Source organism: Schistocerca cancellata, chromosome 2 (genome assembly GCF_023864275.1).
Source record: "Schistocerca cancellata isolate TAMUIC-IGC-003103 chromosome 2, iqSchCanc2.1, whole genome shotgun sequence".
In the NCBI taxonomy this organism is placed as follows: Eukaryota; Metazoa; Arthropoda; class Insecta; order Orthoptera; family Acrididae; genus Schistocerca; species Schistocerca cancellata.
The window spans coordinates 454094252-454166340 of NC_064627.1; positions in this window are offsets into that span (position 1 = coordinate 454094252).

Genomic DNA, 72089 nt, shown 5'->3' on the forward strand with positions numbered 1-72089 from the left:
TATCCAAATTTTGGATTACATTATTTTGGGTTGAATAGGCCTTCTCTCAATCTTTCTTGAACGCCATGTACCAGTACTTTGAAAAAAAAAAAAAAAAAACGCCTTTCCAAACTGTTCTAATGTCTGATAAGTTTCTGACTTTTCCATCGCCCATAACGCTCCATCGCCTACGATGTAACCCATATCATATTGTATCTTTTGCTGTGCTGACAGCATCCAGATGCACAGACTTCTTTTCATGGATAAACACTTGATATTGCCGGTGTCTTATAAGACTGTCTTCTAACAAAACTGATGACAACGTGGGTTCAGCTACCTGCTGTTTCTTTCTTTCATCACGGTGTCGGTTACTGTACATCTCATAATTCAGTGAAGACACATTTACATTTTGGGTAGGATAGTCACTAATTGCACTATCACTTTTACCTGTGGGTATGTTGTCAAGCTCTTCTACTGCTTCTTGGTGTCGTTCTTTCGTTGTACTAATGGTTCAAATGGCTCTGAGCACTATGGGACTTAACATCTGTGGTCATCAGTCCCCTAGAACTTAGAACTACTTAAACCTAACTAACCTAAGGACATCACACACATCCATGCCCGAGGCAGGATTCGAACCTGCGACCGTAGCAGTCGCGCGCTTCCGGACTGAGCGCCTAGAACCACTAGACCACCGCGGCCGGCCGTTGTACTATGGTTCCTGTTAGGTTGCTCGACTATTTGATTCTGCCAGCCTGGTAAGACCTGTGTCAACGTTTCCTGTATCTGGCCTATGTCAGTTTGCAGTTTAACTACAGATGTGTCTGGTGTAGTGTATACTAGTTCCATAGTGTTACTTATTGCTTCTTGTAACTTTGTTTCTAGAGTACAGTTTACGTGTGTCTCTTTTTCTTCTAGAAAGTCCTCAAACTGCTGTTTTTACTGTTTTGCCATGTCCTCACCTTGATTTACAGCTTCCTAAATTTTTGTATTGAGCTTGATTTGCTGTACGCTCAAGGCATTGAAATATTCAGTTAACTTAAGTATCTGATCTGGCACATCCTTAACTGAGATTTTCAGATTATCAATATCCTGATTCACGGAATTCAAATCCTCACGTACCACTTCTATTACCTGGACCGCTACCTCTCTTTTTAGTTGTGTCAATCGTCTTGTCTGGTACTTGTGCATATCAGTAAGGTTTTTTACATGACTGTATAGCTTGTTCATTTGAGTGGGTACACTCCCTATCTGTGTTTGACATTGTCTACCTGTGTAGTGATATTGCTTATCTGTGCTGCGACATTTCCTATCTGTGTAATCATTTGGGCTGTTCCATTCCCTATATCTGTTATCTGAGTTACAAATTATGATATCAAATCTGTCTGCATTACTCTAAACGGCTGCTTAATGTTTGGCTCAACTGTACTATATACATTTGTGGAATAAGGAACAGTTTCCAAAGTTAACATACTGTAGCAGAAAAAGATGAATAGGACAGTGAGTATATTGAAGCGGTTATGATACAGTACTGTTGCATGGGGGTACATTCTAGAGGTATCCACAAATGTCAAGAATCATTATACTGGAATGTTCTGTAACTGTATATACAGGATGGTCCATTCATCGTGACCGGGTCAAATATCTGACGAAATAAGCGTCAAACGAAAAAAACTACTAAGAACGAAACTTTAGCTTGAAGAGGGAAACCAGATGGCGCTATGGTTAGCCAGCTAGATGGCGCTGCCATAGGTCAAACGTATATTAACTGCGTTTTATAAATAAGAGCCCCCATTTTTATTACATATTCGTGTGGTACGTAAAGAAATATTAATGTTTTAGTTGGACGACTTTTTTTGCTTTGTGATAGATGGCGCTGTAAAAGTTACAAACATATGGCTCACAATTTTAGACGAACAGTTGGTAACAGGTAGGTTTTTTAAATTAAAATACAGAACCTAGGTATGTTTGAACATTTTATTTCGGTTGTTCCAATGTGATACATGTACCTTAGTGAACTTATCTCTTCTGAGAACGCATGCTGTTACAGCGTGATTACCTGTAAATACCACATTAATGCAATAAATGCTCTAAATGATGTCCGTTAACCTCAATGCATTTGGCAATACGTGTAACGACATTCCTCTCAACAACGAGTAGTCCGCCATGCGTAATGTTCGCACATCCATTGACAATGCGCTGACGCATGTTGTCAGGCGTTGTCGGTGGATCACCACAGCAAATATCCTTCATCTTTCTCCACAGAAAGAAATACTGGGACGTCAGATCCGGTGAACGTGCGGGCCACGGTATGGTGCTTCGATGACCAATCCACCTGTCATGACATATGCTACTCAATACCGCTTCAACCGCACGCGAGTTACGTGCCGGACATCCATCATGTTGGAAGTACATAGCCATTCTGTCATGCTGTGAAACATCTTGCAGTAACATCGGTAGAACATTACGTAGGAAATCAGCATACATTGCACCTTTTAGATTGCCATCTATAAAATGGGGGCCAGTTATCCTTCCTCCCATAATGCCGCACCATACATTAACCCGCCAAGGTCGCTGGTGTTCCACTTAACGCAGCCATCGTGGATTTTCCGTTGCCCAATAGCAAATATTATGCCGCTTTACGTTACCGCTGTTTGTGAATGACGCTTCGCCGCAAAATAGAAAGCGTGCCAAAAATCTATCATCGTCCCGTAATTTCTCTTGTGCCCAGTGGCAGAACAATACACGACGTTCAAAGTCGTCGCCATGCAATTCCTGGTGCATAGACATATGGTACGGGTGCAGTCGATGTTGATGTAGCACTCTCAACACCGACGTTTTTGAGATTCCCGATTCTCACGCAATTTTTTTGCTACTGATGTGCGTATTAGCCGAGACAGCAGCTAAAACACCTACTTGGGCATCATCATTTGCTGCAGGTCGTGGTTAACGTTTCACATGTGGCTGAACACGTCCTGTTTCCTTCAATAACGTAACTTTCCGGCGAACGGTCCGGACACTTGGATGATGTCGTCTAGGATACGGAGCAGCATACGTAGCACACTCCCGTTGGGCATTTTGATCACAATAGCCATACATCAACACAATATCGACCTTTTCTGAAACAAAGGTTATGGCACTCGGTCACCATTGTAACTGCTGTGGTATCGTAAATGAGAAAGATGTTTTGTTTGAGATGTTGCTTTCATTATTTAGCACAGGTACACTAGTAATTACGCATCAAGTCTTATCACCAGTACATGAGAACAATGAAGGGTAATTATTACTAAAAATAATAAACGAAGAGCGCAAATCTTCTTTTGTCCGTCAGTGTTAAATACTTTTCAAAATTAATCTTCGGTATGAGAGTCGAATAATTATTTACACATTTATCGATTAGAAAAAATTATTATGTACCTTTATAGTAAAATCTGCCCTGAAATAAAAGTGACTTACTTCTTACTCAGCATGCTGTTTTTATGTCTCGAGTACTAACATTTTCGAAGACAAACACAAATCAGCAGACGCAGCAGCTAAAGATACTTAACCTACTCTAAATTTACTTGCTTCTCAGAAAGAAACTGTTGCTGCGTGTGGCGTACGGTAAAATGCAAACAAGGCAAATATTTAAAACTTTGCTATGAATCATGGAGGAATATCGTACTTGAGAAATCAAACTCTGATTATTGACCCAACATAAGAAACTGTAACAATTACAAAAACCTCTCACTACAAAGAAATTATAAACATATCTTTCAAATTCCTCCAGAATCTTCTCCATCAATGTAAGAAACAAGTATGTAGTATAAATGAGTTTTCATCTCCATTTTAAAATATTCGAGATAGTTTCTGCCAGATTCACAAGTAAAAGACCTCTTTCTCTGAAAAACTCAACTGCTCGCTACTATGCCTGAAATACTCGTAAGAATTCCGCAGCGCTGCACAACTGACTGACAAACAAGTCAATTACAAGTAAAACTAAACGCAGAGTCTGCAGTGCGCTCATTCATCTTTGTCACACTACAGTAAAATTGAGTTATTAACAATAGCAGAGGACAAATGGCAACCTCACGAAGGCCCATGGACATCTAGGTCATTACAGATGCAGCATGCGCTCGGATTAAGAAAAGGCGGGGAAGAAAGCTGGTCATGTGCTTTCAGAGGATACATCCCTGCATTAGCCTTAAGCGATTTAAGAAAATCACGTAAAATCTTCATCAGGATGGAAGGATAGAAATATGAACCTTCCTCTCGAAAGCGGGTTCATTATGCTAGCCAGTGCGTTCCTTGTACTGTACCGGATCGTGGTTCGGTGAAAAGCGCCGGTTCTTGTCACACCGGGTCGATAGCCGTGTCCGTCCATCATATGGGGGAACAGCTGCACCAGACATGTGCCGCGTCACGGGCGCTGGCCGGTGGGAACTGTATTATGCTACGGGGGACATTCACCTGGGCATCCATGGGTCCCATGCTATTAATCCAAGACACCATGACATCTGGGGAGTACGCGCACATTATTGCGGACCACCTGGAACCCTTCACGCTTGATGTTCCCTAACGGCGATGGCATCTTGTATCAGGACAGCTGTCCGCGTTACAAGGCCAGAATCGTACTACAGAGGTTAGAGGAGCACGAGGGTGAACTCACGTTGATGTTCTATCCATCAAATTCTCCTGATCTGAACGGAATGCCACACATCTGGGACGCTATGGGCGCCACCTCTGTACCCACGAACCACCGGTCTGTAACTTAAAGGAACTGTGTGACATGTACAGGAACATCCGGTGCCACATACCTCCGGGAACCTACTAAGGACTTGTCAAATCCATGCCATGCAGAATCGCTGCAGTATTGCGTACCAAAGGTCAACCAACATGTTTCAAGCAGTTACATTAAGGGTTTGGTTCATCAAAGTAAATTCTTCTTCTTCTTCTTCTTCTTCTTGCGTTACGGTCTCTGTAGGACCACGGGTAGCCCCTTCGTGGACTGCATTCTCCTCTTCTTCTCCCAGAACCTCTTCATTCTTTCTCTTCTTCTCTCCCACTCTTGTTCCGAGATCTTCAGTGTCCGTTTCTACTGTCGGCTCCACTGGTGACACTCTAATCTTTTTCTGTATTCTCCTCTGTCATTGATCTGCGGCATGTTGGTCGCTGTATATTTGTTCCTGCTATTTTCCTTTCCTTCGACCTTGATCCCCAATTCCAACCAGTCCTTCCGAAGTTCAACAACTCTCTTGGTTCCTGTCTTTCCCCTTGTCCTCCCTGTTGTTTCCCACACTCTCTTCGTCATTCTGTCAATACTCATCCTAACTTATCAGATATCATTTTCAGTTAAGGTGAGTTTGTTAGATACTATATAGCGTCACCATGTCTTTCATAAACGTGTGGCACAGGCGGTGTGGAAATTAAGAAAGTCTGCGAATCTGCCCCGCAGGAGAGGCAGGTTGGGCCCTTCTCATGTATTTGGTGTTGGCTAACGCACATAACGTCATAAGAACTGAAACTTGATCGTAAATCACTGTCAGATAGACGTCCTTGCCGACTATACCGTCTTCTCAAGGTACTGTGCTCCTTCGTAGCAGAAAATTCGAAATGTGCGGATCTAAGAGTTCGCAATGCTGAAAAACTCTCGGAATTTTTTAAACAATTGCATCGCATATTAAATGAACCCTTGAAACTTCTCGTTGACACCAAAATATCGTCTGTGATAGATGTTTGCTTCGTGGATTTCATTTAACACGTCGTAATTTCTAGCTGCATAAGATAGATGAAGCTGGTGAAGGAATTAAATGGTGTCCAGTTTGCAGGTGCAGATTAGATAATAAACACACACTGTAATATTGCCAGTAACACAGGCTTACTGAGGAGAGAGATTTTGAGATTAGACACTGGAATCACAGAAAAAGCTAAATATCTAGATTCAAAAGCGGACTAATTCAATGTCTGTAAAGCGGGGGTCTACTAAGAAGACTGCTTAGAAAACACTCGCGCGTCCCATTTTGCTATATGTTGTGAAGGTGCATCTTGTTCATACTTTAACGACATAATGTTTCTTTGGAAGACCTGACGTTACGGGTAAAGATACAACTTTAACCAACATTTTACTATTAACTAGTTACGCTTTGTTATGATGATGTGGCCATTATTATATTTAGGTACCGATCTCATAGTAAACAAGATCTGGCGCACACTCATTAACGATGGTGCTGCTGCCAACATCGCACGCAGGTAGAGGTTCTTTAGTGAGAACGATGTGAGGGTGATTGTTGGTCAGTCGAATTCGGTAATCAACAAGTTTTAAATTGCAGTTGTTTCAAAGAAAATGCCTTTTTTGCATGCTGCACATCGAAATTTTTATATTTATTTATGCACCCAGACGCTTTTCCCGTTTTTTGCAAGGCATCTCAAGTGAGTGTCGTGAATTTCAGGACACTCACTGAAGATGCCTCGCAAAAAAGGCGAAACGCGTCTGGGGTGAATAAATAAAAATAAAAATTTCGATTCGCAGCATGCAAAAAAAGCATTTTCTTTGAAACAACGGCAATTTATATACAGCTGATGCGAAAATGGCCACTACAAGCAACAAGTTTTAATTTTATGCTTTACGTCAATCAAAGCGATTAAACTTCTTTTATTTTCTCTTTACCAGATTGCCTCAGATTTCTTTATACGTATCTGTCGGCGGGAAAACCGACCGTAAAACTGCATGTCTGTCGTGCAAACATGCTTTAAACATATTTTCAAGGTATACATTATTCACACTGTTGTCTTGCGTAACCCAAGTTTGCCTCAACAGGTCGAGCTACATCTGCCAAGACGAATATTTTCTCGGATTTCCTACACAGTGCCTTCGTCTTGGCGGAGATATCCGTCCTCAGGAGCAGTTCTATTACCTGCCACGTCAGAATTTCACATCACCCAAAACCGATCTGCATTGTGTCTCATCGTGAGAAATGTATAGTCAAATTTATCCAATTCCATTAATTATCAGATGAACAAAGAAGCTATAAAATCGGCCATTACGATGACACTGTTATCTCTGGGGTGATAACTGAATTTAAGAGTAGTTAAATTCATGAATATTTTATTAGAGGTCCTGACGTATATTATCACTTAGCCTTAGTACTCAAGATGAAACTGAAACATAGCGAAATTATTAGTTACATGGATCATTGCTTACAGAGGAGTATTTCGTTCTCGGGGTACTGCTCACACATCCATGTTACAAACTGTGTGGCAGAAATGCAGTAAGAAGAGAGACGATCAAACTGTTTCGTAAAAATAGTGCCTTCCTGAATGAAATTGTTTCTGCTCTGTGAAGTTTTAGTACAGAAACTTATCGGCTCAATCCCTAGACACGAACTAGTGGATTGAGTCTTGCCTGATACGGAGCTCTAGACGTGGAATTATCGGATAATTTAGAACTCACTATTGGGGATGTTGATCACAAGAACGTGTTGTGGTAAATGTGAAATTCCGTGAACGTGCTGTGACGATTTTGAAGTGCCTATTCCTGATTAGGTCTCCCATCATCGATTTTGAAGCAAAGAAGGTAGATAAGCATCATTAGCAACGGCGCATAAGCACAGGTAGCACAAGAATGAAGAAGGAAATCAGCTCTCGTCTTCCCAAAGGAATCATCTCGAAATTTTCCTATATCGATTTGGGAAGACCACAAGAAATTTAATTTTCGATGGCCGAACTGGGATTTAATTCTGCTCCTTCCGAATGCCAGTGCAGTCTGCTGACCAATACACCATCGTTAATTAGAGTCAATAGCGAATTAATGATGCCGTTAATGTAAATATTTTACGAAACAGCGCACTAACAAAGCCGAGAGATTAATAGCGTGCCGCTTTAAAGCATACATTAACAATCTGTGTCTCTATGGCTAAGTGGATGTCAGAGAGAAAGTTGAGATTGTGTGTGAAATCTTATGGGACTTAACTGCTAAGGTCATTAGTCCCTAAGCTTACACACTACTTAACCTAAATTATCCTAAGGACAAACACACACACCCATGCCCGAGGGAGGACTCGAACCTCCGCCGGGACCACCCGCACAGTCCACTACTGCAGCGCCCTCGACCGCTCGGCTAATCCCGCGCGGCTCAGAGAGAAAGTGCATAGGTCTGGTGTCCAGCACTGTCACTTATAGCTTTTTCCTCGACAGGTAACAGTCATCTGGTTAAAAAAAAGTTCCAAGTTGCGCCCTAGTTCGGAGATCCGGCTAAACTGTAGGTTTCCCTATAAGCGGTTGGGAAATCAAATAAACATAATTCAGCATAATACAACGACAACGGACCGCATCCGTTCGGTGTCTTATCTTCTAACAATAGTTTTCGTAACTAACGACATCTATTAAGTCATAGCCAAATTATGTGAAATTGGTGTAATCTGTTCAGCACGCTACGTCACCTCTACCTGCTGAAGAGATGTAGGTGGTACGATTCCATTCATCGTTGTGCTCTACGTCTCATTATGAACGAGGACGATAAGTTGTATGTAGCTGGCGCGTCCTCCTCGGCGATACGTATCTCTTTCACAAAAGAGCACTGCTTTGCGTGACTGTCAGCGTGACCAGTTCCCAACTGAGAAATTAAAACATCATCAGTCATACCGTAGTGATATGATACAGGTATCTGGAGTTCGCGGTGTTCGTCATTTAATCGCTATTAATTTTAACGTTTACTTCAACAATTCCCTTCCAAATATAACCATACATTCACCGTGTGGATAACATTAAGTAAGCAATCACGAAAAACTAATCCTAACTAGTACCTTCACATTAAATGCGGACCTTCCAGTATTAGTAGCGTCATACAACAGCGGTTTTCTCACCTTCGAACACGAAAATCTCGAAATGTACCAGTGTACTATGTCATCCGTCTGACAATTATTGTTCAAATCACACTGGCGATGTAGTGCTACTTGTGACTTTGTGAATAACACAAATTCTCATACTTCTCAATAAAATTGATTCGAATTTTAAAGTAGAGACGAATCTACATAATCTATCACAGATATCCTTTTCGCCGGTCTAAGGCCGAAGATACAAAGATCTCAGACACGTGATGCATAATGACATGTTCGTCGGCATACTGACATGTATTTCTTTGTGAAAGTGAACTAAGATTCCAAAACTGATTCGTTCCACATCGTAGTGACAGACCATAATTGTGATCCGTAGAAGACAGCTGTTTAATAATTTAGCTCATTGGATAATGCTTCATGGTTGCTAATGTGGAACGAAGGTGACCTTCGCATTCTAAAGGTGTTGAGTAAATATAGAGACCGGCTCAAATTTAAGCTTCTGCTGTCTACTACATATATTTTCCAGGTAGAGTCAAGTCTGGAAAAAAGTGAGATTAAGCTTCATGCGGAATCTTGAAAATTATCGTTTCCCTGGAACCTAGAACCAAAAGGATGTCTGCGTAGTGAATCAAAGTAGCTTCCACTTTCGAGGTACGTACATACACTGATCAGCCACAATGTTATGATCACCGGGCTAATATCGATATAAATAGCAGAGTCACATGGCGAGGAATGATTCCCAGTCAGACAAACGCGCGGTGCGTGTAATATCAGTGAGCGGTCTATCCGTCTGTAAAATCGGAAAGGGGCGCGACCTTTCTGAATTTTACCGAGGGCAGACTGTGATGGCCCATAGGCTCTGCACGACCATTTCGGAAAGTGCGCGATTTGTGGGGTGTTCGATTAGTGCTGTGGTGAGTGTCTTCAAAAGGTTGCGAAACCAAGGTGAAACCATGTCCAGACGTTGTGGGGTTGGGAGGCCACCACTCACTACAGGTGTCGGATGTCGTAGGTTGGGAAGACTGATAGAACATGACAGGCTGCGAACTGTGGCGGAACTAACATCAGACGTTAATGGTGGGCAGAGTGCGTCCTAACGAAGGGCCTCTGTAGTCGACGGCCCATGCATGTGCCAATATTAACACCTCGACATCGACAAGTGCTTGCCTTGTGAATGTCCTTCCGAGGAAAGAATGTGCTCATAACCCCTAGGTCGGCTAGCCTTTCGCGAGTAAGAAGCCTGACTCCATTATCACTACATCGACAAGTAGGCAGGTGACCATCGGCACTGGACGTTGGTGCAGTGGCAGAACGTTGCATTGTCTAATGAATCCCGATACCTTCTTCATCATGGCGTTGGTAGGGCTCGAATCCGTCGTCTTCAAGGGGAACAACTCATTCACACCTGTACTGCAGGACGGGACAAGCTGCCGGCGGCTCCATGATGCCCTGGGGAACATTCACGTGGGCATCCATACATCCATTGGAGATCGTGCAAGCACCATGACGGCCAAGGAGTATCGTACGCTGATTGCAGACCACGTACACCTCTTAATGACGATCATGTTTCCCGACAGCAGTGGCATTTTTCAACGAGATAACGCGTCACTTCACAACGTCAGGAGTGTGATGGAGTGGTTCGAGGAATACAGGAGCGAGTTCCAATTGATGTGATGGCCCCCCAGATCGTCAGATCTGAACGCGATGGAACACCTCAAAACTCATCGCCCCCGCCCCAGAATTTAAGGGAGTTAGGTAACTTGTGAGTGCAGATGTGGTGGCAGCTCCCTCCAGAGACTTAACAAGGTCTCACTGCTTCCATGCCACGATGCGTCGCCGCTGTTATGCGTGCCAAAGATGGACATACGGGCTGTTAGGTTGGTAGTCATAATATTCTGGCTGAGCAGTGTATGTATTCAAGCTAGGTACTTCAGATTTTCCCAGTGTACTTAGTAATCGAGATTTCTGTCATGCAGGCGAGTGTTGTTTATGGACACTCATGATGTTTCCAATCAGGAGACTGCAGTAATCTTCTAAGGACATCAGGTCGATATTTTGTATTCACAGTCAACGGGAAAGCGTTTGCAGCCACAGGCCTCAGAGATTAGTGTAAGGGCCGTTTAACCTATAACAGTTAAGTTGATCATTGTACACTCAATGAAAAGGAAAAAAAAAAGAGAAAAGAAATACACGCACCACGGAGGAATTATCCGACTGGGATGGAAATCGGCAGATGTATGGATGATTCATTCAAGAGGAAGGGCTTCACAAATCGAGCAAGTCAATAACACGTTTGTTCACCTCTGGCCCTTATGCAAGCAGTTATTCGGCTTGGCGTTGACTGACAGGGGTGCTGGACGTCCTCCTGAGGGACACTGCGCAACATTCTGTTCAGCTGCCGCGTTAGATCGTCATGATCCCGGGCTGACTGCAGGGCCCTACCGGTAATGCTCCAAAAGTTCTCAGTTGAGGAGCCCGTCACTGTGGTCGAGCGGTTCTAGTCGCTTCAGTTCGGCGCCGCGCGGCGGTTACGGTCGCAGCTTCGAATCCTGCCTCAGGCTTGGATGTGTGTGTTGCCCGTAGGTTAGATACGTTTAAGTGGTTCTAAGTCTAGGGGTCTGATAACCTCAAATGTTAAGTCCCATAGTGCTCAGAGCCATTTGAACCATTAGAACCTAACTGACCTCTAAAAGTCTCCTGCATTCCCTGCAGTCTTATCCTCTTCTGCTCTTTTCACTAGGCTTTGGACATGCTCTCTCTTTTTCCTTCTGAGAAGATTTTTGGTTTCTCTTTTCCCATTTTCATATGCTTCTTTGCTTCCTTTCGAATCTTCTTGTAGGTGTCTTTCTTTTGCTGCTCTTCTTTTTTTGATTTTCTCTCACGTTCTTCCGAGAACCAAGGATTTATCTTCAGTTTATTTTTCTTTTTCCGCACACTTCTACTGCTACTGCTTCCACATTTGCTTGTATCATTTCCTACTTGCTTCAATGGCTAGGTTGTCTTGCATTGTTGGAAACTCAGATTTGTTTTGAAGCTTAATGATATATTCTAGTGCCTTTGCATTACCTTTCTGTTTGTTCGCACCAGTATTCCACTCTTTTATACTATTTTCTCCCCTTCACATTCCTTCCTATAGCTATTCGTCGTCGTATCTCTGTCATGATTAGGTAATCGTCTGTACCTCCTCGGCTCCTCTTACGGTTTTTACATTCATTAGAGTGCTTGCCTTGTGAATGTCCTTCCGAGGAAAGAATGCGCTCATAACCCCTAGCTCGGCTAGCCTTTCGCGAGTAAGAAGTCTGACTCCATTATCACTACATTCAGCGTTTAAGCTTTTTATTCCGGGTATTCCATTCCACATGGTGTTTCTACCGACTTTAGCATTGGTGTCTCCAACAATGAGCTTCATATCACATCCTGGTGCCTTACCGGTTACCTCTCCATGTAGTTCATAGAAACTGCCACTCTTCTCATCCATCGCCTCATCAGTTGGGGCATATGGCATAATTATTATATTTCTGAATCTACCTCTTAGTCTTAGTGACAGCTATTCTGTCATTGAAAATCACTGAAAACCAATTACTGCTGCACCTATTTTACTGGCCATTAGGCTTATTCCATTTTTAAAATTTTCCTCTTCCGATGTACTGAAGACAACTGAGGTGATGAAAGTCTCTTCGCCTATTGAAGGCATGAAAGGGCAGCGCATTGACAGGCCTGCCATTTGTACTCAGTTGATTAATGTGAAGAGATTTCCGACGTGTTTATGGCCGCCAGACTGGAGTTAACAGACTTTGAACGCCGAATATTCCTTTTCGGAAATAGGGAATTCAGTATTACGTGACCCACACTGGCACGAGTGTGCCGAGAATAACACATTTCAGGCATTACCTCTCACCACGGACAACGCGGGCCAGCAGCCTTAACTTAAGAACCGAGAGCAGTAACGTTCACGTAAAGCTGTCAGTCTAACAGTCAAGCAACACTTCGTGAAACAACCGCGGAAATCAATGTGGGACGTAAGACGAACGTATCCGTTAGGACAGCGCGGGAAAATTGTCGTTAATGAGCTATGGCAGCAGAAGACTGACGCGAGTGTCTTTGCCAACAGCACGACATTTGCCGCAGCGCTTCACCTGCGCTCGTGACCGTATCAGTTGCACAATAGACAGCTCGTTACACGAGTCCCTATTTAAGTAGGTAAAAGCTAGTGGTAAGCTCCGAGTGTGGCGCAGACCTGCGAAGCCGTGGACCCAAGTTGTCAACAAGGTACTGTGAGAGCTGGTGGTGGCTCCATAGTGGTGTGGGCTGCATTTACATGGAGTGGACTGGGTCCTCTGGTATAAGTGAACCGATAATTGACTAGGAGTGGTTATTTTCGGCTACTGGGAAACCATCTGCAACCATTCATCTATTCATGGTCTTCATGTTCCCAGCCAACGCAGGAATTTTTTTGGCTGACAATGCGCCATGCCATCGTGACATTGTTATTCACGACTGGTCTGAAGAACATTCTGGACAGTTAAAGCGAATGATTCGGCCACCCATATGACTAGACTGCCCAACATCGAATGTTTGTGAGACATGACCGAGAGGTCAGTTTCTGCACAAAATCTAGCACCGGCAACAATTTCGCAATTATGGTCCGCTATAGAGGTAGAATGGTACAATATTTCTGAAGAGGACATCCAACGGCTTGTTGAGTCCAAGTCACGGCGAGTTGCTGCACTACGTCCTAGTCATAAAAGTCATGGGACCTAGAACTAACGATGATAAATAACCCATAATTTCTTTATCTCAATATTTAATGGCTTGAGTTTTTCCTTGGTTCTCAATATAACTAGAAGTCGACAGCCTTTGCTTTCTCATAATCGCTTCTTTTCTCTCAACTGCTTCTTTTTTCACCCTTTCCGTAGGCAACCTATTCTCGCAAAGCCAATACTGTAATCACCGGGAACTCTGCTTCCTCCACAGGAACATTAATCGGTTTCTGATTTCGCATAGAAATCAATCATGAGCTTTCGTGCCACAGGTTGTTAGTAATATTCTTAAAGACAATTACGTACGCCATCAGTCCGCAAAGTTTCGAGACTGAATTAATAAAAAATGGAGAAACATTAAGATGGTGGCTTTAATGCTTCAAGTGTCTCCCTTCACATGAGAAACCGTCAGAAAATTCTTTCTTTGTGATGTTATTCAACTCGCTCGTCGCATCGATTTGAATGTCGCTTATGTCGACAAAGAGCAGACCCTTCATGTTAATTTCTGCACTTCGTCGTTTTTTGATAAGTTCGTTCTGATCATATTTCGCCACCTCTGACGATTTCTTACACAAAAGGGCAGGCGTTCACATGGCGTTCTTTTTGTTCGGGAGTCTACGTGTGCGGGACAAACTTTGCACATACTTTTATCTTCTTCAAAAAATTCTGGAGAATAGCTTGAGCCCTCGATTTAGAGATGTTACTACATTTTGATTTGTGCCATAACAACACTGACACACTGTTTGCTCACAACTGATATGTCGAATGCACATCCATTGTTTACAGTTGTTAGTTAATGCTGCCATCCTAGTTATAGCGCCTACGTCGCTTATACTCCAGGAATAAAATCAGTCTCGGAACTTCTTGTGCGGACGGTGTAATGGGCTAAAGATAAATGCTTTTTGTAACAGTATATTCTACGTGAAAGGTTTAACAACATTATTACTCTCTCACTCGTAACACAGAAAGCAGAAAGAAATCTGAATGTGGCTCATCCATCAATAAGCACTCCTTAAATATTATAAAAAGTGTTGGCTCTTATGGGGCAATAGAGCTGTTGCAATCCCTAGCGTCGGAATATATCTAAGTATAGTCTACCGTCATTTCTTAGACGACTACTTCAAGAGAAACTTAGTTTTAAACTCTTTTGTTGTTCGATGGGACTCCATCCAGCTACTGAATCTCGCCTCCTTTCCTGTAAAAGCTTCCCTATCAAAACAGCTCTTAACGGACGATATCTTCTCCTTTTTAATCAAAAAACTAGATAAAAAATTCCTAAAACCTTTCAAAAATGTACAGGGTAGTCTAATCCTGCATGGTCAAACTTAAAAAAAAAACAATTATATGTAGTCTCATCAGACGCCACAGCCATGCTTCAACCATTACATGACCCAGTTGCTTTACACTGCTTCTCTCTCTCTGTGTCTGCTACTAAAATCTTCGTCAACTTTTCTCAATTCATTGTGTCTGCGTCACTTGAACCCTATCTTTACAGTGTTTTTCCAGCCTTTCTATATCATGCTCTGGCTTATCACCCCGAGAATTAACAATTTTACTAAGTTCAAGTGCACCGAAGGTATTTTTTCGCCACGATCACCTTTTAGATCTGTAAACTACAGACCTGGACTTCGAAGCATCTCGACCATACGTGACAGCTTTTCGTCTTCATCTAAACCTACATCTACCTGGATACACCTACATCTACATGGATACTCTGCAAATCACATTCAAGTGCCTGGCAGAGTGTTCATCGAACCACCTTCACAATTCTCTATTATTCCAATCTCGTATAGAGCGCGGAAAGAATGAACTCCTATATCTTTCCGTACGAGCTCTAATTGCCCTTATTTTATTGCGGTGGTAGTTCCTCCCTATGTAGTTCGGTGTCAACAAAATATTTTCGAATTCGGAGGAGAAAGTTGGTGATTGGAATTTCGTGAGAAGATTCCGTTGCAACGAAAAACACCTTTCTTTTAATGACTTACAGCCCAAATCCTGTATCATTTCTGTGACCCTCTCTCCCAAATTTCGCGATAATACAAAACGTGCTGCCTTTCTTTGAACTTTTTCGATGTACTACGTCAGTCCTATCTGGTAAGGATCCCACACCGCGCAGCAGTATTCTTAAAGAGGACGGACAAGCGTAGTGTAGGCAGCCTCCTTAGTAGGTTTGTTATATTTTCTAAGTGTCCTGCCAATAAAACGCAGTCTTTGGTTAGCCTTCCCCACAACATTATGTGTTCCTTCCAATTTAAGTTGTTCGTAATTGTAATACCTAGGTATTTAGTTGAATTTACGGCTTTTAGATTAGACTGATTTATCGTGTAACCGAAGTTTAACGAGGTCCTTTTAGCACTCGTGTGCTTGACCTTACACTTTTCGTTATTTAGGGTCAACTGCCACTTTTCGAACCATTCAGGTATCTTTTCTAATTCGTTTTGCAGTTTGTTTTGATCTTCTGATGACTTAATTAGTAGATAAATGACAGCGTAATCTGCAAACAACCGAAGATGGCTGCTCAGATTGTCTCCAAAATCCTTTATACAGATAAGGAACAGCAAAGGCCATATAACCTACCTTGGGGAACACCAGAAATCACTTCAGCTGTTCACAATGACTTTCCGTCAATTACTACGACTTGTGACCTCTCTGACAGCAAATCACTAAACCAGTCACATAACTGAGACGATTTTCCATAAGCACGCAATTTCACTACAAGCCGCTTGTGTGGCACAGTGTCAAAAGCCTCCCGGAAATCCAGAAATGCGGAATCGATCTAAACTCCATTGTCAATACCACTCAACACTTCATGTGAATAAAGAGCTAGTTGTGTTTCATGGGAACGATGTTTTCTAATCCCATGTTGACTGTGTGTCAATAGACCGTATTCTTCGAGGTACTTCATAATGTTCGAACATAATATGTGTTCTAAAATCCTGCTGCATATCGACGTTAACGATATGGGCCTGTAATTTAGTGGATTACTCCTACTACCTTTCTTGAGTATTGGTGTGACCTGTGGAACTTTCCAGTCTTTGGGTACGGATCTTTCGTCGAGCACACGGTTGTATATAATTGTTAAGCATGGAGCTAATGCATCGGCATACTCCGAAAGGAAGCTAATTGGTAAACAGTCTAGACCAGAAGACTTGCTTTTATTGAGTGATTTAAGTTGCTTCGCTACTCCGAGGATATTTACATCTACGTTACTAATGTTGGTAGCTGTTATCGATTCGAATTCTGGAATATTTACTTCGTCTTCTTTTGTGAAGGCATTTCGGAAGGCTGCGTTTAGTAACTCTGCTTGTAACTCTGCTTGTAACTCTGCTAGAAATAATTTTCAGAGAATGCGTTTAGCACAATTACGGATGATATTTTATGCGTAATTTCAGAATTAAACATGTATTTTCGTCAACATATCGAGTCACCACCAACTATTATTGTATGAGTCGGGTACGTGTTTGAAATCAAACTCAAGTTTTCTTTGAACCTTTCAGCAACTGTATCAACTGAATTTGGAGGTCGGTAAAAGGATCCAATTATTATTTTATTCCGGTTGCCAACGATAACCTCCGACCATACTAACTCACAGGAACTATCTACTTCAATTTCGCGACAAGATAAACTACTTCTGACAGCAACAAACACGCCATCGCCAACAGTGTTTAGCCTATCCTTTCGGAACACCGTTAGGTTCTTCGTAAAAATTTCGGCTGAGCTTATATCCGGCTTTAGCCAGCTTTAAGTGCCTATAGCGATTTGAGCATCAGTGGCTTCTATTAGCGCATGGAGCTCAGGTACTTACCCAACACAGCTACAACAGTTTACAACTCTTATACCAGTGGTTCCTGTATCTGCGTTCTTCCTGTGTTCAGCCTGCACCCTTTGTGACTGAAGCCCTTCTTGTGTTTTCCCGAGACCCTCTAACCTAAAAAGCTGCCCAGTCCACGCCACACAGCCCCTGCTACCCGTGTAGCCGCCTCCTGCGTATAGTGGACACCTGACCTAATCAGCGGAACCCGAAACCCAACCACCCTTTGGCGTAAGTCGAGGAATCTCCAGTCTACACGGTCGCAGAATCGTCTGAGCCTCTGATTCAGACGCTCCACGCGGCTCTGTACCAGAGGTCCGCAATCGGTCCAGTCGACTATGCTGCAAATGGTCAGCTCTGCTTCCATCTTGCAAGCAAGACTGGCTGCCTTTATCTTTTCTGCTACTCGCTCGAATCCCGAGAGAATGTCTTCTGATCCAAAGTGACGCACGTCATTGGTACCGACGCGAGCAACCACCTGCACTTTGCTGCACCCTGTGCAGCCTATCTATACTTGAAAGCTTTCGTTCTTAATGCTGTATAACACTAGGAATATTTGGTTCATGCTGGAAAAAGTCTAGTCTAAGTACTGCTTATTGCTAACAAATATTTGGTTCATAACTTACATGACTGATTGTCCTCATGCCCTCGTTGGATGTACTCGCTTTGCCTACGATTACTACCCACATATCTGCCATTGCTTTTGCTTCAGTTTTCAGCGCCAGTTGAGTACTACAGAGCCTGACTTTCCGTCGGGGTTATCTGTCTACTATTATAATGTACCATACAGTTCGATAGTAGTTTCTTTGTTAAAACGTTGTTGCTTACTAACTCGGCAAACGCCGCCGCTATTGTTCACGCCATAAAAATAGACTCAGAAGCGTGTACGAAGTTTCTTGAACCTGACCTTATGCCTTGGTTCCTGGTCGACTGTTAATTTTTTTTCCCACGTCGCAGTCTGTCAATTTACATACATCTGCAGTGCTATGTGCTCGGACTACTTTGTTTTGCTTTTGTTCTGTTGCTGCTAATCTGGTAAATGACCCTGCACTTCTCTGTAAATCTACCACACAAGTAAACTGAGAATGTGAGTAAAAAAACAAGTCACTATTCTTAAATTTAATTCAAATAGAGGTCTATATAAGTTCATTTTGAAGGCGCTCTGCAGCGAAATTGTGACTTTTCGCTGTTGTGTCTATTAATAGTTGTCCAACTGTTTATACATAGCTAAGTGTACGTAGAAAAAATAAATAAAGTAAAAGAAAAAAATTAAAATAGAAAAAATCTTTGCGCAGATGTTAACAGTTGCTATAGGTTGGTAGTGGGCATTGACATTTCTCCAGTTCTAACGATAACAGATGTGCCAGTGGTCTCTAAACAACAGCAACGTTTCCTGTTCGCTGATAAAACTTGTAATTAAAACAATCTAATATTACAGTCAGAGACTTATATTTACACCTTCTTTCTCACTCAAGATACAATGAAAGTATATGAGAACCTGTATAGTTTCTTCTAGGATTATTAATTTCCTGAATATGAGAATAAAAATTAAAAAACGAGAAGCGACAACGAATCGACACTCTAACAACCACAGATTTGATAATACATAATATCATGGAGGTACAATAAGGAGAGCTGCCATGAGGTCACGAATTTAACACCGACCACCCCAAACAGCAGCTTCTGGTAGAAGTGTTTTGATCAAAAATGCCAGCTTGCGTGATTTGTGGGAGAACCAATCATTCTGATCGTAGTCTGAAGTGTAAAGGAATCACATTCCGCTTCTAATAAGACTCTTTCGAGAGATATTTTCTTTTTTAAACGTTTGGTTGCGCTGTTTACTTCTAATGCTGATGTTTTATTCCTGTAATTTGACTTATATTTCCTATCAGTCCAACTCTAAGTGCTCTGTGGATGATCACTGTGAGAATAAAAGATCGGAAACCGAGGAAACATAGCAAAATGTCTTCACAGTATTTTCGGTAAGAAGACACAGACAGAAAATAAGTTTCGTCAGAGTGTATTAAGAAAAATGCTGGATTATAAAATCAACTTTTTCATATCACATATTTCCCTTACTGATAATTCGAAACGTGTAACAAAATGGAAGTTACAATAACTGTGAGAAATGCGTCGTATTACTGGGTCAAATCTGCATTTAAGACTAGAAAAACGTATGCCTTCCTGTCATTATTTTAATCACGAAAGCACTGAACCATTTTGTATTTCAAACAATTATTGTTGCGTGCACAGGACAGAAAGTAAGAAGCAACTGTCAGCCGGACGGTTTGGCCGTGCGGTTAAAGGCGCTTCAGTGTGGAACCGAGTGACCGCTCCGGTCGCAGGTTCGAATCCTGCCTCGGGCATGGATGTGTGTGATGTCCTTAGGTTAGTTAGGTTTAAGCAGTTCTAAGTTCTAGGGGACTGATGACCACAGATGTTAAGTGCCATAGTGCTCAGAGCCATTTGAACCATTTGAAGCAACTGTAAGCCACAGCCCGCTAAGTTTGGGGGTCTCTAAGATGGCGGCGCTGCTCCAAAACAATGCACAGCGTAAATCTGAAGCGCGATTTTCCCTTATTTTACCCCCATGTACGTTTAGTATGCACAGGTGTTCCCTTAAAAGGGCTAAACAATTATTATCTATAGCGGAGAGATGGTCTGAATCAAATTAGTTAATTTTACTACGTGCAGACTATAGTAAACTGATTTTCCTGCACTATTGTTGATCAAATGAAGAAAACCGGTCATAAATAAACATCTGAAAGCGGCGCGACCCCTCAAGGTGTCCAACCTTGGTTATTTTTACGTATGCGGCAAAATGTACTGTTTTTGTATGGCTCTGAGCACTATGGGACTTAACATCTATGGTCATCAGTCCCCTAGAACTTAGAACTACTTAAACCTAACTTAACCTAAGGACAGCACACAACACCCAGTCATCACGAGGCAGAGAAAATCCCTGACCCCGCCGGGAATCGAACCCGGGCGCGGGAAGCGAGAACGCTACCGCACGACTACTGTTTTTGTAGCAAAGTTATTTAAATATTTTAGAACTGTATTAATACCTCTGTAAAATACATTGAATTTGTTAAAACGAAATATTAAATAGCAGTGGGCAAAGAGGAATCGTGACTTTTACACGAATTTTTTGTGTTTAACAGCCAGCAGTTGTCGTGAAACGCAGGATAGAGCACCCGATTTCGGATTCCATCGAGTCGATTTATTACGGCAGCAGATCCACTAAACCCCTGTCGTTCCCCACAGCAGAAGAGACAACGGTGGCAATCGAGAGAGGTTGTATCCACAGGGGAGAGGCATCGTTGCAAGATTTGAGGGGGAGGAGATCTGTAGATTAGAACGTAAGGGTGAGAAAGGCGGGGGAAGAGATGTCGATGACCCTGGATCGCAGCAGCGGTCGTAGTTTGGCGATAATCTTCCGTGGGGAGGATTACAATTCGGCTCCGCAGCGCGTGCGGGTGGATTAACGAGCGCTGCAGCTGCACGGCAGACGAGACCGTCTGCTCGGCACGGACGCGCCTAATCCCACCAGCCACGTGTCCTTTCGTACCCGGCAACACGTCGAAGTAAGAGGAGTAAACAAAACGGTAGCGTCGTCCATACAGCGGCTGCAGCCGTGGATGAACATTTCGGCAGCGGCTTCCATCTATCTATGGAAACAAGATTCAAAAGAAAATTTAGAAAGTGTTGCAGTTACTACAGTACTGGCCATTAAAATTGCTACACCAAGAAGAAATGCAGATGATAAACTGGCATTCATTGGTCAAATATATTATACTAGAACTGACATGTGATTACATTTTCACGCAATTTGGGTGCATAGATCCTGAGAAACCAGTACCCAGAACAACCACCTCTGGCCGTAATAACGGCCTTGATACGTCTGGGCATTGAGTCAAACAGAGCTCGGATGGCGTGTACAGATACAGCTGCCCATGCAGCTTCAACACGATACCACAGTTCATCAACTGTAGTGACTGGCGTATTGTGACGAACCAGATGCTCGGCTACCATTGACCAGACGTTTTCAATTGGTGAGAGATCTGGAGAATGAGTTGGCCAGGGCAGCAGTTGAACATTTTCTGTATCCAGAGAGGCCCGTACAGAACCTGCAACATGCGATCGTGCATTATCCTGCTGAAATGTAGGGTTCAAATGGCTCGGAGCACTATGGGACTTAACTTCTGAGGTCATCAGTCCCCTAGAACTTAGAATTACTTAAACCTAACTAACCTAAGGACAGCACACAACATCCATGCCCGAGGCTGGATTCGAACCTGCGACCGTAGCGGTCGCGCGGTTCCAGACTGAAGCGCCTAGTACCGCTCGGTCACTCCAGCCTGAAATGTAGGGTTTCGCAAGGATCGAATGAAGGGTAGAGCTACGGATCCTAACACATCTGAAATATAACGTCCACTGTTCAAAGTCCCGTCAATGTGAACAAGAGGTGACCGAGACGTGCAGCCAATGGCACTCCATACCGTCACGCCGGGTGATACGCCAGTATGCCGATGACGAATACACGTTTCCATTGTGCATTCACCGCGATGTCGCCAAACACGGATGCGATCATCATGATGCTCTAAACGGATTCATCAGAAAAAATGACGTTTTGCCACTCGTGCACCGAGGTTCGTCGTTGAGTACACCATCGCAGGCGCTCCTGTCTGTGATGCAGCGTCACGGGTAACCGCAGTCATGCTCTCCGAGCTGATAGTCCATGCTGCCTCAAACGTCGTCGAACTGTTAGTGCAGATGGTTGTTGTCTTGCAAACGTCCCCATCTGTTGACTCAGGGATCGAGACGTGGCTGCACGATCCGTTACAGCCATGCGGATAAGATGTCTGTCACCTGGACTGCTAGTGATACGAGGCCGTCGGGATCCAGCACGGCGTTCCGTATTACCCTCCTGAACCCACCGATTCCATATTCTGCTAACAGTCATTGGATCTCGACCAACGCGAGCAGCAATGTCGCGATACGATAAACCGGAATCGCGATAGGCTACAATCCGACCTTTATCAAAGTCGGAACGTGATGGTACGCATTTCTCCTCCTTACACGAGGCATCACAACAACGTTTCACCAGGCAACGCCGGTCAACTGCTGTTTGTGTATGTGAAATCGGTTGGAAACTTTCCTTATGTCAGCACGTTGTAAGTGTCGCCACCGGTGCCAACCTTGTGTGAATGCTCTGAAAAGCTAATCACTTGCGTATCACATCATCTTCTTCCCGTCTGTTAAATTTCACCTTTGTAGCACGTCGTCTACGTGGTGTAGTAATTTTAATGGTCAGTAGTGTATTACCTTCTGACACTTGTGATAGTCTCTTCTCGATGTTTTCCAGTAGACTTACGCATTTGCCCGCAAGTCAAACATTTGTAGAACTATAGACTTAGTTTTTACAACCTCATGTCATGTTGGTCATATCTCTTTAGAGCCAAAGTGAGTGTGTGTGTGTGTGTGTGTGTGTGTATGTGTGTGTGTGTGTGTGTGTGTGTGTGTGTGTGTGTGTGTGTGTACTCCAGTGTATGCTTGGTTGTGTGTAAGCATGTTATGAAGATTTTCAAAATATCGTAGTCATGAAGTATGAGTCATCGAAATTACAGTTATTGTTTCGCCTATTCCTTGATGCCTTTTAGGAACAAACACCATTTCCACATATTACTCATTTTCCGTTGTTTAATTTATTTCCTTACATGAGAGCTGCCAGATATTGTTGGAGGAACAATATTAGCATTCCGGCGACGTTATTTAAATAAACCACTGAAAACATAGACCAGCCAGGGCGAAAGGAGACTTGAACACCGATCTTTGCGAACACAAGTATAGTCTCTCAAGTATTGGAGTTAAGTAATGAAACACTTTTTTTCTGAAAGCAGCTTGTTTTTATCGAAGGTCCCAACACACCAGCCGGTCGTAGTGGTCGAGCGGTTCTAGGTGCTACAGTCTGGAACCGCTCTACCGCTACGGTCGCAGGTTCGAATCCTGCCTCGGGCATGGAGGTGTGTGATGTCCTTAGGTTAGTTAGGTTTACGTAGTTGTAAGTTCTAGGGGACTGATGACTTCAGCAGTCCCATAGTGCTCAGAGCCATTTTGAACCAGCACACTATTTTGTTCACCTTTGTTTCGGGCTTAAAATCCCAACTCTTCAACATAATCTCTGTTGAATCCGACGGCCCTACGCCGCATTACTGGGAGGGCCTTTGTGCCCGTATGGTACGCTCTACTGGTCCGCGGCGGACCCAGCGTCTTGCTGCATTAACAAACACCCCATCATCCACGTACTGCTTCCCTCGAAGTGTATCCTTCGTTCTCTATGGTCTTCCGTTTTGGGGCAAGGAACCCAGCGGGCATACACTTTGAGTGCCCCAACGGGTGGACGAGTGTGTCAACACTACCAGCAGAGACGTCCAGTTGAGCAAGGAGGGGTTTGAGTGTGATCCATAGATCGCCTCGAATGAGAGTGTACGCTTGTTCCAACATTGCAGGAGTGACTGCCGTGTGTCGCCAGCCGGCACGCGGGAGATCGGACAGGTTGTTGCGATGATGACAGATGCCTCGCCTAATGACTCACCGTGCTTTTGTACGCTGCCATACCTCCGCAGACATTCTGCAAGATACTATGAATATCTGAGATGATCTGGATTACTGCCAAAAGAAACTCAATTATAGCTCTCTGCTTAGAACGTATCTCCATTACAAACGCCATTTTGAAAGTTACTTATACTGTCGCCAGCTATCATAACTTCATGAAGCTCTCGGGGATGAAGCGAGAATAATATTCCACGGTATCCCACAACAAATATGGCATTTTTTCAACCGAAATTTTCCGAGAAAGAAGTGTGTTGCATTATGTGTTCAGTGCCCCTCGTATGGTAACACTCACTGCGGAGGTGCAACACGACTGCTATGAAACTTCCTGGCAGATTAAAACTGTGAGCTGGGCCGAGATTCGAACTCGGGACCTTTGCCTTTCGCGGGCAAGTGCTCTACTATCTGAGCTACCTAAGCACGACTCACGGCCCGTCCTCACAGCTTCACTTCTACCAGTGTAAGTAGGCTGTTTATATTTTCTTATTGGCAACGTTACGTAGCGCTTTGTATGAAAAATCACTGGCTGTGCTGTGTGCAGTCTGTGGCTAGTTTGCATTGTTGTCTGCCATTGTAGTGTTGGGCAGCGGCAGCTGGATGTGAACAGAGCGTAGCGTTGCGCAGTTGGAGGTGAGCCGCCAGCAGTGGTGGATGTGGGGAGAGAGATGGCGGAGTTTTGAAATTTGTAACACTGGATGTCATGAACTACTATATATATTATGACTGTTAAGGTAAATACATTGTTTGTTCTCTATTAACATCTTTCAATTGCTAACTATGCCTATCAGTAGTTAGTGCCTTCTGTAGTTTGAATCTTTTATTTAGCTGGCAGTAGTGGCGCTCGCTGTATTGCAGTAGTTCGAGTAACGAAGATTTTTGTGAGGTAAGTGATTTGTGAAAGGTACAGGTTAACGTTAGTCAGGGCCATTCCTTTGTAGGGATTTCTGAAAGTCAGATTTTTACTGTAATATTTTCTCTGCTTGAGATTTGTCATGTATAGATATAAGTTTTATATTTTTTATATTTGCTGCTGCTGTTTGCCAGGCATAATGTTACAGAATTTGACTTTGTATTACGCTGTTAAGCCAGTTTTACTACGGATTTAGTTTTCTTGTTTGCTGCACAGTGCCTTATATTAGTTGTAATATTGCAATTGCTTTGCCTATTTAAATTTTTTGTCATTGATGTTTGTGTTAATTGTTTTGTCCTGCTGCATTGCCTCGTCCCTTAGTTTAGCATCTGAGCTCAGTAGATTTAAGTTAGCTTAAGAGGGGTAGACTATATAAGAAACTGACTATGGAGAATAGGTAAAGAATGCATTGCGAAGTTATATGAAAAAGATTTGGGTCAAAATGAGCATTGTACAATGAGAAACAATTATTTTGAAAGAAATATGAATAGAATACAGGAAGGAGGTATAGATAGGACTTTTTGGGAATAATGATGAATGAAGGGAGATCTCCAAGAAGCAAAGAAAGTTTTGTTTGCAAAATACTGCAATGAAACAAACCCTGTCCTTTCCTTTTGTGTTATCCCACTACGTGTTTGTGTACCCTTGTGTATTTGTTTTCTTCCTGTCTCTGTGTAGTTTCATAGAATTTTTTCTTCTTCTAATACTAAGCTACATTCACTATGATGAGGAATACTGTTATCCTCAAATATAAATGGCATTAATAATATGTTATTTTCTTTGTAAAGAGGCTTAGACATTATTTATTCTGTTTTGTTTTAATGCTCATGTGTGAAGTTGATGTTTCAATAATTATTCTGATCTTTTATGTATCTACTTATCTCATAATTCCTGTAACATTGATGTATATGTTTATTTCTATTCTGTTGTAAAGCCTGTACTTCAAATGTTATCTGTATTATGTTCTTTAATGATGTTTTCTGTATCTTTGTAATTGTATTCTCATGTTATAAAATTGTAATTGTCACCAGTTCATGATATTATTAACTTGTAAGCATTCATTTCACTGCACACGTTTCTGTTGGTCATAGTATATGGACAATATGTGAGAGGTAGGGACTGTTAGTGTTTGCACGTGTGTTAATAATTCAGCAAGGGACTGGATAACAGCATTGCTGGTTCGAAGGACAATTCCAAAAACTTCGTGAGTGTACAAGTGGTGGTTTATGGACTTGCTATATTGTCTGCAAGACTTCTAAGGACAATTCCAAAAACTTTGTGCGTGCACAAGTGGCGGTTTATGGACTTGCTATATTCTCCGCAAGACTCTTTGATGGTGAATGTGCACCTGCACAGTCGCAACAGATGGCTGCTGGCCGTCTCTACAAGGACTACAGTGGGTCTGCATCTTTCATGGCCCACCAGTGTCTACAAGGACTGCAGTGGGTCTGCGCCTCTGGTGGCCCACCAATACCATACTCTCTACCAGGACTACAGTGGGTCTACTCTGTGATGACCTACCTACCAATCTTCTTCAAAACGTCGAATGACTCTGCTGTGGGTTTGCTCTGTTGTGGCCCATTACCTGTCAGCATGTCAAGAGTCAGCACTGTCTTTCAGTTGGAAGGACAACACTACTTCTTCAAGACTGCATGGAAATCCACTACTTCCGTGTGCATTGTCTTTTACTGCTCAGACTTTGAAAAAAAAAAAAAAAACAATGAAATTTTTCTGTGATGAACAATCTGGACTGTCTTTATGGACTGTGAGAAAATTTTAGCTTTTGACCAACATTGTATCAATAAGTGTGTGCATTGGATATCTTTGTTAGTGTAATTATGAAAAATTTTATCAAATCATTATTGTCCACTGGCCAAAACAATTTGTAAAATTTTTTGTGGGGAACATGGGGGCTATGTAAGTAGGCTGTTTATATTTTCTTATTGACAACGTTACGTAGCGCTTTGTATGAAAAATCACTGTGTGCACTCTGTGGCTAGTTTGCATTGTTGTCTGCCATTGTAGTGTTGGGCAGCGGCAGCTGGATGTGAACAGCGCGTAGCGTTGCGCAGTTGGAGGTGAGCCGCCAGCAGTGGTGGATGTGGGGAGAGAGATGGCGGAGTTTTGAAATTTGTAACACTGGATGTCATGAACTACTATATACACTCCTGGAAATGGAAAAAAGAACACATTGACACCGGTGTGTCAGACCCACCATACTTGCTCCGGACACTGCGAGAGGGCTGTACAAGCAATGATCACACGCACGGCACAGCGGACACACCAGGAACCGCGGTGTTGGCCGTCGAATGGCGCTAGCTGCGCAGCATTTGTGCACCGCCGCCGTCAGTGTCAGCCAGTTTGCCGTGGCATACGGAGCTCCATCGCAGTCTTTAACACTGGTAGCATGCCGCGACAGCGTGGACGTGAACCGTATGTGCAGTTGACGGACCTTGAGCGAGGGCGTATAGTGGGCATGCGGGAGGCCGGGTGGACGTACCGCCGAATTGCTCAACACGTGGGGCGTGAGGTCTCCACAGTACATCGATGTTGTCGCCAGTGGTCGGCGGAAGGTGCACGTGCCCGTCGACCTGGGACCGGACCGCAGCGACGCACTGATGCACGCCAAGACCGTAGGATCCTACGCAGTGCCGTAGGGGACCGCACCACCACTTCCCAGCAAATTAGGGACACTGTTGCTCCTGCGGTATCGGCGAGGACCATTCGCAACCGTCTCCATGAAGCTGGGCTACGGTCCCGCACACCGTTAGGCCGTCTTCCGCTCACGCCCCAACATCGTGCAGCCCGCCTCCAGTGGTGTCGCGACAGGCGTGAATGGAGGGACGAATGGAGACGTGTCGTCTTCAGCGATGAGAGTCGCTTCTGCCTTGGTGCCAATGATGGTCGTATGCGTGTTTGGCACCGTGCAGGTGAGCGCCACAATCAGGACTGCATACGACCGAGGCACACAGGGCCAACACCCGGCATCATGGTGTGGGGAGCGATCTCCTACACTGGCCGTACACCACTGGTGATCGTCGATGGGACACTGAATAGTGCACGGTACATCCAAACCGTCATCGAACCCATCGTTCTACCATTCCTAGACCGGCAAGGGAACTTGCTGTTCCAACAGGAAAATGCACGTCCGCATGTATCCCGTGCCACCCAACGTGCTCTAGAAGGTGTAAGTCAACTACCCTGGCCAGCAAGATCTCCGGATCTGTCCCCCATTGAGCATGTTTGGGACTGTATGAAGCGTCGTCTCACGCGGTCTGCACGTCCAGCACGAACGCTGGTCCAACTGAGGCGCCGCGTGGAAATGGCATGGCAAGCCGTTCCACAGGACTACATCCAGCATCTCTACGATCGTCTCCATGGGAGAATAGCAGCCTGCATTGCTGCGAAAGGTGGATATACACTGTACTAGTGCCGACATTGTGCATGCTCTGTTGCCTGTGTCTATGTGCCTGTGGTTCTGTCAGTGTGATCATGTGATGTATCTGACCCCAGGAAAGTTTCCCCTTCCTGGGACAATGAATTCACGGTGTTCTTATTTCAATTTCCAGGAGTGTATATTATGACTGTTAAGGTAAATACATTGTTTGTTCTCTATTAACATCTTTCAATTGCTAATTATGCCTATCAGTAGTTTGAATCTTTTATTTAGCTGGCAGTAGTGGCGCTCGCTGTATTGCAGTAGTTCGAGTAACGAAGATTTTTGTGAGGTAAGTGATTTGTGAAAGGTACAGGTTAACGTTAGTCAGGGCCATTCTTTTGTAGGGATTTCTGAAAGTCAGATTGCGTTGCGCTAAAAAATATTGTGTGTCAGTACAAGCACAGTCGTGTATAATTGTTCAAAGGGGACGTTTCACCAGTACCTCGTCTCCTACCTTCCAAACTTTACTGAAGCTCTCCTGCGAACCTTGCAGAACTAGCACTCCTGAAAGAAAGGATATTGCGGAGGCATGGCTTAGCCACAGCTTGGGGGATGTTTCCAGAATGAGATTTTTACTCTGCACTAGAAAAAATATGGTAACTGCACAGTTATAAATATAGGCCTAATCAACGAAATCATATACGTAATAAGGAAGTATGTACAGAAGTGAATTCAACTTTTTGTTGTTGTTGTGGGTCTAACCGTTTGATTTTTAACTTCTCTTCTGTGCTTAATAGATTAAAGGAGTTTTTCACAGACACTCTACTTCATTCTTTTTAAAATCACTATAAAATTCTCGACTTTCAACGACAGACAGGTGCATAAAATGGTGCGAGTGGAAATTCGGGCTAGGAACGGAGCGGTACCGAGACCATGGCGAGACGGGCTCCCTCCAAGGGCGCAGGCACTGACAGGGAACAAAATCTGAGCAGAATAATAAATCAATACAATAAAATGAAAAAGACGATTTAAGAATCACGTGGGAATGGCACGTGAATTCTCCAGTGCCACATGTTCCTGTCCTCTGCCTGCGAGAAGCAGCATGATAAAGAGAAGGCTACTATCAAACAGCCGTCACTTGGGTTGTGTGGTAACAGCGCGTTTGGTTCATGTAGCTGCTCACTACACAGCTGAGGTCGAGACGGCATAAGACCATGCCAGCCAGCTGTCAAATGCGAACAGTTAACTGCTTTAGACGAAAACGTTAGCCGTTTACAGAGCTGACACAACACTGGGGCGTTGTCATACAGACATTTACAAAATCGCGTTGCGTTTTTGATTGAGGTAATCGCGCCAAGCTGCCGCGACCAGCCCACTGCAACTGTCTGGGATCGACTAACGCCGACTCAACTATAGCTCACGTTCAGCAATGGAGTTTGTGTTGGCACTTCGCTGCAGTACAGCAGGACCTCGAAGGATGGGCACCAGTTCAAAATGGCTCTGAGCACTATGGGACTTAACTTCTGAGATCATCAGTCCCCTAGAACTTAGAACTACTTAAACCTAGCTAACCTAAGGACATCACACATATCCATGCCCGAGGCAGGATTCGAACCTGCGACCGTAGCGGTCGCGCGGTTCCAGACTGTAGCGCCTAGAACCGCTCGGCCACTTCGGCCGGCGGTGGCCACCGGGTCTTGAAGGAAACTGCCGTTTAACCAAAGGTTTCGTATTTTTGTTGGTTTCTGCGAACTGTCGACTTAAAGTACAACTGTGTAAGCGAGACTGTTTCGAAATATTTGACAGAATAACAAGTGAAATGAGAAACAGATATCACGTATAACATCTCATTTCATCTCATTTTAATTTCCTATCAGGAAACAGTTAAATGAACGCTTTGCATCTTATCTTGAAAAATATGCTGTGGATTTTTATACCAAATATAACAATAATATCGATACAGCACAGCTAGTTAACGAAATAGCTGCATTCACTTCGCAGCAAAAAGAGCTGATTGTTCCTATTTGGATATATTAATTTTTTTCTGGAAGTATTGGTTACGATATGCTTCTCAAAACATGGTTCAAATGGTTCAAATGGCTTGGAGCACTATGAGACTTAACTTCTGAGATCATCAGTCCCCTATAACTTAGAACTACTTAAACCCATTCTAGCATAAGTACGTCACACACGTCGATGCCCGAGGCAGGATTCGAACCTGCGACCGTGGCGGTCGCGCGGTTGTAGACTGTAGCGCCTAGAACCGCTGAAAACATGGAAACATCTTTGAGGATATTTATAAGAATTGGAACGCAGTTTCAGGACACTGAAGAAAATAAGGTCGAGTATAGGTGAGGCAGAATGTTAGATTAAGCCATCTTGTTGACAGAAGACGACACAGCCACTAAATTTGACTTCAATGATATTATCGGTAAGTTTTCTGCGCTCCGAGCTGGGAGATGGTAAGTAAAATTACAACAAGAACACAGTTCTTCTAAAGAAGTGTGTTCGAAAATGTAACTTGTAACTGTTTTCCTATTATTCCCACGTTGTTAATAATTTAATACGAGCAAGTAAAATCTGTTCTTTATGATGAAACCAAAATTATGCTTTCAATTTTTTTTTTGAAATTTTATACAATTCGTAATTTGCACTGAAACATTTAATGTTTAGTATACAGCATTTTTCATCTATATAGCTTATTTAATAATGCTTCATTTTTGTTAAATTTAGCTTACAAATTACAAAATTCCCTGTGTCTGTATATAAAAAATTGCTGTTGTTTCGAGGATTGGGGAAGGGGGGAATCCTTTGGAGTTCTACCAGGGACGCAGAATCAGATCGGTACGACTCAGTCTATGGGGCGAAGCCGACTGGCACCGAACATTCTGTAGCCAGATAGCTGGGTTCGCCGGGGCACAAAGAAAGGGGGACATGCGGGAGCTGATCCATCCAACGGGCCCGCCCGAGATGGCCTAAGATATGCTGTAGCGAGGGACGACATGGGAAAAGGGAAACAACTAGGTGACGTCACTGTGAGTGCAGTTTTAGCTGCCGGGGTGCGGAGGGAGTACGAGCCATCGCACTCTGGCCCTAGGCGTTAGATGTATGGGGTGGGAAAAGGGAAGCAAGTTCGTCACTGTGGAAGGACACTCTGAGGGGAGGAGTGAGAGACGGATAGCGCTCAGGCCTTGGCCAGCGACAAACAGCTCATAGCAACATTGTGTGTGTGTGCAGTGAAGCAGTGGAAACTGGACCAGATTACCTCTTGCCCCTTTCACACGTAATACACCAATCATATGACACTGAAATGGTTTGATACAGCACTGAAAAAAAAAATACACAGAGAAAAAATGTATCACAAAATTTCTGATGCGGTCGGGATCCTTTGGCTTGTAACCGGTACAGTTCCAGGGCACCATTGCCATGTTTATCCCTCTAATATTTCTATTACATGTAACTGACAACACACAGCACTAAAACTTGTTGCAGTAGGTAATGAAACCTTGAAGAAGGTAAGCAACGTTTTAGCACGTGTATCTTTGGCGTTGCACTGGTTTTGTATGCAGACGTAAGTCAGCAGTTCCCTGTGCCGTATACGACACTCGGGAAGCAAACAGGTTAAGAACCAGCCGTCCCTGGTTCGCAGTGATACTGTACGCAGAACTGCAACTCGCTGCGACAAGTTGACGTTGTGCCACTCTTGTATTCAAAGTTGTAGCTGGGCCAGCACCTCTGTCTTGTGGTACACCGCCGTGGCCGAGCGGTTCTAGGCGCTTCAGTCCGGAACCGCGCTGCTGCTACGGTCGCAGTTTCGAATCCTGTCTCGGGCATGGATGTGTGTGATGTCCTTAGGTTAGTTAGGTTTAAGTAGTTCTAAGTCTAGGGGCCTGATCACCTCAGATGTCAAGTCCCATAGTGCTTAGAGCCATTTTTCTGGCACACCAACAGTCGCCGTACTTATTGTATGAGGTGCTTCTGCCGTCGCCGCAAAGTCCGTGTAGATGTTTGTCGGCGCTATTCCCTTTGCATCAGTGACTTCTTGCATAGAGCTGAATAAGGCCCTCCTGAACACACTGGTTCAATATTCGCATGGCTGTCGTTAGACCCTGACCATCGTAAGCAGCAATATCGTGGAACAATAGGCCTCGACCCTGCCTGTGTCCTAAAACAACACGTTCTGCTAATCTCCTCTTTTTCCTAAACGCGGCATAAATGTATCTTCTCACGAATAAGCAAAACTGAAATGTTATTTTTAAATGAGAAACCGACTGTGCAATGTTTCCTCGTGTAAAGAATATAGCTGGAACTACTGCTACACATATTGTATGGTTGCACTGAAGTGTTAATCTTTAGCATATCCAAGCACATAGTATGACGTTTGTTGCATGCCGTCTTCATGATGTTGCAGATTTAAGAGCCAACAGTACACAGTGTAGTGGGATTCAAAAGCATCTAAATCGCTTGCATAACCAAACTGCTTCGAAAAATTTTGAACTGAGGTGACGTAATACACAAGGGGTGACAAAAAATTTTCTTCTGAGGGTGTTGCTGCAACGTAGAAGCACCGTAGCGCGACTCCGATGCGGGTATGAAAGCACCGACACAAAGGCCAGGGATCAGTGCGGCAGTAGTAACTTTGCGATGTGCGGGCGGTAAATGGGGAAACAAGAACTGTGGGGACGTTATTAACAACTGCTTCCGAACAGGACGAACCTGCTGTTAACTGTTTCTTCGATGCCAAAGGACAAACACCGGTAGACTTCCTTCAGAGAACGAAGGCTTTGGACGGGGCAACATATCTGTCGGAAACCACCGATGTGGAATGGTTCGCCAAGTACCGTAATGGTGGCGGTGTGAGGCAGTTACAGACACGTTCACTCAGCAAGACACGATGTTTTACAAAACGGTTATCTTCAGCTTGGTGCTTCGGTGGTATGATTGCCTCAGTGGTCACGGCGATGCTGCCTGACTGGCAGAGCAATTCTGCATTACACAGCTTTCGAACGAAAACGCTTTCTTCATCCCTAATAATTTTTACGAATTCTATTTTAATTACGCAGGCAGAGAGGATGTTAAACTGAGAGCAAAAGTAAGTAACTGCGGTGTTCTTGTTTAAGAAACTAGAAACAAAGACGAAGACATACGGTTTGCAACCCAACTTGCCTATTTTCCGAAACTTGTTACTGGAGCGTTTCTCATTACGCCATTCATTGTCCTCCGAAAGTTTCACCCATTAATCAGTTAGTGATTTCTTCTCTCATTTCACTGAAATTTGAATATCATCGCCTCTTAGATACTTTCCTTACACAAGTGCCAAAGAAACTGTTGTAGGCATGCTTATTCAACTACAGAGATACGTAACAGGCATAATACGGAGCTGCGGTCGGCAGTGACTATGTAAGACAACAAGTGACTGGCGCAATTGTTACATCGGTTACTGCTGCTACAGTGGCAGGTTACCAAGATTTAAGTGAGTTTTAAGGTGGTATTACAGTCGGCGCACGAGCGATGGACACAGCAACTTCGTGGTAGCGATGGGGATTTTCCCCTACAACCATTTCACGAGTGTAGTTTGAATATCAGGAATCCGATATAACATCAAAGATCCAACATCGATGAGGCCGTAAAAAGATCTTGCAAGAACAGGACCAACGACGACTGAAGAGAATCGTTCTACGTGACAGAAGTGCAACCCTTCAGTAAATTGCTGCAGATTTCAGTGCTCGCCCATCACCAAGTGTCACTTGCGAACCATTCAAAGAAACACCATCGATATCGGCTTTCGGAGCCGAAGGCCCGCTCGTGTACCCTTTATAACTGCACGACACAAAGCTTTACGCCTCGCCTAGGCCCGTCAACACCGACGTTGGGCTGTAGATGATTGGAAACATGTTGCGCTTTCGGATGAATCTCGTTTCAAATTGTATCTAGCGGATGTATATGTACTGGTATTGAGACAACCTCAAGAATCCATGGACTCTGCATGTCAGCAGGGGTCTGTTCCAGGAGGTCGAGACTCTGTGATGGTGTGGGGCGTGTGCAGCTGCAGTGATATAGGACCCCTGATAGCGCACAGATACGACTCTGACAGATAACACGTACGTAAGCATCCTGTATGGTCAGCTGCAGCCATTCGTGTCCATTATGGATTCCGACGGACTTGGGCAATTCCAGTAGGACAATGCGACTCCGCACACGTCCAGAACTGTTACAGAGTTGCTCCAGGAACACTCTTCGGAGTTTAAACTTTTCCACTGGCCACCAAACTCGTCAGACATGAACATTATTGAGCATATCTGCGATGCCTTGCGACGTGCTGTCCAGAAGAGATCTCCACCCTCTCCTACTCTCACGGATTTATGGACAGCCCTGCAGAATTAATGGTTTCATTACCCTCCATCACTACTCCAGCCATTAGTCGAGTTCATGTCACGTCGTGTTGCGGCACTTCTACGTGCTCTCGGCGACCCTACGCGATAATAGGCAGGTGTACCAGTTTCTTTGGCTGTTCTTTGTATCTGAAAGTATGCAGCCGCATTTCACGTGAAATACAGTTATGTACTTTATGCATAATTTCACTCTTTTAAGAAGGAATACCTGAAACCTTAGTCATCCGACTCACTTATCTTTCTGGACTGTCGATACTGAACACTTATACACTCCTGGAAATGGAAAAAAGAACACATTGACACCGGTGTGTCAGACCCACCATACTTGCTCCGGACACTGCGAGAGGGCTGTACAAGCAATGATCACACGCACGGCACAGCGGACACACCAGGAACCGCGGTGTTGGCCGTCGAATGGCGCTAGCTGCGCAGCATTTGTGCACCGCCGCCGTCAGTGTCAGCCAGTTTGCCGTGGCATACGGAGCTCCATCGCAGTCTTTAACACTGGTAGCATGCCGCGACAGCGTGGACGTGAACCGTATGTGCAGTTGACGGACCTTGAGCGAGGGCGTATAGTGGGCATGCGGGAGGCCGGGTGGACGTACCGCCGAATTGCTCAACACGTGGGGCGTGAGGTCTCCACAGTACATCGATGTTGTCGCCAGTGGTCGGCGGAAGGTGCACGTGCCCGTCGACCTGGGACCGGACCGCAGCGACGCACTGATGCACGCCAAGACCGTAGGATCCTACGCAGTGCCGTAGGGGACCGCACCACCACTTCCCAGCAAATTAGGGACACTGTTGCTCCTGCGGTATCGGCGAGGACCATTCGCAACCGTCTCCATGAAGCTGGGCTACGGTCCCGCACACCGTTAGGCCGTCTTCCGCTCACGCCCCAACATCGTGCAGCCCGCCTCCAGTGGTGTCGCGACAGGCGTGAATGGAGGGACGAATGGAGACGTGTCGTCTTCAGCGATGAGAGTCGCTTCTGCCTTGGTGCCAATGATGGTCGTATGCGTGTTTGGCACCGTGCAGGTGAGCGCCACAATCAGGACTGCATACGACCGAGGCACACAGGGCCAACACCCGGCATCATGGTGTGGGGAGCGATCTCCTACACTGGCCGTACACCACTGGTGATCGTCGATGGGACACTGAATAGTGCACGGTACATCCAAACCGTCATCGAACCCATCGTTCTACCATTCCTAGACCGGCAAGGGAACTTGCTGTTCCAACAGGAAAATGCACGTCCGCATGTATCCCGTGCCACCCAACGTGCTCTAGAAGGTGTAAGTCAACTACCCTGGCCAGCAAGATCTCCGGATCTGTCCCCCATTGAGCATGTTTGGGACTGTATGAAGCGTCGTCTCACGCGGTCTGCACGTCCAGCACGAACGCTGGTCCAACTGAGGCGCCGCGTGGAAATGGCATGGCAAGCCGTTCCACAGGACTACATCCAGCATCTCTACGATCGTCTCCATGGGAGAATAGCAGCCTGCATTGCTGCGAAAGGTGGATATACACTGTACTAGTGCCGACATTGTGCATGCTCTGTTGCCTGTGTCTATGTGCCTGTGGTTCTGTCAGTGTGATCATGTGATGTATCTGACCCCAGGAAAGTTTCCCCTTCCTGGGACAATGAATTCACGGTGTTCTTATTTCAATTTCCAGGAGTGTATATTATGACTGTTAAGGTAAATACATTGTTTGTTCTCTATTAACATCTTTCAATTGCTAATTATGCCTATCAGTAGTTTGAATCTTTTATTTAGCTGGCAGTAGTGGCGCTCGCTGTATTGCAGTAGTTCGAGTAACGAAGATTTTTGTGAGGTAAGTGATTTGTGAAAGGTACAGGTTAACGTTAGTCAGGGCCATTCTTTTGTAGGGATTTCTGAAAGTCAGATTGCGTTGCGCTAAAAAATATTGTGTGTCAGTACAAGCACAGTCGTGTATAATTGTTCAAAGGGGACGTTTCACCAGTACCTCGTCTCCTACCTTCCAAACTTTACTGAAGCTCTCCTGCGAACCTTGCAGAACTAGCACTCCTGAAAGAAAGGATATTGCGGAGGCATGGCTTAGCCACAGCTTGGGGGATGTTTCCAGAATGAGATTTTTACTCTGCACTAGAAAAAATATGGTAACTGCACAGTTATAAATATAGGCCTAATCAACGAAATCATATACGTAATAAGGAAGTATGTACAGAAGTGAATTCAACTTTTTGTTGTTGTTGTGGGTCTAACCGTTTGATTTTTAACTTCTCTTCTGTGCTTAATAGATTAAAGGAGTTTTTCACAGACACTCTACTTCATTCTTTTTAAAATCACTATAAAATTCTCGACTTTCAACGACAGACAGGTGCATAAAATGGTGCGAGTGGAAATTCGGGCTAGGAACGGAGCGGTACCGAGACCATGGCGAGACGGGCTCCCTCCAAGGGCGCAGGCACTGACAGGGAACAAAATCTGAGCAGAATAATAAATCAATACAATAAAATGAAAAAGACGATTTAAGAATCACGTGGGAATGGCACGTGAATTCTCCAGTGCCACATGTTCCTGTCCTCTGCCTGCGAGAAGCAGCATGATAAAGAGAAGGCTACTATCAAACAGCCGTCACTTGGGTTGTGTGGTAACAGCGCGTTTGGTTCATGTAGCTGCTCACTACACAGCTGAGGTCGAGACGGCATAAGACCATGCCAGCCAGCTGTCAAATGCGAACAGTTAACTGCTTTAGACGAAAACGTTAGCCGTCTACAGAGTTGAGACAACACTGGGGCGTTGTCATACAGACATTTACAAAATCGCGTTGCGTTTTTGATTGAGGTAACCGCGCCAAGCTGCCGCGACCAGCCCACTGCAACTGTCTGGGATCGACTAACGCCGACTCAACTATAGCTCACGTTCAGCAATGGAGTTTGTGTTGTCACTTCGCTGCAGTACTGCAGGACCTCGAAGGATGGGCACCAGTTCAAAATGGCTCTGAGCACTATGGGACTTAACTTCTGAGATCATCAGTCCCCTAGAACTTGGAACTACTTAAACCTAGCTAACCTAAGGACATCACACATATCCATGCCCGAGGCAGGATTCGAACCTGCGACCGTAACGGTCGCGCGGTTCCAGACTGTAGCGCCTAGAATCGCTCGGCCACTTCGGCCGGCGGTGGCTACCGGGTCTCGAAGGAAACTGCCGTTTAACCTAAGGTTTCGTATTTTTGTCGGTTTCTGCGAACTGTGGACTTAAAGTACAACTGTGTAAGCGAGACTGTTTCGAAATATTTGACAGAATAACAAGTGAAATGAAAAACAGATCTCACGTATAACATCCCATTTCATCTCACTTTAATTTCCTATCAGGAAACAGTTAAATGAACGCTTTGCATCTTATTTTGAAAAATATGCAGTGGATTTTGATACCAAATATAACAATAATATCGATACAGCACAGCTAGTTAACGAAATAGCTGCATTCACTTCGCAGCAAAAAGAGCTGATTGTTCCTATTTGGATATATTAATTTTTTCTGGAAGTATTGGTTACGATATGCTTCTCAAAACATGGTTCAAATGGTTCAAATGGCTTGGAGCACTATGAGACTTAACTTCTGAGCTCATCAGTCCCCTAGAACTTAGAACTACTTAAACCTATTCTAGCATAAGGACGTCACACACGTCGATGCCCGAGGCAGGATTCGAACCTGCGACCGTGGCGGTCGCGCGGTTGTAGACTGTAGCGCCTAGAACCGCTGAAAACATGGAAACATCTTTGAGGATATTTATAAGAATTGGAACGCAGTTTCAAGACACTGAAGAAAATAAGGTCGAGTATAGGTGAGGCAGAATGTTAGATTAAGCCATCTTGTTGACAGAAGACGACACAGCCACTAAATTTGACTTCAATGATATTATCGGTAAGTTTTCTGCGCTCCGAGCTGGGAGATGGTAAGTAAAATTACAACAAGAACACAGTTCTTCTAAAGAAGTGTGTTCGAAAATGTAACTTGTAACTGTTTTCCTATTATTCCCACGTTGTTAATAATTTAATACGAGCAAGTAAAATCTGTTCTTTGTGATGAAACCACAATTTTGCTTTCAAATTTTTTAGAAATTTTATACAATTCGTAATTTGCAATGAAACATTTAATTTTTAGTATACAGCATTTTTCATCTATATAGCTCATTTAATAATACTTCATTTTTGTTAAATTTAGCTTACAAATTACAAAATTCCCTGTGTCTGTATATAAAAAATTGCTGTTGTTTCGAGGATTGGGGAAGGGGGGAATCCTTTGGAGTTCTACCAGGGACGCAGAATCAGATCGGTACGACTCAGTCTATGGGGCCAAGCCGACTGGCACCGAACATTCTGTAGCCAGATAGCTGGGTTGGCCGGGGCACAAAGAAAGGGGGACATGCAGGAGCTGATACATCCAACGGGCCCGCCCGAGATGGCCTAAGATATGCTGTAGCGAGGGACGACATGGGAAAAGGGAAACAACTAGGTGACGTCACTGTGAGTGCAGTTTTAGCTGCCGGGGTGCGGAGGGAGTACGAGCCATCGCACTCTGGCCCTAGGCGTTAGATGTATGGGGTGGGAAAAGGGAAGCAAGTTCGTCACTGTGGAAGGACACTCTGAGGGGAGGAGTGAGAGACGGATAGCGCTCAGGCCTTGGCCAGCGACAAACAGCTCATAGCAACATTGTGTGTGTGTGCAGAGAAGCAGTGGAAACTGGACCAGATTACCTCTTGCCCCTTTCACACGTAATACACCAATCATGTGACACTGAAATGGTTTGATACAGCACTGAAAAAAAATACACAGAGAAAAAATGTATCACAAAATTTCTGATGCGGTCGGGATCCTTTGGCTTGTAACCTGTACAGTTCCAGGGCACCATTGGCGTGTTTATCCCTCTAATATTTCTATTACATGTAACTGACAACACACAGCACTAAAACTTTTTGCAGTAGGTAATGAAACCTTGAAGAAGGTAAGCAACGTTTTAGCACGTGTATCTTTGGCGTTGCACTGGTTTTGTATGCAGATGTAAGTCAGCAGTTCCCTGTGCCGTATACGACACTCGGGAAGCAAACAGGTTAAGAACCAGCCGTCCCTGGTTCGCAGTGATACTGTACGCAGAATTGCAACTCGCTGCGACAAGTTGACGTTGTGCCACTCTTGTATTCAAAGTTGTAGCTGGGCCAACACCTCTGTCTTGTGGTACACCGCCGGCCACTGTGGCCGAGCGGTTCTAGGCGCTTCAGTCCGGAACCGCGCTGCTGCTACGGTCGCAGTTTCGAATCCTGCCTCGGGCATGGACGTGTGTGATGTCCTTAGGTTAGTTAGGTTTAAGTAGTTCTAAGTCTAGGGGCCTGATCACCTCAGATGTCAAGTCCCATAGTGCTTAGAGCCATTTTTCTGGCACATCAACAGTCGCCGTACATATTGTATGAGGTGCTTCTGCCGTCGCCGCAAAGTCCGTGTAGATGTTTGTCGGCGCTATTCCCTTAGCATCAGTGACTTCTTGCATAGAGATGAATAAGGCCCTCCTGAACACACTGGTTCAATATTCGCATGACTGTCGTTAGACCCCGACCATCGTAAGCAGCAGTATCGTGGAACAATAGGCGTCGACTGTGTCCTAAAACAACACGTGCTGCTAATCTCCTCTTTTTCCTAAACGCGACAGAAAGGTATCTTCTCACGAATAAGCAAAACTGAAATGTTATTTTTAAATGAGAAACCGACTGTGCAATGTTTCCTCATGTAAAGAATATAGCTGGAACTACTGCTACACATATTGTATGGTTGCACTAAAATGTTAATCTTTAGCATATCCAAGCACGTAGTATGACGTTTGTTGCATGCCGTCTTCATGATGTTGCAGATTTAAGAGCCAACAGTATACAGTGTAGTGGGATTCAAAAGCATCTAAATCGCTTGCGTAACCAAACTGCTTCGAAAAATTTTGAACTGAGGTGACGTAATACACAAGGGGTGACAAAACATTTTTTTCTGAGGGTGTTGCTGCAACGTACAAGCACCGTAGCGCGACTCCGATGCGCGTATGAAAGCACCGACACAAAGGCCAGGGATCAGTGCGGCAGTAGTAACTTTGCGATGTGCGGGCGGTAAATGGGGAAACAAGAGCTGTGGGGACGTTATTAACAACTGCTTCCGAACAGGACGAACCTGCTGTTAATTGTTTCTTCGATGCCAAAGGACAAACACCCGTAGACTTCCTTCAGAGAACGAAGACTTTGGACGGGGCAACATATCTGTCGGAAACCACCGATGTGGAATGGTTCGCCAAGTACCGTAATGGTGGCGGTGTGAGGCAGTTACAGACACGTTCACTCAGCCAGACACGATGTTTTACAAAACGGTTATCTTCAGCTTGGTGCTTCGGTGGTATGATTGCCTCAGTGGTCACGGCGATGCTGCCTGACTGGCAGAGCAATTCTGCATTACACAGCTTTCGAACGAAAACGCTTTCTTCATCCCTTATAATTTTTACGAATTCAGAGAGGATGTTAAACTGAGAGCAAAAGTAAGTAACTGCGGTGTTCTTGTTTAAGAAACTAGAAACAAAGACGAAGACATACGGTTTGCAACCCAACTTGCCTATTTTCCGAAACTTGTTACTGGAGCGTTTCTCATTACGCCATTCATTGTCCTCCGAAAGTTTCACCCATTAATCAGTTAGTGATTTCTTCTCTCATTTCACTGAAAATTGAATACCATCGCCTCTTAGATACTTTCCTTACACAAGTGCCAAAGAAACTGTTGTAGGTATGCTTATTCAACTACAGAGATACGTAACAGGCATAATACGGAGCCGCGGTCGGCAGTGACTATATAAGACAACAAGTGACTGGCGCAATTGTTACATCGGTTACTGCTGCCACAGTGGCAGGTTACCAAGATTTAAGTGAGTTTTAAGGTGGTATTACAGTCGGCGCACGAGCGATGGACACAGCAACTTCGTGGTAGCGATGAAGTGGGGATTTTCCCCTACAACCATTTCACGAGTGTAGTTTGAATATCAGGAATCCGATATAACATCAAAGATCCAACATCGATGAGGCCGTAAAAAGATCTTGCAAGAACAGGACCAACGACGACTGAAGAGAATCGTTCTACGTGACAGAAGTGCAACCCTTCAGTAAATTGCTGCAGATTTCAGTGCTCGCCCATCACCAAGTGTCACTTGCGAACCATTCAAAGAAACACCATCGATATCGGCTTTCGGAGCCGAAGGCCCGCTCGTGTACCCTTTATAACTGCACGACACAAAGCTTTACGCCTCGCCTAGGCCCGTCAACACCGACATTGGGCTGTAGATGATTGGAAACATGTTGCGCTTTCGGATGATCCTCGTTTCAAATTGTATCTAGCGGATGTATATGTACTGGTATTGAGACAACCTCAAGAATCCATGGACTCTGCATGTCAGCAGGGGGCTGTTCCAGGAGGTAGAGACTCTGTAATGGTGTGCGGCGTGTGCAGCTGGAGTGATATAGGACCCCTGATAGCGCACAGATACGACTCTGACAGATAACACGTACCTAAGCATCCTGTGTGGTCAGCTGCAGCCATTCGTGTCCATTATGGATTCCGACGGACTTGGGCAATTCCAGTAGGACAATGCGACTCCGCACACGTCCAGAACTGTTACAGAGTTGCTCCACGAACACTCTTCTGAGTTTAAACTCTTCCACTGGCCACCAAACTCCTCAGACATGAACATTATTGAGCATATCTGGGATGCCTTGCGACGTGCTGTCCAGAAGAGATCTCCACCCTCTCGTACTCTCACGGATTTACGGACGACCCTGCAGAATTAATGGTTTCATTACCCTCCATCACTACTCCAGCCATTAGTCGAGTCCATGTCACGTCGTGTTGCGGCACTTCTACGTGCTCTCGGGGACCCTACGCGATAATAGGCAGGTGTACCAGTTTCTTTGGCTGTTCATTGTATCTGAAAGTATGCAGCCGCATTTTACGTGAAATACAGTTATGTACTTTATGCATAATTCCACTCTTTTAAGAATGAATACCTGAAAGCTTAGTCATCCGACTCACTTATCTTTCTGGACTGTCGATACTGAACACTTATATTTCATTTTTATAACAATTTGCTCCTAGATTTAAGAACTGATATACAAGCAAAAAGTGACCAAATGACCAAACACATCCACTTTAACAGAAAATTGTCTTCTGGGAATGGAGACTTAAGTCTACGAAACGTGTAATGGTGTAAACAACTGTAAAAGTAGTTGTTCGTTAATTCTACAGACGTTACGTCTTTAATTGATAAATACTGTTGGTTGTTTTAATGTGAAAATACAAAATGTCAGGTTGTTTATCTGTTATCATGTACTGATATTTAGCATTGCCTTCTGTTGACCGGCTCCTACCGAGCGACAGCTACGGTCGCAGGTAGGAATCCTGCCTCGGGCATGGATGTGTGTGATGTCCTTAGGTTAGTTAGGTTTAATTAGTTCTAAGTTCTAGGCGACTGATGACCTCAGAAGTTAAGTCCCATAGTGCTCAGAGCCATTTGATTTTGAACCTTCTGTTGACCCTGTCAGTGGTTGAGGATAGAAATTCCAGTTCTTTGAAGAAATGATCCATATCTTCCATAGTTTTTGATCAATTGACACGTTAGGTTACAAAACTACGTTGGTGATATATACACTCCTGGAAAAGGAAAAAAGAACAAATTAACACCGGTGTGTCACACCCACCATACTTGCTCCGGACACTGCGAGAGGGCTGTACAAGCAATGATCAAACGCACGGCACAGCGGACACACCAGGAACCGCGGTGTTGGCCGTCGAATGGCGCTAGCTGCGCAGCATTTGTGCACCGCCGCCGTCAGTGTCAGCCAGTTTGCCGTGGCATACGGAGCTCCATCGCAGTCCTTAACACTGGTAGCATGCCGCGACAGCGTGGACGTGAACCGTATGTGCAGTTGACGGACTTTGAGCGAGGGCGTATAGTAGGCATGCGGGAGGCCGGGTGGACGTACCGCCGAATTGCTCAACACGTGGGGCGTGAGGTCTCCACAGTACATCGATGTTGTCGCCAGTGGTCGGCGGAAGGTGCACGTGCCCGTCGACCTGGGACCGGACCGCAGCGACGCACGGATGCACGCCAAGACCGTAGGATCCTACGCAGTGCCGTAGGGGACCGCACCGCCACTTCCCAGCAAATTAGGGACACTGTTGCTCCTGGGTATCGGCGAGGACCATTCGCAACCGTCTCCATGAAGCTGGGCTACGGTCCCGCACACCGTTAGGCCGTCTTCCGCTCACGCCCCAACATCGTGCAGCCCGCCTCCAGTGGTGTCGCGACAGGCGTGAATGGAGGGACGAATGGAGACGTGTCGTCTTCAGCGATGAGAGTCGCTTCTGCCTTGGTGCCAATGATGGTCGTATGCGTGTTTGGCGCCGTGCAGGTGAGCGCCACAATCAGGACTGCATACGACCGAGGCACACAGGGCCAACACCCGGCATCATGGTGTGGGGAGCGATCTCCTACACTGGCCGTACACCACTGGTGATCGTCGAGGGGACACTGAATAGTGCACGGTACATCCAAACCGTCATCGAACCCATCGTTCTACCATTCCTAGACCGGCAAGGGAACTTGCTGTTCCAACAGGACAATGCACGTCCGCATGTATCCCGTGCCACCCAACGTGCTCTAGAAGGTGTAAGTCAACTACCCTGGCCAGCAATATCTCCGGATCTGTCCCCCATTGAGCATGTTTGGGACTGGATGAAGCGTCGTCTCACGCGGTCTGCACGTCCAGCACGAACGCTGGTCCAGCTGAGGCGCCAGGTGGAAATGGCATGGCAAGCCGTTCCACAGGACTACATCCAGCATCTCTACGATCGTCTCCATGGGAGAATAGCAGCCTGCATTGCTGCGAAAGGTGGATATACACTGTACTAGTGCCGACATTGTGCATGCTCTATTGCCTGTGTCTATGTGCCTGTGGTTCTGTCAGTGTGATCATGTGATGTATCTGACCCCAGGAATGTGTCAATAAAGTTTCCCCTTCCTGGGACAATGAATTCACGGTGTTCTTATTTCAATTTCCAGGAGTGTAGTTCGCCAGCTGGAAGAATTCGCAAACACTGGCAGATTGAGGACGTAAAGTCGCTCGGCACATCACCCTTCGGATTCCGCCGCTCAACGTCGGCCGGCGGACTGACGGTACGGCGGTGGAAGCGTCTACGCCCCCGCGCTCGTACCTGCTTGAAATTTCAAGGCGCGTCGAGTCGGAGGAGCGATAGACGGTAGAGTACGCTGCTCGCCTTCGGCTCTCGCAAGTTGATCGATCACCCGCACCGCTGCGCACCGCACGCACTCTTTTTCAAACACATCAATTCATCAGGCAAGGCGGTAGGAGGAGGGAAAACGAAAGAGAGGAAACGAGGCAAAGAAAGGCGCAGCGAGGTTTTGTTGCGAGCCTGCACTGCCATTCACGCACTCCTGGCGCTGCCGAGCAGTCTTTGTTTTTCTGGTTTTTATGCGCGGGCCGAGGCGTACCGCCGCTGTCTGGCGCGCTGCACTCGCTGGCCAACTCGCGCTTCTTCGCGAAGTTCGACTGCCTCTCGCATTCCAAATTACGTTTAGCGAGAACGTGCTAACAGGAGCACGAACCTGAAACGCTGTTTCCACTTAATGTCTGGCAGCATGGCTAAGACGCCTGTGCAACACTTTGCAGATGCAGTGGATAGATGAAGTGAAGTAAATCCGTCAATGCAATATGTGCGTAGGTCACAGCACAAACATGAGTAACCTACTAATTAGAACAAGAGAAACACACAAAAAAGATTTTGAAATTTATAATCTCCATAAATATAGGCTAATCAGCGTAGAGATAGACAAAAATACATTGGAATTTCTAAAATCATCCGAGGAAAGAGGCAAACAAACAACTATTCAAGCTTGCGTGTAGGAACTATGAGACTGCCTACGTACCATCAATCTTTCGGAAAAATAATATCCACACAGTTCCGAAGATAGCAAGGGCACATAAGAGTGAAACCTATCGCAGAGTCAGCTTAACATCTCATGCATCCGAGTTGCTGACAGAAATAATATACAGGAGAACGGAAAAGAAAGCTGAGCATCAGATATATGACGATCAGTTTGGATTTGGGAAAGGTAAAGGCACCAGAGAGGCAGTTACGACATTGTGCTTAATAACAGAAGCAAGGCTGGAGAAAAATCCAGACACGTTCATAGTTTTCGTCGACCTACAAAACGTGTTTGTTGTTGTTGTTGTTGTTGTGGTCTTCAATCCTGAGACTGGTTGGATGCAGCTCTTCATGCTACCCTATCATGTGCAAGTTTCTTCATCTCCCAGTACTTACTGCAACCTACATCCTTCCGAATCTGCTAAGTGTATTTATCTCTAGGTCTCCCTCTACGATTTTTGCCCTCCAAGCTGCCCCTCAATGCTAAATTTGTGATCCCTTGATGCCTCAGAACATGTCGTACTAACTGGTCCCTTCTTTTTATCAAGTTGTGCCACAAACTCCTCTTCTCCCCAATTCCCTTCAATACTTCATCATTAGTTATGTGATCTATCCATCTAATCTTCAGCATTCTTCTGTAGCACCACATTTCGAAAGCTTCTATTCTCTTCTTGTCCAAACTATTTATCGTCCATGTTTCACTTCCATACGTGGCTACACTCCATACAAATACTTAAATCTGTACTCGATGTTAACAAATTGCTCTTCTTCAGAAATGATTTCTTGCCATTGCCAGTCTACATTTTATATCTTCTCTACTTCGATCATCATCAGTTATTTCGCTCCCCAAATAGCAAAACTCCTTTACTACTTTAACTGTCTCAGTTCCTAATCTAATTCCCTCAGCATCAAGCGACTTAATTCGACTACATTCTAATATCCTCGTTTTGCTTTTGTTGATGTTCATCTTATATCCTCCTTTCAAGACGCTGTCCATTCCGTTCAACTGCTCTTCCAAGTCCTTTGCTGTCTTTGACAGAATTACAATGTCATCGGCGAACCTCGAAGTTTTTATTTCTTCTCCATGGATTTTAATACCTACTCCGAATTTTTCTTTTGTTTCCTTTACTGCTTGCTCAATATACAGATTGAATAACATCGGGGAGAGGCTACAACCCTGCATCACTCCCTTCCCAACCACTGCTTCCCTTTCATGGCCCTCGGCTCTTATAACTGCCATCTGCTTTCTGTACAAATTCTAAATAGCCTTTCGCTCCCTGTACTTTATGCCTGCCACCTTCAGAATTTGAAAGAGAGTATTCCAGCCAACATTGTCAAAAGCTTTCTCTAAGTCTACAAATGCCAGAAACGTAGGTTTGGCTTTCCTTAATCTTTCTTCTAAGATAAGTCGTAGGGTCAGTATTGCCTCACGTGTTCCAACATTTCTACGGAATCCAAAGTGACCTTCCCTGAAGTCGACTTCTACCACACTTTCCATTCGTCTGTAAAGAATTTGGGTTAGTATTTTGCAGCTGTGACTTATTAAACTGATAGTTCGGTAATTTTCACATCTGTCAACACCTGCTTTCTTTGGGATTGGAATTATTATATTCTTCTTAATGTCTGAGGGTATTTCACCTGTCTCATACATCTTGCTCACCAGATGGTAGAGTTTAGTCAGGACTGGCTCTCCCAAGGCCGTCAGTAGTTCTAATGGAATGCTGCCTACTCACGGGGCCTTATTTCGACTCAGGTCTTTCAGTGCTCTGTCAAATTCTTCACGCAGTATCGTATTTCCCATTTCATCTTCATATACATCCTCTTCCATTTCCATAGTATTGTCCTCAAGTACATCGCCCTTTTATAGACCCTCTATATACTCCTCCTACCTTTCTGTTTTCCCTTCTTTGCTTAGAACTGGGTTTCCATCTGTGCTCTTGAGATTCAAACAGGTGGCTCTCTTTTCCCCAAAGGTCTCTTTAATTTTCCTGTAGACAGTATCTATCTTACCCCTAGTGAGATAGCCTCTACATCCTTACATTTGTCCTCTAGCCATCCCTGCTTCTCCATTTTGCACTTCCTGTTGATCTCATTTTTGAGACGTTTGTATTTCTTTTTGCCTGCTTTATTTACTGAATTTTTATATTTTCTCTTTTCATCAATTAAATTCAGTATCTCTTCTGTTACCCAAGGATTTCTACTAGCCCTCGTCTTTTTACCCACTTGATCCTCTGCTGCCTTCACTACTTCAACCCTCAGAGCTACCCATTCTTCTTCTACTGTGCTTCTTTCCACCATTCCTGTCAATTGTTCCCTTATGCTCTCCCTGAAACTCTGTACAACCTCTGGTTTGGTTAGTTTATCCAGATCTCATCTCCTTAAATTCCCACCTTCTTTCAGTTTCTTCAGTTTTAATCTACAGTTCATAAACAATAGATTGTGATCAGAGTCCACATGTGCCCCTGGAAATGTCTTACAATTTAAAACCTGGTTCCTAAATCTCTGTCTTACCATTATACACTCCTGGAAATGGAAAACAGAACACATTGACACCGGTGTGTCACACCCACCATACTTGCTCCGGACTCTGCGAGAGGGCTGTAAAAGCAATGATCACACGCACGGCACAGCGGACACACCAGGAACCGCGGTGTTGACCGTCGAATGGCGCTGGCTGCGCAGCATTTGTGCACCGCCGCCGTCAGTGTCAGCCAGTTTGCCGTGGCATACGGAGCTCCATCGCAGTCTTTAACACTGGTAGCATGCCGCGACAGCGTGGACGTGAACCGTATGTGCAGTTGACGGACTTTGAGCGAGGGCGTAATGTGGGCATGCGGGAGGCCGGGTGGACGTACCGCCGAATTGCTCAACACGTGGGGCGTGAGGTCTCCACAGTACATCGATGTTGTCGCCAGTGGTCGGCGGAAGGTGCACGTGCCCGTCGACCTGGGACCGGACCGCAGCGACGCACGGATGCACGCCAAGACCGTAGGATCCTACGCAGTGCCGTAGGGGACCGCACCGCCACTTCCCAGCAAATTAGGGACACTGTTGCTCCTGGGTATCGGCGAGGACCATTCGCAACCGTCTCCATGAAGCTGGGCTACGGTCCCGCACACTGTTAGGCCGTCTTCCGCTCACGCCCCAACATCGTGCAGCCCGCCTCCAGTGGTGTCGCGACAGGCGTGAATGGAGGGACGAATGGAGACGTGTCGTCTTCAGCGATGAGAGTCGCTTCTGCCTTGGTGCCAATGATGGTCGTATGCGTGTTTGGCGCCGTGCAGGTGAGCGCCACAATCAGGACTGCATACGACCGAGGCACACAGGGCCAACACCCGGCATCATGGTGTGGGGAGCGATCTCCTACACTGGCCGTACACCACTGGTGATCGTCGAGGGGACACTGAATAGTGCACGGTACATCCAAACCGTCATCGAACCCATCGTTCTACCATTCCTAGACCGGCAAGGGAACTTGCTGTTCCAACAGGACAATGCACGTCCGCATGTATCCCGTGCCACCCAACGTGCTCTAGAAGGTGTAAGTCAACTACCCTGGCCAGCAAGATCTCCGGATCTGTCCCCCATTGAGCATGTTTGGGACTGGATGAAGCGTCGTCTCACGCGGTCTGCACGTCCAGCACGAACACTGGTCCAACTGAGGCGCCAGGTGGAAATGGCATGGCAAGCCGTTCCACAGGACTACATCCAGCATCTCTACGATCGTCTCCATGGGAGAATAGCAGCCTGCATTGCTGCGAAAGGTGGATATACACTGTACTAGTGCCGACATTGTGCATGCTCTGTTGCCTGTGTCTATGTGCCTGTGGTTCTGTCAGTGTGATCATGTGATGTATCTGACCCCAGGAATGTGTCAATAAAGTTTCCCCTTCCTGGGAGAATGAATTCACAGTGTTCTTATTTCAATTTCCAGGAGTGTATAATCTATCTGATACCTTGTAGTATCTCCAGGATTCTTCCATGTATACAACCTTCTTTCATGATTCTTGAACCAAGTGTTAGCTATGATTACGTTATGCTCTGTGCAAAATTCTACCAGGCGGCTTCCTCTTTCATTTCTTAGACCCAGTCCATATTCACCTACTGTGTATCCTTCTCTCCCTTTTACTACTCCCGAATTCCAGTCACCCATGAATATTAAATTTTCGTCTCCCTTCACTGCCTGAATGATTTCTTTTATCTCATCATACATTTCATCAATTTCTTCATCATCTGCAGAGCTAGTTGGCATATAAACGTGTGGTACTGTAGTAGGCGTGGGCTTCGTGTCTATCTTGGCCAGAACAATGCGTTCACTATGCTGTTTGTAGTAGCTTACCCGCACTCCTATTTTTTTATTCATTATTAGACCTACCCCTGCATTACCCCTATTTGATTATGTATTTATAACCCTGTATTCACCTGACCAAAAGTCTTTTTCCTGCCACCGAACTTGACTAATTCCCACTATATCTAACTTTAACCTATCCATTTCCCTTTTTAAATTTTCTAACCTACCTGCCTGATTAAGGGATCTGACATTCCACGTTCCGATCCGTAGAACGCCAGTTTTCTTTCTCCTGATAATGATGTTCTGTTGAGTAGTCCCCGCCCGGAGATCCGAATGGGGGACTATTTTACCTCCGGAATATTTTACCAAAGAGGACGCCATCATCATTTAGTCATACAGTAAAGCTGCATGCACTCGGGAAAAATTGCGGTTGTAGTTTCCCCTTGCTTTCAGCCGTTCGCAGTACCAGCACAGCAAGGCCGTTTTGGTTAGTGTTACAGGGCCAGATCAGTCAATCATCCAGACTGTTGCCCCTGCAACTACTGAAAAGGCTGCTGCCCCTCTTCAGGAACCACACGTTTGTCTGGCCTCTTAACAGATACCCCTCCGTTGTGGTTGCACCTACGGTACGGCCATCTGTATCACTGAGGCGCGCAAGCCTCCCCACCAACGGCAAGGTCCATGGTTCATGTGTTAGACAGTGTAAAATGGTGAAAGATGTTAAGATTATGAGAAAAATGAGAGTGAACTGCAGGGAAAGGCAGGTAATAATCAGTATGTACAGAAACAAGACTGAAGAGATTGGAAGATCAAGAACAAAGTATTCGGATTAAAGAGTGTGTAAGACAGAGATACAGTCTTTGACCCCTTCTGTTCATTCTATTCGTCGAAGAAGTAATGAGGAAAATAAAAGAGCAGTTCAACAGTAGATTTGAGTATAGTATATGGACTGTGAGCAAACCGGAAAAAGAAAAATGTAATGAGATCCAGCAAAAATGAAAATAGCGAGAAACGTAACAACAAAATTGGTTAGGAAGTAGACGAAATTGAGGAATTGTGGTATACTTGAAACTAAATTACCATGATGGACGAACTAAGGAGGACATAAAAAGCGAACTAGCAAAGGCAAGGAGTGCACGCCTGGGCAGGAGAAGTCTACTGGTATCAAACAGAGGCCTTAATTTGAGGAAGAGCTTTCTGAGATTTATTACGTTAGTGCATCAGTTCGTAGCGTTTTTATTTTGTGTATTGGTATTCCGTTTCTTTCTTTCTTTTGCTACTGCCTTTATCCCGCAGCGGGCGCAGGGTCGGCAGGGTTAAGTACGGATTTGGCATGGTTAATTTTAAGGGGTGGCCAGATAATGTCACTGGACAGAGCACGGCAAGATAATAGTTTTCTTGTTTTAAGGTGGATAATTTTAACATTAGGGACTCTACACATTCAGGAAGACCTTCGGGGTTTGATGAAGATTGTTTAAACGCATTAATCCACGATGATCCACGTTAGTGTACTCGAGAACTGGCAAATCTGATGAACTGTGAACATTCCACGATCGTGAGACACTCAGATGCAATGGGGAATTTTAAAAAATCGATTGTATGCGTACAGCGTTCTCTAAGTCAAAATCACATAATTCTGCGTGTGGCCATATGTGCATCTCTGGTTGCTCGTCATCAATTGGCTCGTGAACGACACCGACCGTTCCTGTCTTGTAGCGTTGCTGGTGACGATGAATGGGACCTTCGTGCCAACATAAGGACATGAAGCGAATTATTGAGCCCAAACAAAGGAGCATCCCTTACAAAGACCCGTGCACCTACAAAAGATAATGTTATGCATGTGGGAGAACAAGTGTACTGCGTGCTGTTTGTCTGTGGTGTAATCATCGTTGATGATATTTATTGTCAACAACTGAGACGACATGCAGACACAGTCCTGCAAGAAGGTCTAGGGAGACTGCTTGATGTGATGTTACTCCAGATAACTCCCGCCTGCATTCTGCTAGACTGACAAAAAACGCTACACAGGAGTTGGATTGGGAAGTCATACAGCGCCCACCAAAATGCATCTGATCTTGCATCCTCATATTTTCACCTTTTCCACTCTTTATGAAACAGCTTTAACGGAATTTCCTTTCCGGATGAAAATGTGCTCTGAACATGGCTCGACCTGTTCTTCATCTCAAAACTATATGCTTTGTAAAGTCGCGGATTCGAAAAGTTACTCCAGCGTTGCCAGGCTACTATAAATAGTGAAAGAGAATATATTGTTGATGACTTAAGTCTTTTCTATGTCTATCTGTTGTGTTTACCAAACGTACGGAGAAACGGTACGAAATTACTAACCAATCCAACGCGTTTGGAGCGCAGCATTGTATGGCAGTGAATCATGGACAGTGGGAAAAACGGAACAGAATAGAATTGCAGCGTTTGAGATGTGATCTTCTGACAATATAAGGAATGAACAGATTCTTCTCAGAAACATTGGAGAAAGAAATATATAGAAAATACTACAAGAAGAAGGACGTAATAACAGGACATACGTCACTACATCAAGGGATAACCTGTATGGTACCAAAGGGAGCTGTATAGGGTAAAAAATATGGGGGAAGATAATCGAGAACCTGGGTAGCAAGTGCTACTCTGATATGAAGAGTTTAGCGCAGGAGAGGAAGTAAGAAGACCAATGACTCAAAAAATCTCCATAATTATTAATAAATAATAATAATAATAATAGGGAGAACGAAGACTTCTGCGGCCGACGACATCCAAATAATTTCCCGATGTATGTGACAGTGTCATAATGATGCTGCGTATACCAGCGTTTCAGCTAATGTGACCTAAACCGAATGGTGTATTACCTCCTGTGAAACTGTCACCATGCGATCTCATATCTCTTATTTAGCGTTATCCGGTCGTACAATATGCTGTTTTCTCTCTTATTTAGCGTTATCCGGTCGTACGATATGCTGTTTTCTTGATTTGAAAAATATTATACTTTAATTTGTCATTGCATGCACTCCCTGACGCCACAGTCACTAGTAAACCTTATGGAGAGAGGACGAGGGTTCAATCACGCGTGTGGCCATCCTGATTTAGGTTTTCCGTGATTTCCCTAAATCGCTCAAGGCGAATGCCGGGATGGTTCCTTTGAAAGGGCACCGCCGACTTCCTTCCCCGTCCTTCCCTAATCCGACGAGACTCATGATCTCGCTGTCTGGTCTTCTCCCCGAAACAACTAAACCCACCCTTAGGGAGAGAAATCGGCTGCGCCATGTATCTGTGAATCATGTGAGCTTTGTTTTGTTACCGTATGTTTTCTCTACGTGTATCTTATTTCTTTAGACGTAGACAAGAGACCAGCGAAGCATTACCGAAACGGACGTTGATTACGGCCTACAAAGCATTCTACATGCCAGCCGGTGTACCAGATGAACAGTCATTTGTCCAGGAAGCTCAAAATGGTTCAAATGGCTCTGAGGACTATGGGACTTAACATCAGTGGTCATCAGTCCCTAGAACTTAGAACTACTTAAACCTAACAAACCTAAGGACATCACACACATCCATGCCCGAGGCAGGATTCGAACCTGCGACCGTAGCGGTCATGCGGTTCCAGACTGAAGCGCCTTTAACCGCACGGCCACACCGGCCGGCTGTCCAGGAAGCAGATATCATTCGTGCCTGTGTCAGCTCCTATTTGCGCAACACTAAACTACACGATCAGATCACGTCCAGATCCTCGTATACAATACTTTGCGCTCTTACTGGTACGAGTTGTCAACAAAGTCGTAACGGAAGAAAGACTGCAGAATAAAACCCGGTTGACGACGACGTCATCAGACCCGGAATGTGGAACGATACAGAAGGAAATTGGCTGCGCTCTTTGACAGGAAGCATCTGCTTCTAAAACGATTCAGAGAAATCATGTAAATTTTAATCTGCGTGGCCAGGCGTGGATTTGAACTGCCGTCTGCCCAAATACAAGCCCAGTGCCTTTCCCGCCCGCCGTCTCGCTCGGTCTTTTATTTGAAGTCTGGAGATGGGTATGACGTCCTTTCTCGACAATATATTGCCAGGCAAAAGAAAGTGAAGCGCCCATAAGGAGTGGAGGATACGAAATGAAACTAGAATAACAAAATTTACGTAGAACTTGCACATATGTGCCCACTTAGGGGAAAGTGGGAAAAGAGTGCACGGGACAAAATTTTAGTCGTCCCCTTAAAAGAGCGCACTGGTTGCTTAGAACACTGTAGATGCTATAGGAGTGCACAATCTATTATTTTATTTCAAGTCGTTTTTACGTGTATTTCTTACCTCTGACTGTCGGTCAAGTTAGATTCCAAGAGGGTTGCGCATGTAATTCAAACATCGCTGTAGTCATTTTCGTTCTGCCCGCTGATTATTAGAGAATATAAAACACATAACAGTCCCACTTCTGCGACAGATTTTTTCATGGTTTTTCTTCAGTGTTAAGGCCTTATAGAGTCGATGGGATACTATATAACTTGAAAATTACTTCAAGATTAGCTTACCTTTGCGATGTGGCGATGCCGAATGCATTCTAGGGCGACGTAAGTTTACCGGAAATAAAGCCACAGCTACATGCTATTAACTATACGTGTGATTTATTTACTTATACTCATCACTGAATTATTTAAGAGAGGAAAGGGATTAATATATAGACAAGATATCTAAATTAAATTTAATATGCAGCTTCGTGATCATATCTGAAACGATAGAATTCCATAGTCGCTATTCAGACTAGTTTTTGATTTGATGATAAATGAACACGTATTATGTTCGAGAATAATGATTTTTCTGGAGACTAGAAATCTACTCTGTAGGAATCAGCATGGGTTTCGCAAAAGACGATCGTGTGAAACACAGCTCGCGCTATTCGTCTACGAGACTCAGAGGGCCATAGATACGGGTTCCCAGGTAGAGGCCGCGTTTCTTGACTTCCGCAAGGCGTTTGATACAGTTCCCCACAGTCAAAAATGGTTCAAATGGCTCTGAGCACTATTGGACTTAACTTCTGAGGTCATCAGTCCCCTAGAACTTAGAACTACTTAAACCTAACTAACCTAAGGACATCACACAAATCCATGCCCGAGGCAGGATTCGATCCTGCGACCGTAGCGGTCACGCGGTTCCAGTCTGTAGCGCCTAGAACCGCTCGGCCACTCCGGCCGGCCTCCCCACAGTCGTTTAATCAACAAAGTAAGAGCATATAGACTATCAGACCAATTTTGTGATTGGATTGAAGAGTTCCTAGATAACAGAAAGCAGCATGTTATTCTCAATGGAGAGAAGTCTTCCGAAGTAAGAGTGATTTCAGGTGTGCCACAGGGGAGTGTCGGAGGACCGTTGCTATGCACAATATATATAAATGACCTTGTGGATAACACCGGAAGTTCACTGACGCTTTTTTCGGATGATGCTGTAGTATATCGCGAGGTTGTAACAATGGAAAATTGTACTGAAATGCAGGAGGATCTGCAACGAACTGACGCATGGTGCAGGGAATGGCAATTGAATCTCAATGTAGAAAAGTGGCATGTGCTGCGAATACATAGAAAGAAAGATCCTTTATCATTTAGCTAAAAATATAGCCGGTGAGCAACTGGAAGCAGATAATTCCATAAATTATCTGGTAGTAGGCATTAGGAGTGATTTAAAATGGAATTACCATATAAAATTAATCGTCAGTAAAGCAGATGCCAGACTGAGATTCATTGGAAGAATCCTAAGGGAATGCAGTCCGAAAACAAAGGAAGTAGGTTACAGTGCGGTTGTTCGCCCAGTGCTTGAATAACGCTCACCGGTGTGGGATCCGTACCAGATAGGATAGAAGAGATAGAAAGCGTTACGTAGATGATAGATAAGCTCGGTACGGGCTTTTGTTGAAGTTTCTGCAACATACCTTCACCGAGGAGTCAAGCAGTATATTGCTCCCTCCTACGTATATCTCGCGACGAGACCATGAGGATAAAATCAGAGGGATTAGAGCCCACACAGAGGCATACCGACAATCTTTCTCATCACGAACAATATGAGACTGGAATAGAAGGGAGAACCGATAGAGGTACTATGGTACCCTCCGCCACACACCGTCAGTTGGCTAGCGGGGTATGGATGTAGATGTAGATGTAGAACCTGGTTACATGTCAAATATAATCGTTTAGATAATTCAAATTAAAGCCCACAATGATTAGAATCTTATCCAGTGCCTATTACCTTCACATAAGACGAGTTTTATTGTCATATTTAATATTAGCACTTGCAAACTAAGCACAGTTTTCGCTTCTCCCGTGGTAGTCGAACGTTTATAATAGTGACTAGTAAGCGCTATTACGGGAAACGTTCATTTTCTATGTGATAGCCAGTTGGTTTTATTCAGGACTTCAGTACACCATATTATTCCCCACTTTCTGGCTACAAAATCCTATTTTACAACATAATCTCCGTTCAGTGCGACGACCTTACGCCATCTTACTGGGAGGGCGTATACACACATGGTAGCACTCTACTGGTCGACGTCGGAGCCAACGTCTTCCTACATCAGTAACCTCCCCATCATCCATGCACTGCTCCCTGAAGACGTGGCGACGAACACACGGAAGTCGCTTCCTCAGTACCCTGAGGGTAGCACAATACACTTCAGAGTTCATCGTTGCACTATAATTGAGAACATTAAACAGAATGACCCCTTCAGAGCCCCAGAAGATCATCCCATGACTTTACCGGCTATGCGGCTTTCAACTTTTTCTTCGAAGGAGAAATGGTGAGGCGCCAGTCCTTGGATTGCCGTTTTGTTTCCGGTCCGAAGTGATGAAACAATATTTCATCGCCTGCGACGATGTACAACAAAAAATTTTCGCGAGTAGCCTCGTAACGCGCAAGCAATTCCGCACAGATGGGCCTTAGTTGCTCTTTATGCTCTTCTCTAAGGCAGCGGGGAACCCAATGGGCACACACGTCTGAGTACGCCAACTGCGGGACGAGTGTGCCAGCACCACCGACAGAGACGACGAGTTGAGCAGCGAGGTGTATGAGTGTGATCTGCTGATCACATGAATGAGAGTGTCCGCACCTTCCAGCCGTGTGCGGCCGTTCGGCACCTGGGAGATCGGGCAGGTCCGCTCTCCTTGTTGGGATGACGACAGACGCCTCGCCCAACGATTCACCGTGCTTTTGTTCGCTGCCAGGTCTCCATAGGCGTTCTGCAAGCGCTTACGAATATCTACGATGGTCTGGTTTTCCGTAAAAAAAATTTTAATAACAATTCTCTGCTTGTAGCGCACCTGCTTTACATTCGTATACGCCATTTTGAAGGTTACGTACAGTGCCACCACCTATAGAAACTTGATCGAACTATAGAAGCTGAAGCGGGAATGTTCCGTGATGCACTACAGCAAATTCCGCATTTTTAAAACCGGAATTGGCCGAGAAAAAAAGTTGTGTTGCATTAGTTATTAAACGCTCCTCGTAGTAGAAAACGAGGGTTATCTACCACACCAAATTTTGATAATAAAGAATGTGTACATAAATAATAATTTTACTGTAGACGCGGTAAGTAAAACAAGTGAATAGATTTTAGAAAATAGAGCACTCAGAGAAGGTGTAAATTTTTAGTGTATATATATTCACGACACCTCAAAGAAACAGAAATTGTTAGTACGTCCAGGAATTACATTATCACACAATGTTTATGAAAACACACTACTTGCGGAGGAGCAAATAATGATTCAGGTACATGAGACACAGTTAAGGAAATCCACGTATCTTTTACGCATTCTGTGTAAATCTTATAATTTTAAAATGTAAGTCGATAAAACGAAAACTATGGGTTTCAGACAAAACCATCAAGTCAAGTGTGAAGTTATTCACGTGAGTACTAAAAGAAATCAGCTAAATTTCGATTACGCGATAAGTCACACAAATCTGAAGGCTGTAAATTCAACTAAATACTTAGGGATTACAATTATAAATAACCTAAATAGGAACGATCTCATAGATAATACTGTGGGTAGGACAAACCAAAGACTGCGATTCATTGGCAGAGCTCTTAGAAGGTGCAAGAGGTCTACTAAAGAGACTGCTTACACCACGCTTGACCTCCCTATTCTGCAGTATTGCTGTGCAGTGTGGGATCTGCATCAGGTGGGACTGACGGATGACATCGAAAAAGGACAAAGAAGGTAAGCTCGTTTTGTGTTATCGCGAAATAGGGGAGATGGTGTCACAAACATGATACGTAAATTGCAGTGGCAATCATTAAAACAAAGACGTTTTTCGCTGAGACGGGATCTTCTCATGAAATTTCAATCACTAGTTTTCTCCTCGAATTACATAGGGAGAAATGATCATCGCGATAAAATAAGAGAAATCAGGGCTCGCATAGAAAAATTTATGTCCTCGTTTTTCCCGCGTGCCGTTCGAGAGTGGAACGGTAGAGAGACAGCTTGAAGGTGGTTCATTGAACCCTCTGCCAGGCACTTTATTGTGAATAGCAGAGTAATCACATTGATGTAGACGCAAATCGAAGATTTTGATAGAAGAGACTTAAGAGCAAATATCGAATTTTAAATGAACTGGCTGTGATAACGACCAGGACACTGAGCAAAAAGTTAGCATGTTTCAAGGCGTATACAGGGACATTCAAAGAACTTTCAGAAATAATGTTAGGAATGAAATTAAAAAGGAAATTTGCGAAGTAATGGTTTTAGTCGCATTGCTTTATGGCAGCGAAGCCTGTGTGCCGACTCAAAAGCAAGTTAGTAAAACACAGTTGGCAGACAGAAGGGTGGATAGGATATAAAGTTAAGATATTACAGAAGAACTGAGTTCAGAATAAGTACATACTAAGCTATTAAATAATATACGAAATTGGACAGATCACGTACAAAGAATGGAAAATACCAGACATCCTAAAGTAGGAGACAACTGTCAAGCCGGAATGGGCAAGAATGCGTAGTCCACGAAGTGCAGAAGAAGAAGAAGCAAGTCTGGGTGTCAACGGAAACATGACGCTCCACATTCGAGTCTACAGCGATCTGACCCTACGTAGACCGGCGATCGGTCCGTGTGGCATTGCGGAGCGACAACAACACATAAATGTAAGCTAGGAATTACTACTGAATCCATTAGCCAAGTAAGATTAGGTGCAGCATATAAAAGGAATACGCGGCTAGTATGCTGCCGGAAATAGGAAAGAAACTTTCAAGAAGAGTTCATTCCTAGTAATCGGGTGGACTGCAGCCATATGGACAATACGGCCACATAACTCGCCTGTATCATCCGCAAAATTACAGGCTGCATTTTCCCGTTTTAGCTATAAAGATAAGACCGCATTTGTTGGCGGCTAGAAACTTGGCCCGTAAATCTGCGGGGAGATTTGCAGTAATTCAAGCGGGAGCAGGCGGCCGGCACTTACGACCGCCCAGGCGAGCCGGCACGTCTGTCTGTCTGCTGTCTGGGCCTCCCCCCTAGGGTTCGTGGGCCGGGGGACGGGCCTGTGACGCAGCGCAGGGACAGACAGGACCAGCTAACGGCCGGCAGTGCCCCAGCCAAGTCGCCTGGTCGCGTAAACCAGGACAGGCTGGTATAAACCCCCCTCCCTGGCAGTGCGAGCAGCACAGAGAGAGAGTGCGGCTGTAAACATCGTCATAAAACGCTATATATCCCGCCAACTTCAAGGGCGTGTGAGGCGTCTCGCAGGGGCACTCGTTCGCACTGCGCAAGGCCCGTCGCGAGTTACTTTCCTCGAGCAGCGAGAGATCTTAAAAAGAAAGCAAATTTGTTATTCGAAATACAGCACACTATGGGAAACATATTATGCTATTGACTACTCTTCAGTGTTTCGTATGTTGCACGCCCGTAGTTGTCCCGTCAGGTGGTGCAAAGAACAACTCTGCACTGAAGTGTCAAAGAAACTGGTATAGGCATGCGTATTCAAATGTATGCAAACAGGCAGAATACGGCGCTGCGCTTATATATGACAATAAGTGTCTGGCGCAGTTGTTAGATCGGGTACTGCTGCTACAATGGAAGGTTATCAAGATTTCAGTGGGTTTGAACGTGGTGTTATAGTCGGCCACGAGCGATGGAACGCAGCATCTCAGAGGTAGCGATGAATTGCGGATTTCCCGTACGATCATTTAACGAGTGTGAATGTCAGAAGCCGGTAAAAAATCCAATCTCCGACATCGCTGCTGCCCGAAAAAGATCCTGCGACAACGGGACCAACGACGACTGAAGAGAACTGTTAAACGTGACAGAAGTGCTAACTCTTCTGGAAATTGCTGCAGATTTCAATGTTGGGCCATCAACAAGTGTCAGCGCGCGCACCATTCAACGAAACAACATCGATATGGACTTTCGGAGCCGATGACCCACTTGGGTGGCCTTGATGACTGCACGTCACAGAGCTTTACGCTCCCTGGGATCGTCAACACCGACATTGGACTGTTGATGACTGGAAACATGTTGCCCGGTCGGATGAATCTCGTTTCAAATTCTATCGAGCCGACGGACGTGTACGGATATAGAGACCATCAAGCTGGTGGAGGCTCTGTAATGGTGTGGGGCGTGTGCTGTTGGAGTGATATGGGACCCTGATACGTCTAGATGCGACCCTGAGGGGTGACACGTACGTAAGCATCCTGTCTGATCACCTGGATCCATTCATGTCCATTGTGCATTCCGACGGACTTTGACAATTTCAGCAGGACAATGCGGCACCCCACACATCCAGAATTGCTACAGAGTGGCTCCAGGAGCACTCTTCTGAGTTTAAACACTCAAGATGACCAACAAGTTCCCCAGACATGAACATTATTGACATCTGGGACGCCTTGCAACGTGCTGTTAGAAAAGATCCCAACCCCTCGTACTCTTACTGATGTAAGGACAGCCCTGGAGGATCATGCTGTCAGTTCCCTCCAGCACTAGTTCAGAATTAGTCGAGTCCCTGCCACGTCATGTTGCGGCACTTCTATGTGCTCGCGGGGCCATACACGATATTAGGCAGGTGTAGCAGCTTCTTTGACTCTTCAGTGTACATCTACATCTACATCTACGTACATAGTCCGCAAGCCATCGTATAGTGAGTGGCGGAGGGTACCAAGTACCGCATTTAGTCATTTCCTTTCCTGTAGCACTCGCAAATAGAGCGAGAAAATAGCGACTGTCAATATGTCTCCATTCAAGCCTTCATTACTGTCACCTTATCTTTGTGTTCCTTACGCGAAATGTTCGTTGGCAGCAGTAGAATCGTTCTTCAGTCAGCTTCAGATCCCAGTTCTCTAAATTTTGTTAATAGTATTCGTCGAGAAGAACGTCGCCTTCTCTCCAAGGATTCCCATTTGAGTTCCCAAAGCATCTGCGTAATACTTACGTGATGTCGGAATCAAACGGTAATAAATCTAGCAAGCCACCTCTGAACTGCATCAAAATCTTCCTTTAACCTAGTCTGGTGAGAATCCCAAATTTCCGAGCAGTACTCAAGAATGTGTGGCATTAGTGTTCTATATGCGGCCTCCTTTACAGGTAAACCATACTTTACAAAAATTCTCCCAATGAACCCAAATCCAGCATTCACCATCCCTACTACAGTCCTTCCAAATTCGTTCCATTCCTTATCGCTTTGCAAAGTTACACCTTCGTATTTAATCGACGTGACTAAGTCGAGCAACACATTTCTAATGCTGTATTCGAGCATAAACATTGCATTCTTGCATGCGATAACACTACAGAAAATCGAAAACTAACGAAGTCACTGAAATCGACGTTTGGCTTAATCTCTGTCAAGGCTATTTTCAGGACTCAATCCTCAATCGTTGTCTTCAACTCTATTAACTACAAAACTTTATTTATTGCCAGTATAACATTTGTCCTATTCTCCCTTCTAATTTTTGTGTGGTGTACATATTAGGATTGAGTTTGAGGGCTAATTTCAAACTTAGTCTACCAAGTTTATCAAGTTCTTCCATTCACTATTGAACAATGCACTTAAGCAAGCAGTACGACGTAAACCAAAGATGCTTCATATGTGTTACACTAAAATGTAGTATTTCTATTTCCAAGTTTAAGTATCTGAAACATTTCCTAAAACTACTGAAAATGTTGGTTAATAAAATTCCTTATATTTCGAGTGGTCATTATGAATTTTTTGTGATCGGAGCTCACAAAACATATCTCATTGTGTTTCAATAACCCATGCGTAAGTGGGTGTCAAGTATTGGGAATACACTCCTGGAAATTGAAATAAGAACACCGTGAATTCATTGTCCCAGGAAGGGGAAACTTTATTGACACATTCCTGGGGTCCTGGGGTCACACTGACAGAACCACAGGCACATAGACACAGGCAACAGAGCATGCACAATGTCGGCACTAGTACAGTGTATATCCACCTTTCGCAGCAATGCAGGCTGCTATTCTCCCATGGAGACGATCGTAGAGATGCTGGATGTAGTCCTGTGGAACGGCTTGCCATGCCATTTCCACCTGGCGCCTCAGTTGGACCAGCGTTCGTGCTGGACGTGCAGACCGCGTGAGACGACGCTTCATCCAGGCTCAAACATGCTCAATGGGGGACAGATCCGGAGATCTTGCTGGCCAGGGTAGTTGACTTACACCTTCTAGAGCACGTTGGGTGGCACGGGATACATGCGGACATGCATTGTCCTGTTGGAACAGCAAGTTCCCTTGCCGGTCTAGGAATGGTAGAACGATGGGCTCGATGACGGTTTGCATGTACCGTGCACTATTCAGTGTCCCCTCGACGATCACCAGTGGTGTACGGCCAGTGTAGGAGATCGCTCCCCACACCATGATGCCGGGTGTTGGCCCTGTGTGCCTCGGTCGTATGCAGTCCTGATTGTGGCGCTCACCTGCACGGCGCCAAACACGCATACGACCATCATTGGCACCAAGGCAGAAGCGACTCTCATCGCTGAAGACGACACGTCTCCATTCGTCCCTCCATTCACGCCTGTCGCGACACCACTGGAGGCGGGCTGCACGATGTTGGGGCGTGAGCGGAAGACGGCCTAACGGTGTGCGGGACCGTAGCCCAGCTTCATGGAGACGGTTGCGAATGGTCCTCGCCGATACCCCAGGAGCAACAGTGTCCCTAATTTGCTGGGAAGTGGCGGTGCGGTCCCCTACGGCACTGCGTAGGATCCTACGGTCTTGGCGTGCATCCGTGCGTCGCTGCGGTCCGGTCCCAGGTCGACGGGCACGTGCACCTTCCGCCGACCACTGGCGACAACATCGATGTACTGTGGAGACCTCACGCCCCACGTGTTGAGAAATTCGGCGGTACGTCCACCCGGCCTCCCGCATGTCCACTATACGCCCTCGCTCAAAGTCCGTCAACTGCACATACGGTTCACGTCCACGCTGTCGCGGCATGCTACCAGTGTTAAAGACTGCGATGGAGCTCCGTATGCCACGGCAAACTGGCTGACACTGACGGCGGCGGTGCACAAATGCTGCGCAGCCAGCGCCATTCGACGGCCAACACCGCGGTTCCTGGTGTGTCCGCTGTGCCGTGCGTGTGATCATTGCTTGTACAGCCCTCTCGCAGTGTCCGGAGCAAGTATGGTGGGTCTGACACACCGGTGTCAATGTGTTCTTTTTTCCATTTCCAGGAGTGTACTTTTGGTGATATGGAACCTGTTTGCTTGATTCGACCTGAATTCTGGATTTCCCAGAGTCATGTTAGTTTCTAATGGGAACTGTATATTCTTGAGTACAGGCTACTTATCCCGAATCAGTGTCTCGTTTCTGAACAGGTGTTGTCAACACCGAAACAAAAGCGTTCTCAAAATTTATGAATACCATACAGTGATGACTCATACTCACGGTTTCATTCTGTGATGTCTCTCACAACTTGCTTGTGGATCACTTTGCTGAAGCCACATTCTTTGCCGGCTGGGCCCTTTGGCACATAATAATATTTCTTTTGCCCAACGTGGTTGGGTGTTTACACTAATGTGTTTGAAATTATATTTACAGATATTAACTGTTTCATATACACGCCTGTAGGTATTTTATAGCATACACTGCAAGTAAATGAAAAAATTCCAGACAGAAAAGTGGTACCAGACTAAGACCGTGAAACTCACAAGGAAGCGTATTGTTTACTTGGTGCAGGCATGCGTAGAAAGAAATTTAAAGTACACTGTCTAATCGAAACCATCCGACCACCACTATGTTCTGTAACGCGGAGTTGACCATTACGTGTCACTAAAGCCGGACCCGCCAGTATGAAAGGAGGCGGTTAGTATTGTATTGTCAGTAGAGACACAGTAACGACAGTACCTTTCTGTCAGCCGAGCACCAGTGATTTCGAAAGTATACTAGATAGTGAATGTCAGCTAATTAAAAAATCCACCAGAGATATTTGAACGCCCTTAAAGTTCAGCAGATCTATTGTTGCTGATGTTACTGTCGAGTAAAAACGCAGAGGAACAATCGCAGCTACATCATGGGCAGACAAACCTCATGTACTGACCTACATGGACTGGGAAGCATTGCTGAAAGTGGTTGCAAAAAATCGCATGAAATGAGCGGCAGGAGTCACTCGTGAGTTCCAAAGTGCCACCAGCAGTCCAGATACCACAATGAGTGTGCGTAGGGAGCTAAAACGAATGGAATACAATGGTCGAACAGCTCTTCATAAGCTAAATATTTACGTCCTGACGCCTGTGGACAGATGATAATTGGGTACCAGAAATTTTGAGTGTCGAATGGCGCTGCGCAGTGTGGCAACCCAATGGAGGGGTGCGGGTTTGGGCAGTGCTTTGAGAACGTTGTCTGTCATGCTGCGTAGTGCCAACTGAGGTAAAGAGGGGTCGGTATCTGGTATCGGGATGTTTTTCGTGGTTAAGGCGTGGTCTCCTTATTGCGCTTAAGGAAATAATGATGAAGGATATAAACACGTTGTACAGTATTGTGTACTGTATATAGCAGAGCAACATTTAGAAGGCGGTGATCTCTTGTATCAACATGACAATGCACCCTGTCATAAAGCAGTACCTGCGAGACAATAGTTCGTGGACACTACTGGCCTGCCCACTGCCCCGAGTTCCCAACTGAATCCAATGGAGCACCTTTGGGATGAGTTAGTCCAAAGTCACTACCTTCTATGGTTTCAGCTCTTGAGCGGAAATACGCTGCTATTCCGCCACAAACATTCAGACACCTTGTAGAATGTATCCCCAGCAGAGTTTGAACCGTCATAAAGGCGAAAGGTGGACACAACCCGTATTCATCTCCAGTAATAGGTATCTATAAGCTTTTCATCAGCTAGCATACATTCAGTTCAGTGCTTTAAAATAATTATTACGTTCACTTGCCTCAGTCGTGTTAATGGGACATTCCCGCCAATCCTTTGAGTTTTCGGTAGCTTTTGTCTAATTTGCTTCACGTGTGAGAGGTGAAAAGGATTGATTATACGCGTCCATGTCGCTACTCTAATCATTAGCTATGATGATGGCGGAAAAGCCGAAACCGGCAATCAGTTTCATTTAAGTAGCATGCGCCCAATACACTGTCTTTAATAACATAAAGCCGACCCCTGTGGCCGAGTGTTTCTAGGCGCTTCTGTCCGGAACCACGCTGCTGCTACGGCCGCAGGTTCGAATCCTGTCTCGAGCATGGATGTGTGTGATGTCCTTAGGTTACTTAGGTTTAAGTAGTTCTACGTGTAGGGGACTGATGACCTCAGATGTTAAGTCCCATAGTCTTTAGAGCCATTTAAACCATTTAATTACGTAAAATTAAACTTTTTCAACCCTCCGCTTTGCACGTCACATTTCAGAAAATGATGCTTGCGACATAGAACTTTCTTCTGTCTTTCTTCTGCCATTGTTATTGCGTGATCGTTTTTTCGCCATCTAAAGGACTCTTTGTTGAAATTTATCTGGATGACACCACGCAGATGATTTGTTCTAATGGCAGCCCACTTCAGACCACTTCTTCCCACGCTTGTAGTGTTTGTCGGCGGCAACGTAATAAAGATGACACTTCATGTGAGATGTATTTCAGTGGAATACGCGTTACATGAGGATGAATTCATAAGTATGACCCACGACTTGAAGGCTGTTACTCCGGGATCTGCCCCTGTGCTGGCATTTCTGTGGAGTGCTTGATGGCCGCAGCTGCTGGGCGCTGTTCTCTGACGGAATCCTTTCTCGCTGCTGCTCTTTCCTTCGGCGCCGGCGTGCCGGGAACTAACAGGTGTTTCCGTAATTGAGGGTGGCCACAGCTACAACCTCTCCGCGCCCGGCGCGGGTTAAATCCTGCGGTTGATGTTTCCCTCTAACATTCGGATTACGTGCTACGAAACACCGTCTGGTGTTTACTCTGTTTCCCTCTAACTTTCGGATTACGTGCTACGAAACACCGTGCGGCGTTTACTCTTTTGCACCCAAATGCTGCCATTTCATAGTTATACTTTTGAGTTTGTTGTAGACCAGTAAATTTTACTTACGCAGGCCTTTCCACTGAAAATTTAGTACATTTCACTTAATAACCACATGTCCTACCAACCTGCTTCGTTATTTAATGAAAATGTATTGTCTCTGGTTCACCGGCTTGTGTGCACTATCGAAATGGTTGCAGGACGTAGGGTTAAAGCTCAACCTGTTCAAAACCCATGCGATACTGGTGGGTCATTCTAGGATCATTAACCCGAAATATCGGGAATGCCTAACGTCTTTAATTCTCAATGGGACAAATATCATCTTCTCCCCTCGAACAAAGATCATAGGAGTAATAATAGATGAAAATCTAAATTGGAATGAGCACGTGACTGCGTTGTGCAAAAAGGCATCAGTGTCTCTCAGTACACGCAAAAATATGAAAATCCATTCTCTCTCGGTTTGAAAAATAAACTTGTACAAGCACTTATATTTCCAACTATTGACTACAGCGATGTTATGCTGCACGGCCTTTATCAGGAAAGCTCACGACGCCTGAAACTGGTTATCCTTGCCTATGTTCGTTACATCTGTGATGTTCGACTCTTTGATCATATTTTACCACCATAAGCACAGCTATCTCAGCTGGGCGCAGGCAAGCGCCGATATTTCCATGCCCTATGTCTTCTCTAATGTCTTATCAACGAACACTGTCCTTCATATCTCTCCTCGACCTTAAGGCTTCTCTCTGAACAATATGGCAAAAACACCCGTTCCCATCAGAGCAAAATCCTTTCTGCCGCAATCCATTGTTCAGCCACTTCTTTGCAATTCTTCTGAGTAGCAGGAACCCGAGTCTGGAATAATTCCCCGCATTACGATAAAGAACAGAGTAACATATACAGGTTCAGAAGATATAGCTTCTGAACCAACAATAAGGATTACCATTTTCCCTGCATGCACTCCTTATACTTTTACTTCCTTCTTCCCTACCAGATGTTCCTTTTTTCCTAGTAATGTTAGCTGGTGCGGTATCCTTAAATTTCCTTTCCGATGAACTCTTGTACACTTATAATTACTTTTTCTTACTTTTGGACTATCATTACTGTTATTGTTGTCATTATTATTATTATTACCATTACCATTATTAGTGGCAGCAGCTGCAATAGTACAAGTACTGCAGGCATTAACTTCGTTAGTTCATTAGTTACTTACATTGTCACTTCACATACTCAACTCATATTGATATTGTTTTTTCACATTAAAATTGTTATTTCTTACGAAACCATCTAATAAAAACGATACTCAATGTGGGCAACCGTGGTCCGATGTAAGAGAGGACATGATTGCAGTAATCAGATAAGGTTAAATAAATAAATCATAGCTCTTCGTTTCATAATTTGTATACCTGTTATTTAAAAGTTCTTTTTTCCTTTTCTTTTCTTCAACACAATTCCATTTTGCTTCGATTTCTATTGATTTAGAAAAGAAAGACTAACCTGAACAAAAACATATCATCTTGGACTACAGTCATAGACCGTGCCAAAGGATGCCCTCTTTAATTCGGAAAATGTCAGTGGTAAAGCCACTGTAACCAAAGACGTATTTGTAGGAGCATAACAGTGGGACGATATAGAGAATAGAACACAACTGAAGCAACACATCATAAAAGAACAATAGCGTATCCTGATATACGCAGACAAGGCGCAAAGCACAATACGAACAAGAAACTAAATCCTTGGAGTAGGAAAACACTGAAAAATTGGGGAATTTATAATTTAATAGCTCGAATTTTTTTTCTTTCCATTGTTTGGGAGGGGGATACATCTCTGTGACGACGGCAGGGGTACAATAAAAGAATCTGACCATTAGATTAGCTAAGTTAATTAATTCTGAAGCGTGCTACTGAGCCAAAATGGCTGAGCTACCTGCTGGTATACCATCTTCCCCTCCCCTCTGGCATGTGTGAGGATTGCGTCGCCGGCGATTCAGAAGCCGAGCGTCGGAGAGTGGTAATAACTTTGTGAAACGCGCTGTAGCTGCTTCTTGTGGTCCCGAATGATACAGAGAGCGTGGACTCACCTGCGCGATCTTCAGTTTGCAGACCTATGAAAGAGGGAACTGCATGGCCAGAATCTGATGACCCACCTTCCTTCACGTTTGTACCCCCCCATTCCCCACCCTGTTAAAACCCCAGCATAAAATCTAGCCTTTAATACGCTTCTACTGCACTTATTGTTAGATGTGGTATATAAATTCGATATTAGTTCTTAATCGACTGCCGGCCAGGGTGGCCGAGCGGTTCTAGGCGCTACAGTCTGGAACCGCGCGACCGCTACGGTCGCAGGTTCGAATCCTGCCTCGGGCATGGATGTGTGTGCTGTCCTTAGGTTAGTTAGGTTTAAGTAGCTCTAAGTTCTAGGGGACTGATGACCTCAGATGTTAAGTCCCATAGTGCTCAGAGCCATTTGAACCATCTTAATCGACTTCTATATCTACATACATACTCCACAAACCACCATACGGTGCGTGGCGGACGGTAACCTGTGCCACAGCGACTCATTTCCTCTTCTGTTCCACTCGCGAATGAAGCAAGGGAAAAACGACCATCTCTATGCCTCCATACGAATCCAAATTTCTATATTCGTGGTCCTTGCGTGAAGCGTACATTGGCGGCAGTGTACCATTGTCATGTGTAGTTCCGATACAGACACGACGAGATGCTGTCCCAAACACGTAAATATAGTGACGATACAGGAAGATTCAAGCTAGTTGCCCCAGGTCACCGCCCTTCCAGCCGACAATTGTCGTTCGGGATAGCGCAGAATCGCGATCATCGCTGAAGACAATGCAACGCCATTCATCAGTGTTTCATGCTTCCCAGTCACGGCACCATTCCAAACACAGCCGTTTATGTAGTGATTTTAACGGCAGCCTAGGTGTGGGACGATGACTCCCATGTCTGTCTGCTGCTAGTGGTCAACCATTGATGTGGAACGACACTGGCTGCAGATACGAATGGCAGGTGCAGATGTGACGTTCTAGAACTATCTGCAGCCTCCCGTCTTTTCCGGCATACAGGGTACTGTCAGATTTAAATGCCGGTTTTCTAAATTTATTCAATAATGTTTCTCAAAAAACGTCACCTTCCCTCCACTTTAGCCCGAAGCGCCGCCGTAATACTTATTCGAACCTACCAGTAACAAATCTAGCAGCCCACCACCGAATTACTTCCATGCCTTCCTTCAGTCCACCTGGTGAGGACCCCGAAAACTCGAGCGGAACTCAAGGATGTATCGCACTATTGTGCTGTATGCGGTGTACTTTGCAGATGAACCACACTTCCTAAAATTCTCCCAATAAACCGGAGTCGAGCATTCGCCTTCCCTACTACACTCCTTACATGCTCGTCCCATTTCATATCGCTTTTCAGCGTTACGCCTAAATATTTAATCGACGTGACTGTGTCAAGCAGCACACTACTAATGCTATATCCGAACATTACGGGTTTGTTTTTCCACTCGTCTGCATTAACTTACATTTTTCTACGTTTATAGCAAGCTATCATTTACCTCACCAATTACAAATTCTGTCTAAGTCATCCTGTGTGCCCCTACAGCCACTCAATGATGACATTTTCCCGTACACCACGGTGCCATCACCAAACAGCCCCTGATTGCTGCTGATCTTGTTCACCAGATCGTTTATGTATATAGAAAATAACAATGGTCCTCTCACGCGCTTCCCTGAGGCACACTGACGATAGCCTTGTCTCTGATGAACACTCACTATCTAGGATAACGTACTGGGTAATGTTATTTAAGAAGTCTTTGAGCCTCTTACATGTCTTCGAATCTATTCCGTATGCTTGTACATCCGCCAATAGCCTATAGTGGAACATCGTGCCAAACGCTGTACGGAAATCTGGGAATCTGCCTGTTGTGCTTCACCCACGGTTTACAGGATATCATGTGAGAAAAGGGCAAGCTGAATAACGCACGGGAGATGGTCTCTGAAACCGCGGTGATTCATGGGCTTTCCCAAGGAAAGTTATTATGTAGGAAATGGGAATATGTTCAGGAACTCTGCAGTACACCCTTGTTAAGGATATTGGTCTGTAATTACGCGGGTCCCTTCTCTTATCCTTCTTATATGCAAAAGTCACCTGCGCTTTTTCGAGTTGCTTGGGATTTTGCGCCGGGCGAGAGATCAACGATAAAGTAAGCTATGTAAATGGCCAGTGCCATAGAGTACTATTTGTATAACTGAACTGGAATACCATCCGGACCTGGTGACTTAGGAATTTGTTTTCAATTATTTTAGTACGCCAGGGGTGCTTATTACTGTGTCCTCCGTATGGGAGAATGCATGATGGTCAAACGATCGTATGTCTGTATGTGAACAATTTCCTAAACGCCAAATTTAAAACTTCGTCTTTCCTATTACTATCTTCTATTACCTCACCAGACTCGTCAACGAGTGACTTAGACCCGCATAGCGACTTTACGTAGAACCAGGATTTTCAGGTATTCTCGAGAAAATCTTTTGCTAAGATATGTCGGTGGTAGTTGTTGAATGCTTCAAGCTTCGATCCTTCTACAGCCGAAGGAATTGCTGCTAAGTTTTGACTGTCGTCATTTGCCATGTGTCTTTTGAAGAGTAGACATCAATTTTATACCAATAAAACATTGTGTGCCGGACAGAGACTCCAACTCGGGACCTTTGCCTTTTGCGGGCAAGTGCTTTACCATCTGAGCTACCCAAGTACGACTCACGCCCCGCCCTCACAGCCTTAGTTCCTCCAGTACCTCGTTCAAAAAATGGCACTGAGCACTTTGGGACTTAACAACTGAGGTCATCAGTCCCCTAGAACTTAGAACTACTTAAACCTACCTAACCTAAGGACATCACACACATCCATGCCCGAGGCAGGATTCGAACCTGCGACTGTAGCGGTCGCTCGGTTCCAAACTGAAGCGCCTCGAACCGCTCGGCCACACCGGCCGGCCTAGTACCTCGTCTCCTACTTTCCAAACTTCACAGAAGCTTTCCTACGAACCATGAAGAACTAGCACTCCTGGAAGAAAGGATATTGCAGAGACATGGCTTAGCCGCAGCTTAGTTCGAGTCTCGGTCCAGCACACAGTTTTAATCTGCCACGAAGTTTCATATCAGCGCACACTCCGCTGCAGAGTGGAAATTCTCATTCTGCAAAGATCCCTAAGCCTGTTGCTAAGCCATGTCTACGTAATATCCTTTCTTCCAGGAGTGCTAGTTCTGCAAACTTCGCAGGAGAGCGTCTGTGCAGTTGGGAATGTAGGAGACGAGGTACAGTCAGCACGGTAGCTCAGCGTGTTCGGTCAAAGGGCTGTGTGCTCTCTGTAATAATAATAAAAAACTGAGTCAAGGAATCAACGATCAACTTGAACGGATGTCTTGTGACACGTACGCCCAGACCAAACGCAGCGAACTATATCGAAAAAAAAAAGAAAATGGTATAGCACATGCCCGCGAAAGGCAAAGGTCCCGAGTTCGAGTCTCGGTCCGCCACACAGTTTTAATCTGCCAGGAAGTTTCATATCAGCGCACACTCCGCTGCAGAGTGAAAATCTCATTCTGAATACTCAGTTCTTGCATCCCTTTCAACGCCGAAATTACCTGCCCCAGAGAAAAAATGAAGGGGACTTTTTATTCAGTAAAT